The sequence below is a fragment of the Lytechinus variegatus genome, chromosome 19 (assembly GCF_018143015.1).
Source record: "Lytechinus variegatus isolate NC3 chromosome 19, Lvar_3.0, whole genome shotgun sequence".
In the NCBI taxonomy this organism is placed as follows: Eukaryota; Metazoa; Echinodermata; class Echinoidea; order Temnopleuroida; family Toxopneustidae; genus Lytechinus; species Lytechinus variegatus.
The window spans coordinates 6,709,490-6,781,578 of record NC_054758.1 but is presented as its reverse complement, the minus strand read 5'-3'; the positions used below and the strand labels follow the sequence as shown (position 1 = coordinate 6,781,578).

General features: G+C 37.0%; 4 protein-coding genes across 4 annotated transcripts; 3 read left to right on the top strand and 1 right to left on the bottom strand.

The window, feature by feature from the left end:
* Positions 1 to 14,205: 14,205 nt before the first annotated feature.
* LOC121406244 (histamine H3 receptor-like) lies at positions 14,206 to 15,522 on the top strand. The gene has a single exon (XM_041597262.1). It carries the CDS (start codon positions 14,206 to 14,208, stop codon positions 15,520 to 15,522), a length of 1,317 nt encoding a protein of 438 aa, XP_041453196.1.
* Positions 15,523 to 18,166: 2,644 nt separating this feature from the next.
* Positions 18,167 to 27,514, top strand: LOC121406243. Its single transcript, XM_041597261.1, has 3 exons — positions 18,167 to 18,338; positions 20,762 to 21,028; positions 27,510 to 27,514. The coding sequence occupies exons 1-3, from the start codon at positions 18,179 to 18,181 to the stop codon at positions 27,512 to 27,514; spliced, it is 432 nt and encodes a 143-aa protein (XP_041453195.1). The 5' UTR covers positions 18,167 to 18,178.
* Positions 27,515 to 34,648: 7,134 nt separating this feature from the next.
* Positions 34,649 to 59,899, top strand: LOC121406146. The gene is made up of 16 exons (XM_041597164.1): positions 34,649 to 35,701; positions 36,449 to 37,784; positions 40,701 to 40,720; positions 42,227 to 42,280; positions 42,833 to 42,947; positions 45,104 to 45,311; positions 45,870 to 45,999; positions 49,371 to 49,426; positions 50,800 to 50,911; positions 51,574 to 51,680; positions 52,348 to 52,447; positions 53,477 to 53,630; positions 56,066 to 56,150; positions 56,730 to 56,888; positions 57,687 to 57,855; positions 58,563 to 59,899. Exons 1-16 carry the CDS (start codon positions 35,663 to 35,665, stop codon positions 58,743 to 58,745), a joined length of 3,027 nt encoding a protein of 1,008 aa, XP_041453098.1. The 5' UTR covers positions 34,649 to 35,662; the 3' UTR covers positions 58,746 to 59,899.
* A 3,060-nt stretch (positions 59,900 to 62,959) lies between these two features.
* Positions 62,960 to 64,558, bottom strand: LOC121406354 (octopamine receptor-like). The gene has a single exon (XM_041597387.1). It carries the CDS (start codon positions 64,465 to 64,467, stop codon positions 63,244 to 63,246), a length of 1,224 nt encoding a protein of 407 aa, XP_041453321.1. The 5' UTR covers positions 64,468 to 64,558; the 3' UTR covers positions 62,960 to 63,243.
* Positions 64,559 to 72,089: the final 7,531 nt, after the last annotated feature.

Genomic DNA, 72,089 nt, shown 5'->3' with positions numbered 1-72,089 from the left:
AAAATTTTAGGAGCTTTTCCAATTTGTGTAAATAGTTTTTTAGTGTCAGTAACCAAAAACACACACAAACTACACAAACACACACACACACCCATACCTACACATACGCATCTGAGAACGCTTGACAAAAAAACAGTAAAGTACATAGGAAATGAGGTTACACTTCGTAATTCCGAAACGCGTAAATTGCCTATACCTCGATGTTCGTTAATCCGAAGCTTCGTTGTTCCGAAAACTCGATAATCCGAAAACGAAGTAAGGTTCGATGTTCCGAAGGTTCGTTAATCCGAAAACGAAATAAGGTTCGTTGTTCCGAAGGTTCGTTAGTCCGAAAACGAAAATAAGGTTCGATAGTGAGTTCCGAAGGTTCGTTAATCCGAAAACGAAATAAGTTTCGTTCTTCCGAAGGTTCGTTAGTCCGAAAACGAAATAAGGTTCGTTAATCATTACGTTTTCGGACTTACAAACCTTTGGAATTACGAACCTCATTTCGTTTTCGGATTACCGAACCATAGGAATTACGAACCTCACTTTGTTTTCGGACTAACGAACCTCATTTCGTTTTCGGACTTACGAACCTTCGGAAATACGAACCTTCGGAATAACGAACCTTCGGAATATCCGAACCTTCGGAATAATGAAGATTCGGAATGACGAATGTATGCTAAGAAATAATTCACACAACCTTATTTTCAGGAACTGATGACGGAGATATGAAAGACATTTGTACAAAAAAATGTTATTCATGACGTACGGCCAGCCGTTTTAACATTCAAACCTATTTCTTGATTTCAAGAATTGAATTCTTGATATAAAAAAAAATCTTGATATCAAGAATTCGATTTCTAGATATCAAGAATTACCATTGCTTCACTACACAAAACCATTTCTTGATATCAAGAATTCGATTTCTTTATATCAAGAAATGAATTCTTGATATCACGAATTCGATTTCTCGATATCACGAATTCGATTTCTTGATATCAAGAATTCATTTCTTGATATATATCAAGAAATTGAATTCATTTCACAGAATTTGGTATTTCTCACTAAATAGTTATAAAGCGTCAGTATGGCAAGCCGTTTTAACATTTAATCTTGTTTATAACTATTTAGTGAGAAATACCCAAATCTGTGATTTCTCGCATGAATTAGCAAAAGTTTTTTATAAACAAATAAAACGACATTTGTAAATTTAGCTATGCAACTTTGTAGGTTATCGAGCGACCCATGGCCAAGATCTCAAAGAGGACATATCCCCTTCCCCCTCGTTTACTCCCGTGTTCAGTGATCATTAAGTGAAGTGTTGATAATTATAGCTTAAGGATGTCATTTCTAAATGTACTTGATTTAGTAACACAAAAGAAAATCCTTGCTCGATTAAAGCCATCTTACTAAAAACAGGCTGCAATTGTTATTTTTTATATGATATTTATGTAAGGTGCGTCAACTTACCACCTTTTTACATGCTAACATAAGTGCTTTTTGAAAACCCACAATCAACAAATTCACATGGATAATGCGCTATTGAGCATCACGTTCAATAAAAAGCATACAAAACCGCTTTCAGTACTTCCCCCTCAAACAGTCCTTAAGTGATAATTTAAGTTATAACCTTACCAAGATTTTGTTTCCAACACAACCATTTATGATATTAGTTTTGTTACCCTGTATTTTCACATAAGAAGAAAAGGGGAAATATATTATACCAACACACTCTCTTGAAAATGGAAACCCAATTCTATTCTCCTTGTACATTGCAATTACATCACAAAAAATGACTTCGGGGTTTTCTTTCCGCTCAGTATATCGATTTCACTGAGCAAATTAAAAGTTATATCATAACAACACTTCCTTTCCCCTTTCACTTCAAAACGTCCATGTTGGTTTGTGGGTCGGTAGTGGATACAGCAGGATCTCCAATCAGCTAGGCAATAGGAATAGACTGATAATTGCACCACAAACATTCGAGTCAAGTGTCAACAGTATAGCTTCGATCTGACAGCCTGTTCCCTAAATAGGGATCATCATCATGCACGATGTAGATGATGTGGAAACTAGTATCTCAGTTTCCTGGGCAACACTCATATTGAATATAAATCTGTGATTTGGAGTAATTGATGTCATTTTCTAAGATTATCACGAGACGGTATCATGATTGTATTCCAATAATTTTACGTGAACGCCAAAAGAAGCCTTTTTAATTAACATTAGTGCTTTGGCCTCTCCCAATGCCCTTTTTTGCCCTGTCATGGTTGTAGTTGACTTCCTTCAATTTGATGAATGTAATTAATTAGCTGGTGAAAAAGTAAACAGCGCTAGAGAAAGTGAGCTGATGCAACAAGAAAAGAGAATGGTGTTGATTCTTTTCGCTGAGGTTCATAAACCTGCTTGGAATTCTGCAAGTGTTGTTCAGTTGTTAAAGAAAAAAAAGAACATTTTCCTTCTTTTCAGAGAATACTCCTGTATTTTCATTTTGCTTTGGAAATTCTTGCTGGTGACCGGAATGAGAGGATTGTAATTTATACAGTATAATAAGACAAGGGTATTACGATCGCGCAGACTTTTCCTTCAAGTACTACATCATCTGTCTACTACCGATTCCGTTTGATCATACTGGCTGCAAATATGTCTAATACATCGGATTTTGATGAGTATACGACGACCAGCGGTTCTCTGGACGAATATCCATTTTCAACAACTTGGTCTGTGCCTCTCATCTTGACCACAATTGCTTTGATTACTGTCATCGGGAATCTCTTCGTGGTACTTGCTTATTTTCGCGATCCGAAAATAACAGTAACCGTCGCTAATATATACATTCTGAACATGGCAATTTCGGACTTTCTAGTTGGTGCAGTCATAATGAGCGTCAATTTGGCATGGGTTATCCTAGACTACTGGCCATTCGGAGAGGTCTTCTGCAAACTATGGTGCATCATTGATCATACCCTTAGCATGGTATCGATCATGACTATGCTGTTAATCAGTTGGGACCGCTACTGCCTTTTGACCAAAGGGGCGAAATACATTAGGAACCGTGGTCATAAAAGAATGGCCTTCACCGTTGTGTCTCTTTGGATCGGATTGATAACTGTATATAGCATATTGGCATTCACTTGGAGTTCCATAACAGGGGAACACAACGTGAACTATGATGAAGAATGTGAAATGGAGTTTCTTACACACCTATCTGCTACAATTGTAGTAAACTTGTTGGGGTTCATTTTACCATTCGCCATACTGGTGGTGGTTTACATAGGTGTGTTTGTTAACATAAAACGGCGCTCGAAAGGTTTTGTCGGAAATAGGATCAACCCAGATATGCTGTCGTATGACGCCTCGACAACGCGATTTCAGAATACAAGAATGGAGCACGAATCTACACAAGACCGACAACAAAGCGGACCCAGAAGCACATCATCCGAAGGTGCAACGGAGCAGCTTGAAGTAATTGAATCTTCATTGTATCCAGCTTTAGATAGCAAGAGTTCCAAATGCTGCTGGAAAGAAGATCGCAGTGTTGCGATCCTGCGTTCCAAGCTCAGCAGGATCCCAATACTGAATCAGAAAATAACAATTGGCCTAGTAAGAAGGATAACAAAACTTTAGTGAGGCATCGCAGAGCTGCGCTCGTTCTTACAGTACTTGTCGGTTGCTTCACTATCTGCTACCTACCATATAACATAACCAGTGTCGTGTTTTCTATTTGTGACTTTGAATGTGTGTCTGACCGTGTGTGGGAAACTGTCAGTAATTTACTTTGGTGTAACTCCACCTTGAATCCTTTTATTTACGCTGCTATAAACGTACATTTTAGGAGAAATTTTCGCCAATGCTTGGGACTGAATAGATGGAAATTCGATTTCAAGCGATTCAAATAATTACCAAGAACGAGGATAAGAGTATTGGCAATGCCAATAAGTAATGCTATGTAACTCGAGATTCAAAATGAGAGAAAGAAATGCCTCTTTTTCTTTTTTTATTTCGTTTTTCAAATCTTAAGACTCGCATCAGTCCGACTGATCAGCAAAAACACCGAGAACTTGCCCACTTCTTACGCGTGCAAGAGACATGTTCTGTACTTAGGTCAATGTAAAATCAACGTTTTTTTTCCTATCAGTTAATCAGAGGTCTTGGGTTCGAATCCTAGCCATGGCGAGTTTTCCTTCGGCAATAAATTAATGCACACTGTGTTGCACTCGACCCAGGTGAGGTGAATGAGTACACGGTAGGTTTAATTCCTTGAATGCACGCGAGCGCTGAAAGGCACCTCGAGCAAAAGCAGGGGAAATAATAATGATAATAATAAAAGCAATGCGCCTCGGAATAGATTGAGATAGATGGCGGAATGAAAATTCCTTTTGGTTTATTATTATTAATATTATCATTTTGATCATGATCCTTATTATTGCCGTTGTTATTTTTCTGTTCTTATAACTTTTGTTTTGCTTTTGGAAGAGAAACCACAAAAAATGGAAAGTTGTCTAAATGATGTATATACGTTGATATTTTGAGCAAAATTAATATGATAGTATTCAATCAATAGATAGGGTGAAAAAGTTGTAAACTCTATAATGAATACGTTGTACTTTATTTTCCAAAAAAACACGTTTATTTGGTGAGACCCCTTTTCTTAAAAAATCATGAAACAATTGTTAATCAGGGTAACTTCTCTTTCTGGACTAAGTGACAAGTTTGAGAATGTTTGCCTTGCAATACCCACCATGCCCAGCGATGATTCAGAAAGTGATCCAATCAATCCAGCTTTTTTGCAGGTAGCACGGGCCTATAACTGGCAGGCAAAAGATATTCATTCGAGCCAACCTATTGCTCAATTTTAAATTTGATATTGTTGATTGTCAAAAATGAATGAATATGATTGACAGTCTAACACTGATTCTAGGGAGGGTACCTACTGAAATTACTATATCCAAGTTAGAAAGATATTTCACCACTATCTGACTATGGAACTATATTTTTACTGTCAGAAGATTTAGGGTCATTTTACTCTCTCAAGTGATGAAATTGGTCCCGTCAGGTGTAGTCCTCGTAAATGCTGATTTATTTTAAAATGAGCCCGTCGAGGTACCCTTTTCTGGTCAGATATATAATGTCAGACATTTATCCTATCCACCGGTAGTAAACATTTAATCCTCGAATTTCCTCCTTATTTTTATGAATTCTTTTTAAGTGCCACTTTAGCACACGAATCTATGGGAAATGAATTAGGCCTGTGAGCCCTGCATGTTATGATATCAATCACGGAGGAGCAGGCTTGTGCCCCCGTTTTTAAAAGAAAGGAAATACAAAAAAGACAACAACAAAATGAAATACCCTGGTTGTTCAAAATTGATGCCAGCACAAATTGATGTATTTAGAAATCATATATATATATATATTTATATGTATATATATATATATATATATTATATATATTCATATATAACTTCGTATCACTTCGATATTCGTTTTGATTTAATTAATTGGCTGCATTGGATCAACTAGCAACTTTAATAAGAGACTGGGTCATGCTTCAAAGTGGGAATACTGTTTCGTGTCATTTTCCGCTCTTTCCCTGTCAGGTATAAATTAGTAACAACAGCAATTACAACACCGCTGTGAAAGATGCTGTCCCAAAAATCCTGGAAAATGGTGCAAAGCAGGTAAAGGTGCCTAAGAACCATTTGCCCCCTAGAGAGTTTATAGGACATGGTCAGCTCAATCTCCCAAAGATAGATGTTGGATAAGATTTGCTTCATTCCCTACTACATGTAGTTATGCCTTGGGTAATATTAAAATCTTGAGATTCATAGCTATTAAATGGTATAGCTCTGTCACTTACATCAAACTTTGAACAGAAATAACTTATATTTCTAACATCATTTTCTCTTCCTTTTGCTTCATACCTACACAAATGATTTTTTATTGCGATCAAAAAGGCTACACACTATGAAACATTATGTAAAGATCGCCATTATGTTTTTTCATGTTACACGAACTGTTCCAATTTAATACATAATTCACTAATAAAACCGAATCGTCGTTTGCATTCGCAGTCAACAGCGAAAGAGGCAAAATGGGATTTTACCGGGGTGGATATTTCTTTTACAAAAAATGAGTTTAATCTTTCTGCCCATTTTCATGTCCTGAATTTCGTGTGCAGATGTTTGAACACCGTGCATTTTTGAAAAGCCAGCGCCCCGTATGAAGGGCAACTACATGACAATTCTGATTGCAAAAAAAAATCGTTGCTACTCTTAGCACATTGCTTGGATTTTACTGCAATGGAAATTAATGCGGCAAACAGGTATGAGAAACAGCGAGTACAATAAAAATTCAGGCAAAGGGACCAACCATTTCCATGAGTAAAGTTTCATCCGATGGCGCAGTTGGAGATATGTAGATTACGTAATTCTTGACCCTTAAGCAAAAATTTGAGGCAATCGGGCGACCTATGGCTAGGATAAAGGGACCATATTCCCCTTCCCCGTCGGAAATAATAAATACCAAATACCCCGGAGTATTAGTGTTAAATCATAATTTTTAAAAGTGCTATGATAAAATAAACCCAATGGCCGCCATTTTGGATTTATGCAAATTAGGCGTTTTTTCCACAAATTGGATTTTTCCTGACTTTTATTATGTCGTTTTGGGGACTTCATGGAAATGCACTGCGGTGAAAAAAATATGTTGCAACTTTTTTAAGGTCACACCTTATAGTTTTCTTGGACTATTTTTTCGACGGCTGTATTGCTTATGTAGGATATAAACTCCTTTATGAGTTTATGTCAATATGCGAGAGGGCCATTTTTTAGTACTCCGTTGAGAGACAGAATAGTGTCTAGAAACGCCTTTTAAGTGCAATTATCAAGAGCTATCTGTTATATATATTTTTCGTGATGACAAGCAAGCCTATTTCAATTTTGTTCTGGTACTTGAAGGGTTTTGTTGTGACATAATTCACGGTTGTGTTTTCTTGTTTGTATTTATTTCCATATACAAGATCAAATTGAAAAAAAAAATCGTCAAATAAAATATGGAGGATGGCCCATTTCTAACATAATACCACTGTTCTTCGATATTATCATCCCCCCCCCCCCTCCCCCTTCAGCAATCTTTTCCTTGAGTTTGCATTTCCATCATTGTACCAATCCCCGCCCATTTATATGCTGGAGAGAGTGAAGCGAATTTTCTGTACTTAGTTGGAAGGCAGAATGACGTGAAAAACGTATTTCAAGGAATATGGGATAAGGCAAGTGAACGTGAGAGAGCCTCGAAAAAGCTTTTTTAGTCGTTTAAAACAATGTGAACAATAGAGGACGTCGTATAGGAAATGTATCAATAACAAAAGTTAAAAGAAAAAAATAAAACTGTTGCATAAAAAAAGAAAACAATCTAGATTCGTTCACTCGTTAGAGGTGAGTTGAGAATTAAAAAAGAAATGGGTCATGATTATGGAAACCACGGTGCCTGATAAAATGAATTGGCGCAAATATTCACTACTATGGACATTGCGGGATTGGCACAATGATGGAAATGCAATCTCAAAGATTGCAAAAAGGGACAAGTAATAATAGTTAAGATTATCTTTGGAGAAGACGCAGCATTTCCGGCTATTTTGAGCAAAATCCATATTTTTTTAAAAAAAGTGCACACCGAATTACATAGAATGCGTAAAGCATTTCCATTCATTTGAATGCAGGATAAAGGAGAATAGTCATTTAAAAGGTTTCCTCATGGGCATAGGTGCCCGTGGCCGGGAAACGAACCCATGACTTTTCACGTATATAGGCTCCTTAGACCACTCGGCCACGGCACCTCCGCATTTTATAACCCATTAGATGGTTGCTTAAATTGTGACTAAAGGTATCCTGTTTCCACAATGATGGCAGCATAATTATGCCCCATCAATGTATTTAAAGAACGTTTTATTGGTTTATGATAAACAATGTAACTAATATAATTAATTAAAAGTAATTTGAATTATTCAATTCATAAATGGGTGTATTACAAACATGCTCTCATGATAACGGATAAAACCTTTGCAATAAAACAAAAACTAAGGATTTGCCTTGACCACATTTTGTAAGAATACACTAAACATGTTGAACGCGGGGGCTCAGCGACCGCATGAGATATTTTGCGTTATTAGACTGCAAAATTAGGCGAATTCAAGCATTTTTACTGCAGTCATTGTCTTAAAGATGAATCCGCGTACTAACATAAATTAATCATGTTTTAACACTTGTATATACATGTATTGTTTTTTTATGCTTTTAGGGCCCCTTTTGATACCAGCTTCTGCTGAAAGGGCACCCTATTGAAATATTGTTTAATAAATAAATAGATAAATAAATAAATCATTTGATAGGTAAAGAAAATCGTTTCTGTCATGAAAAGTGTGTGTGGGGGGGGATGATTCTACATGCCATCCCTACTATCCGAAAAGAGGGGGATACATCCCTATCCCCCGACTTTTACGCCCGTGTATTTCAGTAATAGCTAAGTGAAGTACTGATAATGAAAGCTTATGGATATCATTTCTAAAGGTATACTTAAATTAATACAAAACAAATCATTCTTCGTTCAAAGCCATCCTATTTAAAAGAGGCTGCGATTATTTTCTATGATATATGTAAGGTGTGTCAACTTACCACCTTTTACATGCTAAACTGAGTGCTTTTTGAAAACCCACAACCAACAAATTAACATGGTAACTTAATGCGCTATTGAACATAACGTTAAATTAAAAGCATAGAAACCACTTTCAGTACCTCCCCCACAACCAGTCCTGAAGTTATGATTCAAGTTATAACATTACTAATACTTTGTTTCCAACGCAACCATTTATTATATTAGTTTTGTTACCCTGTATTTTAACATTAGAAGAAACGAGGAAATATATTATACAAGCACACTCTCTTGAAAATGGAAACCCAATTCTATTCTCCTTGTACATCGCAATTACATCACAAACAATGACTTCGGGTTTTTCTTTCCGCTCAGCATATCGATTTCACTGAGCAAATTAAAAGTTATATCATAACAACACTTCCTTCCCCCTTTCTCTCCAGAAGGTCCATGTTGGTTTATGGGTCGGGAGTGGATACAGCAGGATAGACTGATCATTGTACCACAAACAATTCAGTCAAGTGTCAACAGTATCGCTTCGATCTGACAGTCGGCTGTTCCCTAAATAGGGATCATCATCATGCAGGATGTAGATGATGTGGAAACTAGTATCTCAGTTTCCTAGGTAACACTCATATTGAATATAAATCTGTGATTTGGAGTAACTTATGTCATTTTCGTAGATTATCACGAGACGGTATCATGATTGTATTCCAATAATTTACGTGAACGCCAAAAGAAGCCTTCTTAATTAACATTAGTGCTTTGGCCTCTCCCAATGCCTTTTTTTTGCCCTTGTCATGGTTGTCATTGACTTCCTTCAATTTGATGAATGTAATTAATTAGCTGGTAAAAAAGTAAACAGCGTTAGAGAAAGTGAGCTGATGCAACAGGAAAAGAGAATGGTGTTGATTCTTATTCGCTGAGGATCATAAACCTGCTTGGAATTCTGCAAGTGTTGTTCAGTTGTTTAAGCAAAAAAAAAAAACATTTTTCTTTCTTTTAAGAGAATACTCCTTTATTTTCATTTTGCTTTGGAAATTCTTGCTGGAGACCGGAATGAGAGGATTGTAATTTATACAGTATAATAAGAAAAGGGCATTACGATCGCGCAGACTTTTCCTTCAAGTACTACATCATCTGTCTACTACCGATTCCGTTTGATCATACTGGCTGCAAATATGTCTAATACATCGGATTTTGATGAGTATACGACGACCAGCGGTTCTCTGGACGAATATCCATTTTCAACAACTTGGTCTGTGCCTCTCATCTTGACCACAATTGCTTTAATTACTGTCATCGGGAATCTCTTCGTGGTACTTGCTTATTTTCGCGATCCGAAAATAAGAATAACCGTTGCTAATATATACATTCTGAATATGGCCATTTCGGACTTTCTAATTGGTGCAGTCATAATGAGCGTCAATTTGGCATGGGTTATCCTAGACTACTGGCCATTCGGAGAGGTCTTCTGCAAACTATGGTGCATCATTGAGCATACCCTAAGCATGGTATCGATCATGACTATGCTGTTGATCAGTTGGGACCGCTACTGCCTCTTGACCAAAGGGGCGAAATACATTAGGAACCGTGGTCATAAAAGAATGGCCTTCACCGTTGTGTCTCTTTGGATCGGATTGATGACTGTATATAGCATATTGGCATTCACTTGGAGTTCCATAACAGGGGAACACAACGTGAACTTTGATGAAGAGTGTGAAATGGAGTTTCTTACACACCTATCTGCTACAATTGTAGTAAACTTTTTGGAGTTCATTTTACCATTCGCCATACTGGTGGTGGTTTACGTAGGTGTGTTTGTTAACATAAAACGGCGCTCGAAAGGTTTTGTCGGAAATAGGATCAACCCAGATATGCTGTCGTATGACGCCTCGACAACGCGATTTCAGAATACAAGAATGGAGCACGAATCTACACAAGACCGACAACAAAGCGGACCCAGAAGCACATCATCCGAAGGTGCAACGGAGCAGCTTGAAGTAATTGAATCTTCATTGGATCCAGCTTTAGAAACCAAACGCTCCAAATACTGCTGGAAAGAAGATCACAGTGTTGCCCAAGCTCGGCAGCAGAATCCTAATCCTGAATCAGAAAATAAAAATTGGCCATATAAAAAGGATAACAAAACTTTAGTGAGGCATCGCAGAGCTGCGCTCGTTCTTACAATACTTGTCGGTTGTTTCACTATCTGCTACCTACCATATAACATCACCAGCGTCATGTTTTCTATTTGTGGCTTTGAATGTGTGTCTAACCGTGTGTGGGAAACTGTCAGTAATTTACTTTGGTGTAACTCGACCTTGAATCCTTTCATCTACGCTGCAACAAACGTCCATTTCAGGAGGAATTTTCGCCAGTTCTTGGGACTGAATAGATGGAAATTCGATATCAAGCGATTTAAAATAAGTACCAAAAACGAGGATAAAAGTATTGGCAATGCCAATAAGTAATGCTTTGTAACTCGAGATTCAATATGAGAGAGAGAAATGCCTTTTTTCTTGTTTGATTTCCTTATTCAAATTTGAGGACTCATCAGCCCGCCTGATCTGCAACCAACACTGACAACTCACAAGTGAGATCTGACAGTCTTCTAAAGATTGTCCGCTGTTCAGTCATGCGTGCAAGGGATCAAATGGAAATGGTACCTGAATGTACTTGGAGGATACCTCTATCAAGACAAATCATGAAACTAATGATTAAATATTCATATTTTAAACAATTCAACTTTACAAAAGTTGGACATTTTTTCTGACTCACTCTGTATGATACGCGTTTTGATTTAACTAGGAGATACGTCATTAATACCCCGACCTAATGTCGACCTACTTAAAAATGCGAATATCCCCGATGGGTGGTTTGGATCCCCTGGAAAATTGGTACAGAAACAAAAGCCCGTATTCTGAACTCGGGTTTAACTTAAACTCAGGTTTAAAGTTTTGGTTTAAGTATGGGAAGCCAAAAGTATCAAAATTTGTATTAAGCTGTATGTTTCTCATGTTTACTGTGCTCTTTCCTGATTCATCGATGGTGAAGACAATTATCTATTTATACTTGCTACACAATTATGACTGATTTGAGAGCCAATTGAGCTGAAGTATGATATCTCTACTGTTAGTGATTATGTAACAGTTGGCTGTCCATACTTAAACCACAACTTTAAACCTGAGTTTAAGTTAAACCTGACTTCAGAATACGGCCCTAGACACATGGGTGCCTGTCTATAATTAATTGCAATAGAAAGGTTGTGTACATAGTTCAGAGATCATATCTGCTTATATAAACCCAATGTTTTAACTTTGTTTTGTTCTTAGAAGAGAAGGCACAAAAAATGGAAAGTTGTTTCTATGGTGAGAAAATGCGATGTAAGTATTTAGGTGACAGGTTCAGCAAAATCACTGAGATAGTTATTCCTAGATAGTGTAAAAAGTTGTAATCTCTATAATAGATACACTGCAATTTTTTTAACGTACATGTAGTGAAACTTTCCTTTATTAAACAAAACATGAAACGATTGACACCTGGATAACCAGGTAACTTCTCTTTCTGAACTAATTGACAAGTTTGAAAATGTTTGCTTTGCAAAACTTACCTATAATTCAGAAAGTGATCGAATTAATCCAGCTTATGCATGTTATGATACATGTATATTATGATAACTGCAGAGAATACGCTAATCACTTAAAACTAATGCCAACACTTATTTATATATTTAGAAACCATATATATATTCGATATTCGTTTTGACTTTAATTAATTGCCTACATTGGATCAACTAGTAACCTTTATAAGAGACTGGGTCGTGCTATGAAGTGGGAATACTGTTTTGGGTCATTCTCCCGTCAGGTACAAAATAGTAACAACAGCAATAACTAAACCGCTGTGAAAGACGCTGACCCCCAAATCCTGCAAAAATGATACAGAGCAGGTACAGGTGCCTAAATGAACCACTTGGCGCCTGAAGAGTTTCTAGGACTTGGTCAGAACAATCTTTCACGGATAAATGTTGGATTAGAGATGCTTTACCTCCTGCTAGTTATGCTTTGAGTAATACATTATTTTGTTTTAAAATCTTGAGATGCATAGCCATAGAATGGTATAGCTCTGTCACACACATAAAACTTTGAACAGAAATAACTTCAATTTCTAACTTCGTTTCCTCTTCTTTCCGTCTGCTTCACACCTAGATTTTTTTTTATTGCGAAACAAATCAAATAATAATAAATCAGCCGAATGATTGCCATCTTAATCGCCATTATGTTTTATTCATGTAACATGAACCTTTCGAAAAATCAAACACTGTATGTAATTCATTCACTAATAAAACCGCTTCATAATTCTGCCCATTTTCATGTCCTGAATTTGTCTGCAAATGTTTGAACACCGTGCATTTTTGAAAAACCGGCGCTCCTTATGAAGGGTAATTACCTGAAAATTCTGATTGAACGTGCAAAAGAAATCATGGCTACCTGCTTAGATTTGACTGCAATGGAAATTAATGTGGCAAATAGGCATGAGAAACAGCAAATACAATGGAAATCCAGGCATCATTTCCAATGAGCAAAGTTGCATCCGGGAATGCCAGTCGGAGATACATGTACATGTAGGTCAAAAAAATCTATATTTCGGTTTTTGGTCTGAGGGTTCGAAACAAATAAGAAATAAAATTTAAATGGCAGGTAGTGGAATGCCTTCCATCCATCACCAGTCGATTTCTGAAAATCACATAGACCTTTTTTCAGAACCAACCGTTTCCATATTACAGGGGGTAAGCGAACCAAAACAGTGCAAACACCACCTAGTATATAGATGATTGTACTTTCGAACCGAAAATTTGGTGACGTGGTGGAAAGATCAAGTGTAGGCAAACACATTCTATAATGCATTTTGCAATTAAAACTGAGTAACCCTGGAGTGTGTTTAACATCTTTTTAAATTAAAGCAAACATCGTCCTGATCGACAGGAAGGATCTGGTATCATTTGTAAATTTTCAGTAGGTGTGTGTAATAAGACACGAATTACAATATGGAATCTTTTGAAAGTGTAATTGCATCTGTTGGTTAAGGGACTACGGGACAATATTAGAGCTGCCTATTGATAATGCACACACAGTTAGATGAAAAAAGGGAATTGCGGAAATGAGTAGAGTTTCTTTTTGTTTACCGTGCAATCAATAGTAGCATGTTCTGCACTTACTAAACATGGACTTGAATTTCATCTGTCAATTTCAAAGATATGTATTTACATCCTCTAATTGGACAGTCAGCAAATGTATGCTCATGAACCAGGGAATATCTAGCCAGCATTTTGCTTCCCGTTTTCACTGGGTCATAGTAGGTCTACAACGTCACCTCCTTGGATATTAGAACACTCTTTCGGTTGAGCAACCTGCTAAGCGTGGATCTGGGAAGAAAACCATATTTCGTCTAAATGTAATGTTACGTTTCCTCTGATTATTGAAGAAAATCCCGTCAAAACTAGCACACACTCACATGTTTCTGTAGTATCTATCTTGTTTATCAGCAGTCATGCTGCTTTCTGCAGTGTCGATGACTCTCTTGACAATCATCGCCGTCACGGTTATCGGGAACATCTTTGTAATCGTTGCATATATCCGTGATGCCCAAATTCGATCCAAAATCGCTAACCTCTTTATCGTAAACCTAGCCATCACTGATCTAATTGTTGGAAGCGTTGTCATGTCCTTTAACCTTGTTGACATCGTCAAAGGCCACTGGTCTTTCGGAGAGACATTCTGTAAGCTTTGGTCCACATTGGAATTCACGTTGACACTGATGTCCACCCTCACCATGCTCATGATCAGCTGGGACCGTTACTGTCTGCTTACAATGGGCATTGGCTACAAAAGCTACCAGACAAAAAGACGAGTTGGAATAGCATTATCCGCCTCTTGGATGACATGCCTGATTTTCTACGGAACTTTAGCATTTGGCTGGAAAGGTCTTTTCGGAAGCGGCACCCTTGATTATTCTGCGAATTGTGAGATGGATTTTTTGACAAACGTAAAAGCAACAATTGTGGTAAATTTTATAGAATTTGTGATACCTTTTACTATTCTCTTGATCTTTAATGTTCTTGTTTACATCAAAATAAGGAGACGATCTGTTGGAGTGATCGGGGATAGTCACGACATTGATGATTTACCGGATAAAGGACATCGAAGTCTTGGCATTGGACACATCGATAGACCCATTTTTCAACCTGAAACTGAAAGAAAAACGTCTGATAAGGACCTTACAAAGAAATTCCGCCCTAGTCTCACGCACGTTATTTCACCAACGCACACTTCTTCGAAACTAGAAACAGAAGAGCTTGAAGATTTGCCACAATACAGATCTGATCAGCACACTTTGGGTGACCCATTGGACCACCCTTTCAATGCAAGGATCCCCATGACTGACGTAAGAACTATTCGTGTCTTCACATCTTCACTTCCCCAGCAAGCTATTGATAAAGACCAACTGAATGGCAGATTGATTGCAAACAAGGCTCTTAAACGAACCATCTCTAGACATAGGAAGGCTGCGATTGTTCTCACCACTCTCAGTTGCTGCTATTTTCTCTGCTATTCGCCATACAACATCTGCAGCATTGTCTACGCCATTTGCAGATTTGAATGCACGAATGACCTAGTCTGGGAAATTACGTCTTATCTCCTCTGGTGCAATTCAGCGATCAACCCTATCATCTACGCCGCTACGAATGTTCATTTCAGAAGGAACTTTCGTAGGTTTTTGTTTTTAGATCGCTGGAGCTGCGATTCAAAATCATGTAGGATATCAAACCTTCGTAACAACTGCTGCGTGAATTCATTTGCTGAAACAGACGATGAAACTCGACAGTGAACGTTTACCGGGTACGAACTATCATCTTTTTCGAAAGTAAAGTACACCAAAACAATTAAGGTACTCTGAATCAGAGACTGATTGTTGGAACTCGGGAAAGAAATACGCATCTCGTCACTTAAATCAAGCGAACTTTTTTTCATATTCAGCACTTTTTTGTAATCATGAACATGATGCGTACAAAATAACAAAACTCGAATCTTGAGTAAAATAATTTGTGCATATTTGACATAAAACGGATTAATTTATTACCATGTTATACTCTTGGGCAGATTACTATCCAACTCAGGGTAGTGTGAGCCCAAAGAGTGACCCAATCTGTGCTTTATATAATGACTTGATTTTTTCCCTTTTCCATTTATTTCTTTACCCTTGTTATATTCAATAGCCTTCTCTTTTCCTTCCCTTCCTCCTGTCCGTTCCACTTTTCCTTAAAAGTCAAGTCCACCCCAGAAAATGTTGATTTAAATAAATAGAGAAAAATCAAACTAGCATAAAGATGAAAATTCCATCAAAATCCGATGCAATATAAGAAAGTTCTAACATTTAAAGTTTCCCCTAATTTCTCAAAACAGTTATATACACATCCCGTTCGGTATGCAAACGAGGGGACCGATGACATCACCCACTCACTATTTCTTTTGTATTTTATTACATGAAATATGAAATATTTTGCTTTTCTCGGTATCGTCATGTGAAGAAAGTTTAATTTCTCCCTGAAAACATGGAAATCCATTATTTTAACATTTTGTTATTCAAGCAAGGGGGTCCTAATTTTCAAATTCGTAAAAATTAAAATATTGTATAATTCAAACAATAAAAAACAAAAGAAATAGTGAATGAGTCACATCATCAACTCTCTCATTTGCATATCACTGAGTTGAGCATAGAACTGTTTTGTGAAAAATAAGCGAAACTTTAAAATGTCATAACTTTCTTTTTTTACATCCAATTTTGATGAAGTTTTCGGCGTTATTCATGTTTAATTTTTCTATATTTATTTAAATCAACCTTTTTCTGGGGTGGACTTGACCTTTCATCGCATTTCTTCACCTTTTTTGGAAGTTGGCCAATGAGCGGCTTCCGTGGAACTAAGGGAACCACTGGCTTCTGGCTTGACTTCACACCGTCCTGGCTGTTCTATTGAAATTAGAGGATATGAATATAACATTATGCATCTTTTAGAACCAGTAGCCAGTATTCTGAAGTCTGGTTTACCTAAGGCCACGGTTATTCTTTGTGTTAAAATTACTGGAAGCCCGAAATGTCCAATAGCATTCACTTTTTATGTTTCCATTCCTTGCTTGGCTCCTTTGTCACGTTTTAATGCAAATAAAGAAGAAAACAATTCCAGTAATTATTCTAAGTCTGTGACAACTAATTTTAGTGTCAAGTGAGATGACAGCTAAACTTGTACTGTTAGAGACACCTGTCACAATTTATTGGTACTTGAACCGCAAACCTTAGACCAGAGTTTAAATTAGACGAAAATCCAGGTTCATAAGAACACCACTTGACAAAATATCGCATTATCTCACTAGGATGGCGATCATGGCGACCATCGCGATCTGTCTAAATCCCGCAAAGCGTAGCAGAATCGTCCTCGAATTCTATCTTTAGCCTGCGAGGCGATTGCACTGCAACTTCCCTGCGGCGGACCTGCGCTGAAGGCGATGGTAATACGCTGATAATACGACGCTGTCACTCTCTTGCCACGATTTGAGACAGATGTGATGCGCTGCTTCTGCGATCAAGGCGACCTTACAACGAGGCTCATACGCTAATTAGGACCTCGGTACGGTGGTACTACAAATGGAGCGATTGTGTTACGTTCATGATGGGCTCTTGAAACGATTTCAAGCAATCGGCATATTAATCGCGGCACATGAGACATTTTTCAGTCGATTGCCAACCTCCGACCAAGATGGATGTCCAGAATTTGGTTGGACTTATACATTTTATACAGCAACATCAGAAGTTGAATACGAGGACAGAAGAAGGAGGAGGCCAAAAAGATGCTGGGTCCGATCCTGGCTCTCACTGAAGTCATAATATACAATAACTATTAAATTTCATTCGAAAGATGTCAATGAGCCTAATAGTTGATATGAGGGATGCATCCAGAATTTCATAAAGTAGCATAAAAATCTTTGATATTCTATTTTTTTCCACAAAAGTTGTCACTCAAAATTGTTAGGTAAATTCCTTTCAAATTTTCTTACAAAAAGAAGTCTACTGATGTGAGAGCACTCATAATGGGGGGGGGGGGCACAATGCCAGAATCCCCATGAAGTGTGCTTTCCTAATCACTACATCAGTGATCGAATCATTAACAAAATTTTAATATTTTCTACTGTCACTGTAGTTAGAATTCATTCTATTTTTAAAACATAGTCAATTTATATATTTTTGCGGAGGTAACCCATTTTGTTATGAAGACATGTGAGCGTCTTTTTTCTTTCTTTCCAGCTGGCTCAGCAGTAAGATTTACATCCTCCTCCTGTACCCCCTCCTCCTCTTCCTCCTCTACCACCACCATAACCTCTTATTCTTCCTCTTTGACCGCCGGCATAACAGCTTGGGCAGTTTCCCCTTTTTGGTCCTTTTTCTGGGAGGTATATTCGAAAACGTCGCACAAGTTGCAAAGATAGAAGAAATGCACACCGAGAACTTTAAGTTTCAGCGTAAAGGCAACGAAGAGCAGCATAAAGTGAATGTGAAAATTCATAGGAAACTGAAAGAGGCCGAGCAATGTCTCAACGAATCCAATGATACGTCAGGAGCTGTCGCAGGTGCGAAGGACAAAATAATCGAAGGTATAGACTTAGTTGAAAAAAGACAGAAATTGATAAAAAAAATGGCGGACAGTTCGCCATTAGGGTGGAAGTTGGTTGCCGAATATGAGAGGAACACATTGGCCGATAATTGAGAAGATGAAAAGCTCATGATGAAAGCAGAAACGAGAGAAGAGAGGAAGAGCAAGAAAGGAAAGAAAATAGCGCCGAGGCGTTTTCAACCTTATGGCGGGAGCAAGGCATCGTGGCGTCCCAACGTCAAGGAGCAGGAGATTTACACCACATCTATTCATCATGGTGCTGGAGGATCTTCGGATGAACGCAAGAAGCCGGGTCTTTGCTTTTCATGCGGGAAACCGGGACACTGGAGGAATGAGTGTCAAGCCAGGGCAAGCAGAGATCAGATAAGTGACTTTGTATTGATTCATGATGATATGGGAAAAGAATCAAAGCCCTCAGAGAATATGAGAGAAAAAGGATACAAAAATACTGATGATGAAATTGCAAGTTCTGGAAATAAGAAAGCCTCTCCTGTCGGGAGGCTGAAACAAAATTGGGATACATGGTCCAATTTTGGGGCTAGTGAAGAGATTTTGGATGTTATCGAAAACGGATATAAACTACCGTTGCATACTTTGCCAGTTAGCAAAGAGATTCATAACAGGTCGTCATTGATCCATTCAGATTTCGTTAAGGATGAAATTGATAAGTTATTAGAGAAAGGTTGTATATCTGAAGGAGAATTAAGACCCACAGTGCTAAATCCCTTGACAGTTTCTGATAAAAAAAGGCAAACGCAGGCTTGTAATGGATTGTAGGCATATCAACCCGCATTTATACAAGAATAAATTTAAGTACGAAGATGCATCAGTTGGTAAGGACACTTTCCAAAAGGGGGACTATGTTTTTACTTTTGATTTGAAGTCAGCATACCATCACATAGAAATATTGCAAGGGCACAGGCAATATCTTGGTTTTTCTTGGGATTTTGAGAGTCAAACAAAATACTTTCAATTCAATGTATTACCCTTTGGAATTTCAACTGCCGGTTACATCTCTACAAAGGTGACCAGGGTTCCAATAACATACTGGAGATCACAGGGGAAAAGGGTGGTCATGTTTCTTGACGATGGTATCGCAGGATGCAGTAACATAGATGAAGCTAATGAGGTTAGCGAGACGATTAGCTCTGATTTGGGCAAGCTTGGTTTTATTCTTGCTGAAGACAAGTGTGAATGGATGCCCCCAAAAGAGGCTATTTGGTTGGGATTGTCTTGGAATTTCATAGATGGGGTGGTAAAAATCACAAAGGAAAGGATCTGTAAATGCAAACAATCTATCCAAAGTATTCTAGTGAAAGCAAATAGTGGGAAGAGATTAATTCCAGTGCGGGATTTAACAGGAATTGCTGGTCAAATCATATTTATGCAGCCCGCTGTGGGTTCGATGGTTCAACTGAAGACAAGAGATGTTTTTAAGTGCATTAATAGTCGGGCATTGTGGAATGCGCCAGTATTACTGTCGGATGAAGCAGAAAAAGAGCTACTTTTTTGGTACAAGAACATGGATAGATTTAATGGCATACCTTTTCACAAATGAAGTCGTGTAATTTCAATATGTTTACTGATGCTTCAGGTACAGGTTATGGAGCGTTCATTTGTGAAGATTTAAACCTGGAAGTGGTTGGCTCTTGGAGAGAGTTTGAATCAAAATACAGTTCTTCATGGAGAGAGATGGAAGCTCTAAATAGAGCTTTGAAATCACTTGGACCATGCCTGGAAGGGCATAATATTCGTTGTTATACGGATAATAGAAATGTCAAAAGTATTGTGCAAAAAGGCAGTAAAAACAGACAATTGCAGGAGATTGCGATTGATATCCACCAGACATGCGAGGTTTACCATTAAGGTATAGACGTAGTATGGATTCCAAGGGAACGGAATAAGAAGGCAGATAGTCTTAGCAGAGTATCAGACAGTGATGATTGGTGTATTAGTTCAACATTATTTGATTTTTTAGATCGAAAATGGGGGCCACACACATTCGACAGGTTTGCTTGTGACTATAACACAAAGTGTGCAAAATTTAATTCAAGATGGGGTTGTCTAACATCAAGAGGGGTCGATGCATTTAAGCAAACGTGGAGTAATGAAGTAAATTGGTGGGTACCGGCCCCACCTCGATTGGCAGCGAGAGTTATCGATGAAGCGATACAGGAGAAGGCCGCAGGCACTCTAATCGTGCCGCAGTGGAAATCTGCACCTTATTGGCCAAAAATTTCACAAGGAGAGAAATTTAAGCCGTTTGTCAGGGAGTATTTCATATTTTCCTGTAATGAAGTAGAGAAGGGGAGAGGTAATAATGGTATTTTCGGTTCTCCGAAACCGGGATTCACAATGTTAGCTGTTAAATTCCAAGTTTAGACGTGTTTTTTGTTTTAACAGGTTTAGGTCTACGCAAGGCGGTTTCAGATGAAGTAGAGGCATCGGGAGCAGTTACCAGCAAGCTTCGGAAACTATCAGATAGCATGGCATCTCACCTGGTGCATTCGGGAAGTGATGGGACTGTTAACAAGTATTATTCAGCATTTAAGAGATGGGAAACATTTATTACCACAGAGGGTGGCAGAGCGATCCCGGCTGAGTCTATTCAATTAGCTTTATGCCTGACGAGTTTGATCGACGGAGGAAAATCTCCAAGTGTCATTCAAGGTGATTTATACGCCATTAAATGGTTTCATAATTTGAGAGGTTATCAAGACCCTACAGCTAATAATTTTGTAATAAATATTGTTGAAGCAGCTAAGAGGGAAAACGTTAAGAAAGTGTCAAAAAGGGACATATTGTCGAATGAGCAGATTATAAATCTTTGTGACAAACATTCTGATACTCATGATGTTCTTGTTCTTCGTGATTTAGCATTCATTATTCTTTGCTTCAGTGGATTTTTTAGATTCGATGAGGCCAGATCTTTAAAATGCAGTGATATCAGTTTTTACGATGATCATATGTCCGTACACATTTCAAAGAGTAAGACAGATCAGTACAGAAAAGGAGATGATGTAGTTATTTGTAAAGGGGAAAACAAATGCTTGTCCAATTTTTAAGAGGTATATGGAGATTGCAGGGATAGATCCGAAATCAGATAATTTTTTATTTAAACCTGCATATGCAAATAAGGGAAGAAAGTTTCTGATACATAAAAATAAGCAAATGAGCTATACGAGAACACGTGAAACAGTTGTCGCTCGTCTCAAGGAGGTAAGCGGTGATTTAAACATTGGTCTCCATTCTTTGAGGGCAAGTGGAGCCACGGCAGCTGCCAGGGCAAAAGTAAATGACAGAGTATGGAAGAGGCATGGTAGATGGAAAGGGGAAAAGGCGAAGGATGGATATGTGGAAGATAGTTTAGAGGACAGGCTCGCTGTATCTCAAGTTTTAAATTTGTAATATGGTTTACTAGTGATGTATACAGTATAATACTAGTGACTGACGTAGAGATATGTTTGAACAAACTTTGTACAAGGATACGTGATATTGTGTTAAATTAAATTAAACGTTTCAAGGTGATTTCAGGAACACACTATTGCCAGCGATATTTGCATAGGTCAAAAAGAGTGCATATTTCCTTAAAAAAAAGTTTGATTCTGAATCATTACAAGTCAGCAAAATCACAATGACGTAAATAAGATCGAGAAGATAGAGATTGGTTTTTATATTTTTTTTCCTTTATTCTATTTTATCTCTGATTGAGGTTTAGTCAAACCTTTTCCACTTCTTTGTAGTATCCTATAGTAGCTCGGCAGGCTATATCCCCAAAATAGTGTATATTTAGTTTTTTTGTTAGAGTGACATCTGAATGTGATGGCTGCTATGGGTGATATTATGTGGTAAACGATGTTAGGATGAACATGTATTTGCCAGCGTTACATCGTATAGCTGGCAAATGTTGTTTATACGGCAATAAGTGGCGAACACTAATTGTTCTCCGGCATGCGTGACGGAATTATTCAATTCCGTTGCGCCGAAGGTGTTTCATTTGAATATGAAAAGAGGGGATGCGAAGTAAGGGTGTAGTGTTGTAGGGGAAGTCATTCTAGGACCGCACACCAGCACGTTTTTTAATAGGAGTTCTTTTAAAGAGTGAATTAAAAAATGATAATTGGTAGGAGACGTTGTTACATCAAAGTTTAAGTTGCGGTGGCCATAGGGTTTTTTCAGAGTTTAGTGCTGATTCAGTTCTATCTCTGTTTTTTAAACCCGGGCATAATATAGGGTTAAGGCATAACAGATTAATTAGTTATGACTTCACATGATTAATGTTAAGAGGTATAAAAACATTATATATGTATTATTCTCAGACAGAATTTGTTAGAAGTTGTTTTTATACTTTGAAAAATGAAAATGTTGATAATTTATGTGAAATAAATGCCATATCTACGTGCTAGTAGCTCGGCAGGCTATATCCCCAAAATAGTGTATATTTGTTTTTTTGTTAGAGTGACATCTGAATGTGATCGTTGCTATGGGTGATATTATGTGGTAAACGATGTTAGGATGAACCGTGTGCCACTTGCCACCCAAAGGGAAAGCGTCGTGGTGGAAACGGTGTGAAGCGTGTCGAGTGCAAGGCAGTCTCCTTGTAAACGGAAGCAGCGTAGCAGAAATGTCTTGAGAACGGGCCTGAAAACACGGACGATCGATACCGCTTTTAATGCGCTTTTACTACGCTTTAAGCGTTGGAGCTCCGTTACAGCTACGAATATGTCGTTTGTAATACGCTCTTGACTCGATTGTGATGCGCTTTAGCACCTCCGTGATCTCGCTACGTAAGTTTTGAACATGTTCAAAATTCTGTGGCGACCAGGAAGATGGTGGCGATCCTTGCCGCTTCAGAAAAGATCAAGGTACGACGGAGAAGATTGGAAAGATCAAGCCACGTTCAAGCTACGATATACCACGCTTTGTCGATTTTTGACGATCGCAGCGGAATCGCTATCTAGTGAGATGGGGGTATTAGCAAGTTGGCTTACTGCTATAAGCCAGCCTGAAGCCAGGCTGACACTTGCACGACTTTTGGCCACGATTTTGTCGTGGCAAGTCGTGCCATTTTGGGGGCACGAACTGAGAGGCTCCCGCACTGTTTTACGACTTGTTCACGCATAGTACACGAACTGGCACGACGAGTTCACGCATAGTTTGCGCATAGTTTACGCACTTCCCGCATTGGGACGACGAGTTTGCGCAATTCGGACGGTGTCGTGCTGAACTATTCGTGAACACGAAGTGAGCTGTTCGTGAACCATTCGTGAAAGTCTTGGCATGGCGCGCACTGCCACGCATCCTCCCGCATCATCCCGACGAGTTCACGACGAGTTCACGAACAGTTTGCCCATAGTTCACGACCCGGTGGCTAAATTTTCTCGTGACCAAAATTTTGAACATTTCAAAATTCTCGTCCCGACATGCCACGCAGTCACGACATGTCACGACGTGTTTACGCACACTTCACGCCAGTTCTCGACTAGTTTGCGCACTGGCACGACTTGAGTCGTGCCAACATGGCCAATGCGTGACACAAAATCGTGCAAGTGTCATGTCAGGCTGGCCACTGCACGCATCTTGACACCTATGCGGCGACACTAGGCGCCACAGCCATGACATCCGCTTTGCGTTGGCACGAACTGGTGCAAGCTGGCGACGGCCCAGTGAACGCCTAGCATAAGATATGCTTTAATTATTTACACTTTGATTGCTTTTCTTTAGAATTTCATTAAATTCATTGTATTCAGCGGTTCTGATAATACTATTAATAGGTACATCACGTTGGAGTTCTTTCTTCATCATGGCGATGATTTTAAAAAAAGTGGAGTGATTTCGAAAAGGCAATAACATCGTGTTCCTCTCAGGGACGGAGAGTTGGTGATCATGACACTTACGGCATTTAACAGTGTAGGAGGAGGAAGGTAGACATGGTAGATGGTGAGAGAATGAATTAAATACTGTAGAGGAAGAGAGAGAGAGGGGGAGAGAGAAAAATGTTCAGAGTGACAGCCTAATTGACTCTGTAATCAAGAACATGACAGTGTCTGTCCCTCCTGTCTCGGAAATCGATTTTGTGAGTTTGCTCAATTTCCACAGGCGCCCTCTGTACCAATAAATTTCTCACGAAATTTCTCACGATGCGAAGATCATAAAATAATGTTCCGTCATATTAGACGAATGAAAAATATTAAAGGGAGCCAACTGACCAACATTAGTGATAACCACAGACTGAAAAAACTCCGGTGTTGATTTAACACCAGCCCGGAATCTATATATGTCCACACCCGAGAAGTATTGAAACGACACCAGTTTGGCATCAAACCGATGCTGTTTTAAAACTAATTGGTGCTGCATAAACCCTATCTGGTTTAGACCAATACCAAACCGGTGTTGTTTAACACTTCTCAGAGTCCGGTGTTGGCATGGTGTTTAATCAACATCAGAGTTTTTGCTGTGCAAATAATACAAAGTATGAAATAGCCTATGATCATATTCATACCTAGAAACTGAAATGTTTACGAGAGGAAAATACTTGTTATTTTGCTAATTAGTGTGATATAAAAGTATTGAGTGGTGAATTAGTATACTATCATTTAAGTGGGTCTATATTAAAAGAATATACAGCTTAGAATGTTGCATTATGCTGGCCTGGGGCCCGTTGCAGAAAGAGTTGCGTTTAAACACAAGTCAAAAAATCAATCGCAAGTCCCAAATGCGCGCTGCTGATTGGTTGAATATCAAGTTGCGCATGAATTTTTGAGTTGCGATTGATTGCAACTCTTTCTGCAACGGGCCCCAGGTGTGAGTGAATAAGGACTTGAGGTGGCGCTATTAAGCCTACTGGTTCGTTCGTGCTTAACATGATAATATGATAGAACGACCTGTGGATATTTGTACTTCATTCTTTAAAACACAGAAACCCATAAAACCCACACATTTTCGCACTCTCACTCCCACACACACACACTCATACTCTCAGCCAAAAACGGACTAAAAAGTGAAAATGATCTCTGACCCTTAATATTTTTGTCAGCAAACTTTTGCCATCCCTCTCTCGGGGTAATCTTTAATTTGCCCTTCGTTGTTACCATACAACTCCACGCTTCCAGAAAAAAATTATATAATTGTAATAGGTTTTATTTTTAATAAAAACCCTGGGTTATCATCATCATGACGATGTAAAATACTACCCCTTAGACATTTAAGCTTAAAATAAATATTTCTAATTCACATTGTTCACACCATACACCAAATATGCTTTACCTATATTTAACATGTATTCTAAAAGGCTATTAAAATGAAATAAACTTAAAGCAAAAATATATTCACCTTTGAACATTTGAAATTCGTATGGTAAGGACCCCTTGTCTGCGCACAACGTATCTGCTCGATTGTAATAAAAGAAGACACAAAGCGACCACAAACTTTACACCTGCAAGACAGATAATCAATTCAAAACCTGTTTCAAATGGTGGGAAAATATTGATATTCAGGTAGTACATGTGACGTCCTCAAAATGCAGCCTTTTTCATGAACATCCCTGACATGCCTGAATCGTGTGTAAAGTGAACGGGTGCGCAGACATGGGGTACCATGTTTGGTTAAATCTTAAAATGACTGGCCAAGGTTTTTACAATGAAATGATGCACCTTTTTTCAATTTTTTTATGAAGTTTTTAGCGCACTTACTCATACAAATATGAAAAACATTATCAAATGTTTTCTGTGGAATAGAATAAATTCATTTTTTAACTTAAGTTAAATTGTAGGTGCTCAGAAAAGCCTCCTCCCCTTTCACCTTCATATTACTATAGAAGACCTAGTTAGGCATTTCATTCTAATGGTAGAATTAACCCTATTTGACCACAGTTTTATGGAATGACATTTGTCACCTAATTCATCAAGAAAAACAAATGTATTTTTCGGATACAAGTTCATAAAACGTCTGTTAGGAAATGGAAAGAACTTGATGATACAAAGGTGTCATATTTCCTAATTATCTGGTACATTTTCTTTACAAAAAATAATGAAGGCAGATTGTAACTAACATTCTCTAGAGATGGAGGGATTGATATTCCTGTTCAGTCTGGAGCTAAACATCCGTTTGAATCTTTTATTTATTTATTATTACCTATTAAGAGATGGATATTCAACGCGATTCTTTCTTTCAATCAACTAGATCCGCCGCCAAATAAATAATGAATACCTATATAGCGACAGTCACACAGGCACTTACGTTGATTTACGTTCGCCGCGGATAGATACGGATTTTGTGGACATGACATGGACGCAGACATCCGCTGCAGGGTCGCGAGCAGACGTAACTCGTCGTAACTGATCTGTAGTGGGACGCAGACTCATAGCCTAATTGACGGCGGAACACAGTAGGATCAAAGTAGACAAATATGATCGGAGCACAATGACAGCCATAGGCGGCGGAAGCGGATGGGGGGACAGGCCCCCCCCCCTAAATTTGAGGTGTGGGGACGGACCCCCATAACATTTTTGTTGATAACCTTTTGTTGTTTTTTTTTTGCTTGTAAGTTTTGCTTCCACCGTCACCCCGTAAATTCAAATGGACCCTTCCTAAAATGTCTCTGCCCCCCCCCCCTCCCCTTAAATTTAGGTTGATGACCTTTTTTTTTCAAATTTTACCTGTGTCCATCACAAAATTTCAGGTGGACCCCTCCTTAAATTTTTGGCTTCCGCCGCCAATGATGACAGCCACATGTTAGTGAATTCATTAACTCATCAATGAGTGTATATATTAATGTCCATGATTTCATAAGACCACCTCTGATCTCCTTCTTTCTCTATATATCGTATGCTTGTATTTGCAATGAGTGTTACCCCTCAAAATAAAAACATTATAGTGGTAATTATTGTATCGTTCGTCACCTCATAGAACATCTTTTTAGTGTCATTGTTGCCGCGTGGGGTAGTCACCCTTACCCTCCGTTAGCAACGCAATAACAATGATTTATTTCCCGGCAGGTTAAGTTTCACTTGTAACGTCCAAATGGTATCAGCAAACCTGACTTCGGAAGATACGTGAAAGAATTTAACGCATTCATTCATTGCCCATGACCTTGCTAAAGAGATAGCCTAGTCATGTTTTTTGTTATTCTTTATCCCCCCTTCTTTTTCAGTTTAGGCCTACTCGCGGAATATAAAGCAGGGCAAATAGGGCCGAAGTTTTCCTTTAGGTACAAGGCCTAGTCACACCGTCCAAGCGTTGTTGGAGCGGTCGTGGAGCGGTAGGGAAAGAGGGTCGAATTTCGCTCTCAAACTTGGGGAAAAAAATCGAAAACAAAAAAAAGCAACAATCGACATCGAAAATGGTAAACGGTAGCGAGCGGTGATGATTTTTTTTCTCTCCGCTCCACAACCGCTCCAACAACGCTCGGACGGTGTGACCATGCCTTTACATGTAATTTATTCAAATTCAATCAATTTTCACTCTAATTGCGTAAATTATATTCAGAATAGTGATAGGAGAATATGGATCTCATAATCAAAGAAGAATGATTGCAAACAATTTATTGATGCAAAGAAGCAGAAAGTTCAATTTTATGGTATAAAGGATTACACGTAGCCTACCTATAGATTATAAAAACATTGCCATAAAGCAAGTTTATTCTTACTGACAATTTTATGGACAATATGCGTGAACATAGTTGAATGTTAGTTGCATGAAAGAGTATTTGGTTTAATGTTGAATTTATGACCGACACTTTATTAGTGGCGTAGGAAAGTTTTGATTCACCTCTATTGATTACCATCGTCAACCTTGAGGCAACAAGGTAGCAGACAGCTTTCTTTTTGTTGTGAAGGGAAAACAAATGGATAACATTCCTCCACTCTTTAGATTTGGTTGGATTAAATGATTTTCAAACAAAAAATTTCTATGTTGCCATTAAACAGTCATTCATCATGATTCTATTTTTCAACACCCCAATTCAAAACATGTTCATATATTTGCAGGACTGTCGTGCGAGTTTATGTGACCATGTACGAAAAAGGACGTAGATGGCGTTTACATTTTATTATATTGAAGTAACATGGCGGAGTTGTCGAATGCGCCTGACTGGGCTCGTTCCTCGACCAAGGCACATATGTCTTTGATGTTTCGATTTAATCAACTGAGCTCTTTTACCATACGTTAATTAAATGAAAATTTACCAATGCATGCTTATGTTTATTTGAAGAAATAAAGGAATGTGTGTTAAATCTAAAACCATTGAAAATAAAAGTCAATAAAACTATTGAGACTTCTATATTGACTTATGGGAAGTTTTGATTTTTTTTTTGGTGAATGTTAATTTATATGATTTTATTTACGATGCTGTGCAGTCCCATTTTTCTCAAAGAATGACCATAAACTTTCATTTCATGAATAAAATAATGCTAATAAGCTCTCTGCTTCTTATTCTTTTGTCAACTACTAAAAAGGTTTTAATATATATATATAAATACATATATATATACATATATATATATATATATATATATATATATACATGTACATATACATATAAATAGAAATATGCATATACATGGATTACATTCTTAAAATAGTTGGGCCAAAAAAGTCAAACTTTTAATTAACCCTATTGGCAACATAAAATCTGTCCATATTGGATAGTAAAACTGACAATCGGGTAATAAATTTGCTCAATTTGATAATTGCCCAGAATATATAAACATATTTTCTAAATTAACATACATTACCAAACACAGTGGACAGTTCGTTGTGCAAGATTTTAAGTGTGCAGAGAGAGAGAGAGAGAGAGGAGCCCTGCATGAGACGAAGCACACGATTGTGAAGGGAAACAAGTATTCACAATATAGCAAGACATTCCGAACCAGTCATTATCACTCGAGTACGTGTCTGAACCCTCATAATGTCGAAACTATTTTTATACCTCGAACACTTTCTTCCGATAACATGGGAATAAGTTATATCAAATGACATGATAATAGCCTTATTCTACGGTAACCCTTTTTCAAAAATACATAAACATCACAATTATCAAGTTAGTAATTGGATGTATTACGTGTTAACGTTGTGATTGTTTTTAAGCAAACAAGTCGTAAATCGGAACATCTATTCTCCGATGAAAACACTCAGATTTCCTTATTTTACTCCAAACACCGAATAGGAAATGAATAAGCAACAACAATACAAACAAAATGTGAATCATGGATTAAAAAAATACAGTCTCTTCCGTACGTGATATTTCCTTCGTTCTCATATACACATATTAATGATAAACTGTGTTATGTAGTAACATAAAATGATAGGTCATGTTATCATTTAAAATGACCATTTGTACTGATATAATGATAAAAAAACATTGAAATTATTTGCGATAAATTGACATAAGAAAACTGATATTAACAGTCGTGATAAAAAGGCAATATATATATATGCATGTGAGGGTGTATGGGTCTTTGAAAGAACAGTGTCCCCACCGTCAACCCCATGGTGTGTTCAGAAGGTGTTGCAAAGTGAGACAAAATATCTATGCGCGGTTGAGATTATGTTTTACACTTAATGTTCACTACACGATCCCACTGTGAGCACACCATTGTGAAGGACTTCACAGTGTAGTCATATATTCATTGCAAATGTGCACATCATAAAGTAAAATTACTTTCACACTGCATAACTGTAGGATTGTGACCGTGTTTAAATTCCATCTTCACATAGCAATACACACACTATGTGAACAAACTTTTGGCTATCACATTAATATTTACAGGTACCCGTGCACACTGTGAGATGGTTGTCAACGGTATATTATATTCACACTGGAGCATTGTAACTGAGTGTAAATACCATCTTCATGTGATCGCCCTACCAATGAAAATATTGGGGGGTAAGCATAACTTTTGACCCCCCCCCTTAATTTCAGATGTGCAAGAATAAAAGAATATTGTAATGTCAAGCTAGATTGAGATGCCCAACTCGTTCTTTATTTAAATTTGTGCTTAAAATGTCCGCTTTTCATATTGGAATATAATTTTTTAGCTCGTGCTACGCGCTCGCATCATTTCTTAAGCTAAAACCAATACTTTTCATGATTAACTAGGAGAATAGAATGTCCCGCGTTTAGTTCTAAACCTCAAAAGAACTCCTACTTCGATTTGCAATAATCGTTTATTGGTTATAAATCTTGTTCATTAAACGTCAATTAAACTGTTAATATTTTCAGACCAAAATATCAAAAATTTCAGCTAGGGCGCTTCGCGCTCGAATCAATTGTTGTTTTAGATACCCATCTTAATCATCGGTACCAAAAATGCTTAGAATATCAAGATTTTAAGTCAGAATAAAAACAAATGGGAGCTCGCTCTCTGCACTAACATTATCTGTTTAGTGAGGTATGTATCCTCATGAGTCACTACAAACAGTTCCAAAAAAATACCCTTTTTTCAGGTCAGCAAAGAACAAACATTCAGCTCGCGATTCGTGCTCGCATTAATTTGTTGGTGAGATGTCTTTTTCCCATGATATATAATGAATATATATATATATATATATATCAGTGTATATAATATATATATATATATATATATACACATGCATATATATATATATGTTCGTGTGTGTGTGTGAGGGTGCGTGTGTTGCATGTGTGTGAGTGATTTTGTGTGTGCTAGGGTGGGTGGGTGAGTGTGTGAGCGTGAGTTTGTTTATTTTGTGTGATTAAGCGCCTTTGGAACGTTGATTCATGATTTTGCCCCCAATCTGAAAAACGGGGAACTTCACCCTAACGAAAACTTTGTTTTAAAAAGCTGAGAAAATATGAAAATATTCGTGAATGTTTAGGAAAATCCATTAAAGTTTAAGAAATTTATTAGAATTTTCTGATTTGTGACGTCATAAACGAGCAGCTGACCCTTATCTTATGTATTATAGAATGCATAAATTCAGTTTTTTTTAATGCTACGTGATAAAATATATGTATTTTCTTTTTAAGAGCGTGTGTGAAATCATTTCTGTTTTGATATAATGAGGTACAACAAAAACTATTATTAATTTTCTGACAAATTTGTGTTTATTCATTTGATATCATGGAGGAAAACTGCTCGCTTATCACGTTTTATATATAAGAAATCACTAGTTTTATCTCCTTTGATGAATATTCCTCAAACCGTCGCCAATTATTTTTACAAAAAAAGTTTCCGTCAGGATAAACTTTCCTCTTACTTTCAATCATTGCAATAGTGGGAATCATATCTTCACACAGAGCACTATGTGAACACAAAGTGTAACCATGGTAACACTATGTTCTTTCTATGCAGGGTTCGACTGATAACAACTGGACCACTGGTTGACTAGATGCAGGCCATCTCTTTTAGATTAGATACTGATATTTTAATTCGCTAGAGGCAGGGCGGAGATTCCAGAACTTATACATCCGTCTCAGCATGATGCCACGTACGTGGCTCGAAAAAATTCAAAATGTGACCCACTTGAAATACCTTTTATGCATGTATTATTCAAACACAAAAGTCTTGAATTTTTAAGAAAAGAAATGGGCATTCTCTGAAACATTATTTCAGTTTAACAAATTGATCTAAGCTTGCATTACCAACTCAAACAGAAAAAAAGAAAATATACTTAACGATGTTTTAGTTTTGTTAACTTAAAAAGGTTTTCATTTGTATTGATCTAATATCAACAAACAGGTTGTATAGGCCCTCTTCATCTAAAACTAGCGCTTTTTCTTGAGGGGTGTAGTTTACGATTTACCTTGCGTATAGGGGCCTATATGATTTTCGACATAGGCCTATCAAAAATGTTGCTGTCTGATTTTGAAAAACATGACTTAAGTTATCAATCGCAATTCCGCCCATCAAAAACTTTGTGTATTTTGTTCTGTATTTCTGCTGATCTTAAAAGTTAACAATGATTACTATCTTGAAAATAAACAAAATGAATAGGGGACACACTGGTAGGCATACTAGCTACGTAAGGGTATGAATTATAATAGAACTAGTAAGATCCATAGTAGATTTTTGAATGATGTAAAATGCGTTGCTTTATAACAATATCTTTTGAAAATTGAAATCGCTGTACTGTGTTTTGACAAGCCGACGTGCACAGTAAGAACAAAAACATGGATGAGAAAATCATCTTCAAGTCATCTGGATCTCGTTCACGGTATTTGTTTTGGGCTTATTTAAAAAAAGAATTCATTATCAAATCAAATGTCAACCTCTGCTCTTCTTTCGTTCGCACTCAAACCGATGACAGAACAGGTTTTACAGCAACCGAGAGGCAAATTCCTTCCTCGAATCACGTAGCCCTTCACATTGGTATTTTCAAGCCCCTGGCTTCTCCCAGTAATGGTTACAGAGGGTGGTGTGTAGTCCTGATAGATGCAGAGGACCAGCAGTTCAATGGAAATCATGAATGACACACTTTATTTCAACTCTGCAAATCACCCCAACATGAACTTCTTCGCTTTGGTCTTGAAAATGTATATTAAAAAATACATGGGCCCGTATTCTGAAGTCGGGTTTAACTTAAACTCAGGTTTAAAGTTGTGGTTTAAGTATGGACAGCCAATTGTTACATAATCAATAACAGTAGAAATATCATACTTTCAGCTCATTCAGCTTTCAAATCATTCATACTTGTGTAAGAAGTATAAATAGATGATTGTCTTCACCATCGATGAATCAAGAAGGGCACAGTAAACATAAGAAACATGCAAAATTCATGAAAATTTTGATACTTTTGGCTTCCCATACTTAAACCACAACTTTAAACCTAGGTTTAAGTTAAACCCGACTTCAGAATACGGGCCATGGAGTAGGATCGATGCATGGACAGACAAAAAAAGATATCGTTCACCACCCATTATAATTTCTTTAAAAAGAAAATAAATTAGGAGAGTGCATTTAATTCGAATTTGGGAGGGAGCGGCGGTATATGCTCCTTTTTTTTATCGTCACCTCTTTGCTAGATTATCATCGTGGGTCATTAATTGGGAAAATAAAAGCTATAGCAAACAGAAAATGCAAAACATTCTCTCAAAATTCATCGTGTAGGAAATATCATCTTATGGCCTGATGTTGGCATAAATTAAGTTTTTTCTTTAAAAGGACCCAACATTTGGAATGCTCTGTCAAAAGAAATGAAATCAAGCTTTCATTAAATGTTTTTAAAAAGAATCGCAAAAAACTACTGTTACACAATTATATGTAATCATCAGGCTCATTTTTATCTTTGTGTCTTTTGTTATGTCTGTTTAGGGTTTTGTTAATCCTACAAGAATACAATTTGTATACTACGAAAATAATACTGATGACGATAATAACACTACAGATTAAAAACATTTATGGCATACAATTAACTACACATTGTACAATTTATGTTGTATACTGCATATGCATGTATATATATTCACCAAAAATATGGCTTAATTTGATTCGGAACAAGAACAAAACACTGCAAAAACATCACGAGTTGAGTTAGCAAAATATCAAGGATTTTGTTCGAGTGGCACAATTTACAGTATATTTAGAAATTTATCCACATTGTGCTGCACTCGACCCAGGTGAGGTGAATGGGTACCGGTAGGAAGTAATTCCTTAAAAAGCTGTGTGCGCTATGAACGCCTAGCTTAGCCGGGTAATATAGGAGCGCCTTGAGCACCTAACAAGGTGGATATGTGCGCAATATAAATCCTATATTATTTATATGGCAAGTGAAGGCAGTAGCGTGATAAACCAAATACTGATAGGGGCATACATCGCGTATTGGGCAATATTCATAAAAAACAAAATCTAATTGCGTGACAGGTTTGTATATAATAATCTGAGAACAATTTTGATAATATTTCTACCCATTTCCTTCTTTTTTATTATTATTTCTATCCTTTTTTCTTTGGTTTTGGGGGAAAGTCTAGGGAAGGCTTTGTATGGCCCCAAAGCCCCGTGTCCGTTCGCCCATAGTGCGGGCAGTGTTCCATAATACATTTGCTCCAGTGACAATTACATCGCTCTTAATTCAAGAGACTAAACGAATGACCAACTTCGATCCTGGGTTTGACATCATACCCTACACTAACCTAATCCTAAACCTAAGCTAAAACCATATTGCAACCCGGCCTACATCTAAGACGAAATAAAGCCCGAGGCAATAGTCGCAGGATCAAATGCCGAGTCACCATTACACAGGAAACGACTGTTGTGCGAGTCTATAGTGTCTTGTAACCCAACCAATAGTAGGTCTTGAATGAACACGACTAACCTATGAGTTATAGCCTACAACGAAAGCTAGCAACTTGACGGTAAAGTTACGGGTAGTTACGATATTCAATTCCACTTATATTTCAAAGTGTGGATTTCTTGTCTCCAAAGCAAAGTTCATGTCCTAAATCTTTTCAACTAAAAACGGACCTTACCTGAATGTCAATTCTGATGTACCGGTTTAGTACGCGCTTTCTAAATACAGGATACTGAACAAAACCTGGTTATCAAATGCAGACGTCATCCGGCGTAATACAGAACGACTGTAAGCAATGCCACTTTTTCATTGTGAGCTCTACTATCAAATTAGCACTTGACGCCGAGTTTGATGTTTCTCATGGCGGGAGGAATATTTTGTCTTATTTTTGATTTATGATTAACGCCTCGAATAATTATTTCTATGATACTTGAAGTTCACATCCCTCATTCTGCGATTGACATGGTGGTGGGTTTGGAGATATGTTGGTGCAGCTGCTCATGTTTGTTGTTAACTGTTTCATTGGACAATTCGAATCCAAGTGGTAGTACATCCGGCATTTGCTCTTCCACCTCTCCCACCACCAGTCGCGGATTATATTTCGCGTATTATGATTGACTTGACTCATGGATTTTCAAAAGGCTATTGCGGTGTGCCTGTGTTTTGGTGTATCATAATCATAAGGTTGTGGAAATTTTCTTTGATCTTGAGAATAATTCAACAAAAAATGCCTAAATGAGAGTTGTAACGCGGCGGATAAGGTTGACTGCGCTACCAGTGACCAAGTGCACAAGTAAAGGATGAACATCAATTTTTTTTTGTGCTTTCGATTAGCCTATTACTCACAAATAAGCATGTTCTACATCATTGTGCAATGATGGGCGTCCGTATGGGATATTTCCTGATTTCCTGAAGTGATTTGTTTCCAAGCCAACAAGACATTTCACGTAACAGTGGCACATGATTTAAAGTGACTTCCTAAAATCTGGAGCTATACTGCTGTCATTTTCCCGGAAACTTCCTACTGAACCATAGAAAGGCCAGGAAGGTTTCACCATGGAAAAGCTTTTACATTTTGTCGTTTCCTTCACACTGGTAAGGATAGGCTATATTTTATTCCCATCTATGCTTGATCTATTTATCTGAATCAAGCTATGCTTCACAAAGAGGACAAGAAATAGAGAGAGTTACGCCGTAAAAAATTAAGTGGTAATTTAGCACTCACAATGTCTACACCACTAAAGAATTAGGAAAATAGCTCAGTAAACATAACATACAATGAACGTGAAATATGTTGACATGTTTGGCTTCCAGAAAACATGAATGTTTATTACGTTTATACTTGACACTGAAAGTTATATCTAATCTCTAGGACTGGAGTTAGTTTAAACACTCAAGAATTAACAGCGTACATGTAGGCTTCGTTCAGATTTGTGCGTCCAGTTTGTCCAGGATGGCTATTTCATATAGCGTTGTAAAATATAATGTATTGTTTCTGCTTCTAACAATCCTGACAACGGTGTGTATAGAGGGGAAGAATACAGAATATAGAGCAACCTCACTAGCTCATCTCAATATACGTTCCCTCCGTGTTTTCAAGTAGTTAGTTGAGTTGTCAATTATACAGAAAATTATCATCGTAAATGCCCAATTTAGCTAGTAGGAACAAATACATGAGACATACACAATGTTATGGGTATGACACAATACTACTTGAAACAGTGTAATCTTCATTATTATTGTTTTGAAAATTGACTAGTTTTGTTAAGAAAGTAGGATCATCAGTGTTCGCTGTAATACAATGCTCAATTGTGTCTTTGTCTTCTCTTAATTGCCCTACAGGTCCTTTGTGTATGCCTACTCTGTTTAGTTGGAGCTGAAATAGGACCAAATTACGGGGGTAAGCTCTTCGCCTTCAGCTTCCTGGCAGACCGCAAATCCAGGCAAAAAGAGAATAAACCCTGTGTGATTGATGTTATCTCCGGGGATCTCAAGAATTCATCAATTCATGTAGCCATTCCCAGAACAAATTTCGAGAGAACGTTTATTCTACCACCAGGGCATGTAGAACGGGTGAATCTGAGCCTTGGGACCCATCAACTTCCCGACTACAAAAACGCCACCGTAATTGTCAATTCTACAAGAAGGATTGGTGTCGTAGCGTACTTGGAGTTCCTTCGGCCAGTTGCTGCCTTCCATGTCATACCATCAGAATCCACAGGGACCCGCCATGTCATAGCGCATAATGAAAACAAACTCACTCTTTTTACTATAACGTCCTTAGAAGATAATAACTCTATTCATATCTACAACCCATGGGGGAATCAATTTAAATGTGATCCATTAGAAAGAACTAGCACTGACAACGCTTCTGTTGTGTTGCGGAGGTTTGAATCAATGTTCTGTAAAGGCAAGAAGGTGGACCTGACAGGAACATTTGTGAAATCTGAGAAGAATGTGTCCGTCATTGCAGGTGGGATGACTAGCTTTTTCGAGAAGGGGACAGGGGGATATATCATGGAGCAAATGGTTCCACAAAGGTTTTGGGGAAACCACTTTGCTGTTGCGCCTTTCGCCAGAATCGACAGGTTCAACTACCTACTCAAGATTTTTGCACCGGAAGGAGCAGTCGCAAACGTTTCGGTTAGTGGTCTTGACTGGGCAAATTGGTTCACAGTTCATGGTCAACATTCATCATTTGATGACCAAAGAGCGTTCGATCAGGTTATTGAGATTACTGCAAATGAGTCCATTTCAATCGTGAAATATATGATTGGTTCCAATGAGAGTAATGCTAAGAACATCCGAAGCGATCCAAGTATGTTTAACGTTCCTCCTCTAAACGAATCTAAGCAAAATCTTCTCGTTGATGTGCTTCCCTTCGAGAACGAAAACATCGTGGATGTCATCATAAATTGCAGGGATATCCAAGGGTTCCTGGTAAATGGAAGTGAACTGAAAGATAGCCGTGTAATATCAATGGTAAATGGAACGACCTATTGCGCCCTCTCTTACGAACTTGAGCCGGGTCTGCACTGCGTGTCACACAAGAACCCAGAGGCCTCTTTTCAAGTTGCACTATATTCTTGGAAAATGGGTAAAAATGGTTCGAATGCGTATGCCATGGAAGCTGCATTGGATGTGCCTGCAAAATACCCAACATGCCTGCCCGCCACAGGTAGGTTTTCAATCTTCGATATCAAAATTGCACGCTTTAGGATACAACGGTTGTATAATTGAGATATTCTGGAGTTCAATAGGTATTCAAACAAGATGTCACTCTTCTTATTCTTCCTCTAAAAATGAAATAAATACACTTTGTGTATAATCTAAAGTTGGCAAGGTTCTTGGCAGCATAATCTGCTGATGCAATTTATAAAAGCAGTATTTCGTCTTGAATGTTGAGTTTTGCTTAAATGTTAAACAGTTGTTTCAGTCCAGGGGGCTGTTTCACAAAGCTGTTCATAAGTTAAGAACAACTTTAAGAGCGACTGGTGATCCTTTATTACGTGCTAACCCATCGCCAATGACTATACCATTTACCACAAGAAAGGATCACCTGTCGTTCTTATAGTCAATACGAACAACTTTATGAAACACCCACCAGGCTAAAAATCATGACCTTGTATTTTCATGAACTGAAAAACGAGAGGCAAATAAAAAAACGAATGCAAAGTCAGATTATCAATATGTTTAAATTCAAGGCAGTACTATCTCCATCAGAAGAATTCGTCTCTCATCTTTTGCAAAAGATCCTTACTTCGATAAAAGTTTTTGATATGATAATGGTAATAATGTTAAGTAGGGTTACAGTAATGATATGATAGGAGTAATAGTAGTGATAATACCAATGATAATAATATTAATGATAATGATATTAATAATAATAATATCTATAGTAATAATAATAATGATATGATAATAGCAGAAATTGCTGTAATGACAGTTATACTATTACTAACTCTGTACTGCTACACTCTAAAAACAAATCGGTCAAAAATGATTAGTTAATAGGGTCGGGTGGGTGTAACTGTTATTCTAGTCATATTTGACTATTTTCTAGTCATATTTTACTAGAAAAGAGTTATTTCTGACTAGAATATGTCAGAAATGTGAATATCAGTGAATACCATATCAGTTGCTCCCAGCTGACTACTGGTCTGGTCAATTTGACTGATTTGTTTTAAGAGTGTACTGCTGCTGCTGTTGCTACTACTACTACTACGCTTACTACTGCTGCTGCTACTACAACTACTAATACTATTTCTTCTATAAAACCACCTTTACTATTTGCAATGATAAAGTACTCAAGTTTATCATAATATTGTATAATGATCAGTTGATTTTCCATTTGGTTTGATCATTAAGTGTCAATTTAATATTCCATTGATTTACAATGCTATGTACTTGTATGTTTAAATTGTCACTTCCCACTCTATATTTTTTTTTTGGTGTTAATTGTTTCTGATGTTAAATAGTTTGTATTTTGTATTTTTGACGTTGATTGTTTTTTTATGATATATTTTATAGTTATCTTGACATGTATTTTAAACTGCAGGGCGCCTTTGTAAAGCAGTTTTAAGAACTGAACAGGCAGTATGAAATAAATAAAACAAAATAAATAAATAATAAATTTCGCCATTTTTTTTATCAAGCCTCTTTCTTCAAATTTCTGAACACTTGCATAATGCGAATAAAAGCATGGTTACACATCGAACGACGTTTAACTGTTTCAATCACGAAACATGTAGGCCCATAATAACATTATCAAACATTATTCAAAATACAATAAAAACAGAAAAAATAAACTTAAAGTAATAACACAAAATTCCTAATACCAATAGTATTCTTGGAAAATGAATAGACGGGTTGAATACACACACTCACACAATGTACCGTACAACAATTCACACTTCTATTAATATAGGTACCTTGAATATTAATCTATTCCAGTATAACGGACTTGACCTTCTCATGTATATTGACATATACACTTATAGGCCTTCTGTTAATTACATCTAATGGCTTGCGTAGAATGGCAGTATTAATTTGAATCCGGAAATACTTTAAAAGCCCTTCATCCAAATCGATTATAGTGCTTTAAATGTATTGCATATCATATAGGCCTATTTATGCGAGTGTTTAATAGCACATATACGCATCGCCTAATAGATAAAGTGGGATTATATACGGTAATAATTTGTACTATTGCATTATAAGTTGATTGATTGAAGTTCCCAGAGCTCTCTTCCCTTTAAACAGAAATGGTTTGACCACATTCACAGCATAAGTAAATAGGCCTAGAAATAGTTGTCAAAGTTGTTGTACATGTAATTTTTCACAATTATAATATACATGTATATATATTCTTATGGTGGTTTGCTTTATGAAAAAAATCGCAAGATTATAATAACTGTAATAATTTTACGATTATGATGGCTGTCGGCGAAATAACAAAGTGGATATTATCGTAATGATCATGCCAATGTTGCGTTGCTATGTCGACTGACAATATAAGCAAAATATACCGAGGTTGGGCAACTCATATTTAATAGTCGAACGAAACTCATTCGAGCATGTTTTCCATATAGCCGTAAGAAAGAACCCAAGCTTCTAGGATCCTTTAAAATGCCATAAATTTGTAATGATACGATACACGGGGGTATAGTTGAACTTGGATTGAAGTCTCCTGCGTAGCCTTCAAGACCAACCCGACGAATAAGGGTTATCAAAATGTAATGTTAAGATACGTCACAAATCAATCGATTTGGATTTCATACTCAGACTTTAACTCTTCATATTTGAAACATTCTAATAACCTATAATCATGTCCATTTACACACTGAGGTTTTTAACAATTTCATTTAAATGCTCCCTTCGCCTTTCCGTTAAAAATCATACATTTGCTTAAATTAGCAGGAATTATTATGATTATTGTCACATTTTTTCTCACAGTCGATGATGTTGTTTTTACTTTTTGACGATATTGCAGTTAGCATTTCATTTGTTATTTTGATGGTAGATATCTAATTATTTTTATCTAATTTTAACTTGATTTTGTATTAATATTTTATACCTCCCTCTTTCCTCACAGAAAGTTCCCCAGATATCCAGGTAAAGTATTTTCATTTTCTATTCCTTTAATTCCATGTATTACATACACCGGCAATAGAAAATTCATCAATGAACAGCATTGTCTTTTAAATAGGCATATCACTGAGATCACGGGCATTGCTATTCAACAAATATTCGACGGAGATGTGTCACCTTTAAACATTTATTAGGTCACATCTAATGTCTAATTTTTGGGGTAACAAACATTTATTGATTTTTATTCAGTTTTGACCCTCTTTGATTCAGTCGTGTTCATTAAAAAAAAGATTTTCAACACAATCATACTAAAGCACCTTTCGGATACAGACTGTTTGATTTGTTTTACTAAATGCTTGTTTCTTTTCGTGGAATCATAGAAAAAGGAAAGATCTAAACAGGATGCAGGATTAAAATATGATATGGTGTTTTACGTACTACGGGAAATGGAAAACAAACTGCTTGTTTGTTTGTTCTTATCCGTCAGAGTTCCATTGGCGGCGGAAGCAAAAAATTTTAGGAGGGGACAACCAAAAAATTTTTGACAAGCCAAAAAAAAAAGGTCTCAACCAAAAAATTTTAGGGGGGACGTAGGAAAATAAATTGACAAGCAAAAAAAAAGGTCATCAACAACAAATTTAGGGGGGACCGTCCCCCCCTCCTCAAATTTAGGGGGGGGGACACGTCTCCCCCGCTTCCGCCGCCAATGCAGAGTTCGTCTCCTAGAAGCAAAGTACTCTTTTTCATTTTCATGTTTCTTCTGTTACCTTTCTTTCAATATTATCGAGAGATCATGTTTCGTTTACCGTGTTTCATTATGATAAAGCACTGGAGGTTGTGCAGGGATTTGTCGAATGACATTGAAATGAACATGAAATCGAAACGATTTGGAAGAAATGAGGGTCGGTATCAACTTCAACACTAAACAAATTTGAAAATATCGTTGCAAAACGCTGTTATTCATTGAACATGTTGACTACTTTATACCGGATGTATAGGCATACACTGTCGACTTTGATACACCGTGATACACTGGATTTTTCGAAAAGGTGTCCCATTTTCGATACAGAAAAATGATACATGGCAACCAGCTAAGCAACAATTGCGCAATTTTAATAACAGCTGCAAACAAAATCTGTTTTTTTTAGCGCTGAAGGAAATTAGGACAGTATAACCTACCTGATCTTCCTTTCTGTTTTTATTGTCTTATGTTTTTTGTTTATTTATCTTGTTTCAGTCATTTACTTGTAGTCTCTGGATAAATCTCCTATACAAAATGCAGCATCTATTGAATTGGTGTGTGACAGGATACCAGACCTGCAGCCCTTCAAATCCCTTTCCATAAGCCAGACATGCAGTCTTCCTAACGTCTTCTTTGTCAATTGCCTTTCCAATAGGAGATTTATATAATAAGCTATATAATGATTTATATTGTAATTCATTCTACATGCTAAAATCAAGAAATATTAGTAATTCACATAATAAAGAAAATAAATGTTAGTAATTCAATTTTTTTTTCTTGTAATACAGTTTCAGAAAAGATTGGCTGGATTACAAGACGAAGATTACTGTGGGAATAATACCGTAAGTTCTGACTTTCGTTGTTTGATTCTTGAATATCGTTTGAATATCGCACCATGCGCTTCAATATATTCTTCTTTCTTTTGTATATTTTCATTTTGCCGATTCAGAACTGGATAGAGCTTTGAAACTCGGACCGTTCGATGTCTGAACTGATTGTTTGCGCTATCAACTTAAGGCCTGGTCACACCGCCCGAGCGTTGTTGGAGCGGTCGTGGAGCGGAAGGGAAAGAGGGTCGAATTTCGATCACAAAATTGGGGGGAAAATACGAAAAAAAAATCGGAAAAAAAAAATCGAAATCAAAAATGGTGAAAGGTAGCGAGCGGTGATGATTTTTTTTCTCTCTCTGCTCCACGACCGCTCCAACAACGCTCGGGCGGTGTGACTATGCCTTTAAAAAATGATTGCTAAATGATCACATTAATGATCCAAACAGGAAATGAAATAACTTTGTGAGAACGGGCAATGATATTGTGTTGAATTTTAGTTGATAATAAAATATGAATGCAGTGTATTAGCTCTTTGTATATAATATAAAAATATATCTTGTATAGACTCTTAATCGACCGGCCAACATTGCCATGGAAATGGAACATCTTGCAGTAGAACTAGCAGCCAAAATGATCGCACAAGGAGAACCAGACGTGCATATAGATCTTGGAGTTGCAGGTGAGAGAAAGTTGCTAACGTGATCAATATATATTTCTATATAGATCATGTAGATGTTTCTTTCATTTTATGTTGTGAAAAGTTAATAAGTTATTTTTATTCCTCCAAAATATGACATTTTCTCTAAATGACCTTATACGACCAGGACATCTCTTTTTGATAGTGTTCTTGCTTAAATAATCTTATTCTTCCCTGTTCCCGCTTCCGGCGTGGGGGAGGGGTTGTCGCCCCGTGATTCACCACCCCTACATCATGTACATGAATCTGTAGTTCTCTAGTTATTACACTGTTCTCAAAAGCTAACTACTAAAATCAAAATCATACTCTCCTTATCAATCGAAAAGGCAATTGTAACGGAATGGGACATAATAATGAAGAGAGGAATTTATTTTGTATTTTTGGTTTTTGTTTTCTTTAATGTGCTCCATGTCAACTCTTGAATGTCAAATCTCGAGAAAAAAAAAATAATTACGGAAAAGAGAGTGGACTGATAAGTGAAAAAAAAATAAAATCAGAAAAGCAATTTTTGTTCAAAAAAATATTTTAAAAATACCAACTTTTAAAAGAGTTCACCCAGACTTTTTGGTAAGATAACAATGATTTATTCTTGCCATATTAACATTTAATCTATCTAAGTTTTAAATTACATTAATCATTCATTCTCTTTCAGATACTTTTCCTCGAATATAGTGAATTGATTTTTTCAAAATATCCCCATGGGTGCGATAGATCATATTACATTCTTGATTGTTTTATACCTATACCCGCTCTTCTTGGCTTTCTGTTTTCTTGATTCTGTATGATTAAAGATACGTATAGTGCACAGGTTCATTACAGCATTATTTATCATAATAGTTCATGAAGTTGGTGTGTATAAATAGATTCCTTAGGGAAAGTGTACTTTTGGCGAAAAATAAATGAAATGCCAATGACCATGTAATAAGATACTTGAAATATGTTGATAACTTTAATTGAATAAATCAAACAGTTTGATATAACGAAAAAAAATAATTACTCACCTTAGAATAGTGCAAGATGTTGATGTGTGGTTTTGTGGATTTGATGTCATATTGGGAGAGGGAATTCCGATTCTTTGAGTAACATGCTTATTTAATACAATCCTTAGCATGTCTTGAGCCCCGAAAGTTTGCCATGTTTACTTAAAAGAGAACAAAAATAATTAAAAGTGGAATGTTCAAAGAAGGCCTCGCGCCTGAACAACAGGATAGCGTGGAACATAGGAGTACCCGAGATTAAGTTTAATTCAATGGCCCGTATTCTGAAGTCAAGTTTAACTTAGACCATGGTCTAACTCTGTGCTAAGCTTATGGAAAGCCAAAAGTGTCAATTTTTTTTTATTAAGTTGTATGTTTACTGTGCTCTTTCCTGATTCATCGAAGGTGAAGACAATTATCTACTTATACTTCCAGGCAATTAGGAATGATTTGAGAGCCAAATGAGCTGAAATATCATATCCCTACTGTTAGTGATTCATGTAACAATTGGCTGTCCATACTTAAACCACAACTTTAAACCTGAGTTTAAGATAAACCCGACTTCAGAATACGGGCCAATAAGTTATATAAGTACAACTGATATTGGGAGGGGCAGGATGTACACAAACACACACACACACACACACACACACACACACACACACGCATGCCCCCTCCCTCATACACCCACACTCTACACACACGTGTGGGTGTGTGGGGTGTGTGTGTGCGTGACTTTGAAAGAAAGAGGCTCCGGGACGTAACATTATTTTTTCCAACTCTAATGCAATCTTTCGACATGTGTAAATGGTCCTCCTCAGGGTTTGAGGGACAGAACAAATAAAAACGAAAATAAGGATGGCATGCAACAAAAACACAATCTAAGCAAGCATGCAACGGTAACAAAAGAAAACAATAGCGTAACAATGAAAAAAAACGTAAGGAAAGACTTGATAATAATTAAAGGGAACAGACTCTTGAGCTAAATGATGTCTAACGGAAAGGGAAATAATATCTGAAAGTTACCTTGAACATTACATTAACAGGAATAGATTATGCTTGTATGTATGTATCTATCTGTTGATTAAGTAAACATGTTTCAGAATATCATTAATAAGGGGCCTCAGTGATAGCGTGTTTTTTTTTTCGTTTGTGCAACAGTGATAGAAATCAAAAGGATCAACTCGTCCGGTGTCGATCCATCTACAGTAATTTCGATACCAAGCAACGCCAACTCGACCCAGCCGAAGACGAGGGGTCTAATAAGCATGGGGATTCTTCGAGAACTGGAAACCCAGGCAATAATATCAATTGTTTTTCGGAATCTCGGGGAAAGAATCGATAATTGTTCGACTTCTAATGATTCCGAGTAAGTTGTACAATCTCCTTCCACCCTTATGTAACCTATATAATGTTTTTCTTCTCATGTCAGAGCTATACTCTCTGCCATGATTCTTTTGCTTCGAATTTCTAAACTATCAACTTCTTTTTAAAGAGACGAACTGAAGTTTTTTATTGATTTGATCAAGATCTTGATCGTTTTTTTTTTCATTTGTCTCTCATTGCATTCTGTATGAAACAAAGAGATCTTTTTTCAATTTATTTGTTATTCTAGCGAAATTCCAAACTTCGGGAAGGAGAAGGGGTGGGATGGAGGACAGAAGTAGGCAGTTTGATTTTATATCATTTCCTGATCTTCTCTGTTGATTTGGAATAAACTCCCATTTGTTATATGGAATTTGGGAAATGATGATCTATATTTTTGTGACAATTTATACGAGCTGTCCACTAGAAGTTTTTTTTTTCTTCTCTTTTTAAAACAATATGCGATATTTTTCAGGGGAAAAGCCATCAAATTTATATTGGGTCGATCGCCAATCGAGTACCTCTTTCGAGTCCATTATCATTTTCTTTTCCTCATATCTAGGGCATTGGACCCATCTGGTGCTCGGGAGATGGTCGGCAGCCAGGTTCTTAGCCTAAGCCTATACCCCTCCGTGGCCTCAGAACTAAAACTTCCCTCCCCTGTCGGTATGGTGTTTCCTATGCAAAAGATGGTAAATATTGTATAAATTATTACACAATTCGTGCTAAATGAGTAATGCTACATGCCAAATGCAAAAGAGCCAATCTGGTTCCATATCACACTCTTCTTAGCATGCTTAGATCATGTAGATTGAGACGAGGGACCAGTCGTTCTGGAGTGGGATTTACATCTCTTGAGAGTGCATTACAGCTTCTTCTGGAGTGAAAATGTCTAAAAACATACTCAGAGAGGAGAATAATTTGGGACCGGAATAGCTCTTTGCATTTAGAGAGTATTATTTCACCTGTCAAATAAACTGTTAGAAAATTGCTACTTAAAAAGGACAGATATTCCTGCAGCAGAATCTCGAGAACACTAGCAATCTTACTGCACTCACATGCATTTGTGTTAAATTACAGAAAATTTGTATTTGGCGTGTGTGACCTTGCAAATGTATTGTAATATAACTACTTTCCCCTTTTTTTAAACAGACCTGTTCTGTAAAATTGTAGAAAAAATGTACAGTATTGTTCCTGTTATAACAATTTACAGAATGGTTAGTTTTTTTTTTCTCTATGTAAACTCTGTTTTTTTTCATCTAACAGTGTACATCAATAAACTTTAAAAAATAAAAATGGGTCGAGCAACACACACACACACAAAATGTTCACTTTGCATTTGCAAAACTAAGTAGAGATTATTATTATTACAATTTCTGCACAATTTAAGTTGTTTATTATTGTGATTTTTATTGTTGTGCTATATATAGAATAACATTCCATTGAAACTCTATTGAAATATTTCTTAAAACCAAATGTAAACTTATCTGAGAAACACACTAATGCAATAAACTCACAAAGAAATCTCATTTCCCCTATCGATATGTAGGCATCTAATTCAGAGTTACTTTCCCTCTCTTTAAACATCTTACACGTCAATCGCTACACCTGGTTTCTGTCCATAACTTAAAACTAGAAAAAACAATGTGGTACACAGGTTTTTCCTCAATGTGAAGCATATAACGAAATCATCTTCACACGGTTCAATTTGAGCATTTTAGAGCATTTTAAAAGTGTGAATCACAGATTCAAATGGTGCACTGGTTGAAATTGGTGTGGACATCCTGTGTTACTCTCCCCCTCCCCGTTTGAAGTAGAATGGGTAAAAAATGACAATTCTCCGTTTTCCATTTTCCCCTTACACCGTCACCTCTTCAAACAACTCGTTACTTGTCACCATGATCATGTTGATACAATAAAAAACACGTATGCATTGCTCTCATTTTTATCATGGCTATGAGAAGGTGTTTGTCCACGAATGTTGTCGGCTTCTGCTAGTTTGTAGAGTAACAAGTTTTGACAAGCCATTAACCGAGCAGGTCCCGGTTTCGGATTATTGTCGGCAGGAAGCAACTTGTACTCTAGTCAAGACTTCTTTGCGGAATACCATTCGCATGTGACGATGGCTAAATTCAATTGTCAGAGAAAAAAAATATTTGCAGACGATGTTTAGAAAGGAGAGTATACCTTACATCGTGGTCAGACAGGTCACATACACATATTTCTAGGTCACGTGCAAAATCCCCGTTGGACAGTGTAAACAGGAATATCTCCTTGTCACATGCCATTGACGCACTATTCTGATGTGTCCACGCTAAATATAGCAAAATCGACCATCAATCTTTTATATAAAGAAAGCAGAATTTTGATACCTGGTTTGCTGTCATATTCCCAAATATCAAATTTGCATTTTTAAATTTTACATTTAGAAACTCACCTTCTTTCAGCCAGAGTATATGTATTATACATATATGCACAGCAAAAACTGTGGTGTTAACCGGTGTACATAGAGAACCACACCAGTTATTTTACACCGGTGTTAAATTGGTGGTGTTAGTTTTACACCTGTAGGTGTTATTACAACACCTTGTGTTGTTACATTTACACTCTTTGGTGTTATGTTTAATCTCTAGGGTGTAATTTTAACACATCAGGGTGTGGTCCTCTATTAACACCAACTGGTGTCAGTTTTAACACCGCAGTTTTTAAAATGTGTACAACATAGAAGCTTGAGTAGAAACATGTTTAATGAGAGATCTTAAGCAAACTAACAACAAAGCAAAACAAACAACCCCAAAGCAAAATCCAACAACAAAATAGAAAAAAAAACATTGCCTCTATACTCATTGAGAGCGCTACCTTTTATCGCGACCTGTGTGCATCACCTGCATTATCTGAATATATTGACTTTTTTCACCGCTAAGAAATAAAAAAAAAGTATGATTTAATCAATTTCTTATACGCTGTACAAATATACAAGTGCCCATTGATTTTTATACGATGTTCTAAAGTTATTGGCCCTAAAGGGTCTTTGGGGCAAAGGCAAAGGTAATAATGACCAAATAATACACTGACCATACATTATTATATATTCCATTGCATGTTACTTGGTAAATGTTAATGATGAATGGTTTATTCATCATATAAATATGTAAGGAATATTCTACTTCAATACCACAAATGAAACTCTTTGAATTTTCGTCATCTTGTTGCCAAAATGAATATCCTCACTCTTTTCATTTGGGAACCATCGAGTTCTAAGTGTTTGACTCTATGCTCTATGTCTTACATAAACATGATTTCATTGGTGCAGCTATCCTTTAAAACTTAACTTGCTATTTTAAGAGTCGAGTCACGAATCGAAAGTTAGTGTACTTTGCTGACGACATCCAATAAGTGCATGCCTGTCGAAACACAAAGGTTTGATTGCATTGTAAAATTGCCACTAAGGAACTACGAAGTCTTCCCTGTCGTATGTGAAACTACAATTATGGTAATAATACGAAAGTCTAGCATTTTTGTCAACCAGTATAGCTATAATATTAAATGCAACTTCGGATTTTATTCATGTAAACGTTTCAGAAAACAACAGCAGCAACAACAACGAAAAAAAAACAAGGACAGGCGACCTAAAAATCGATTCTCATTATTAACGTGTATGTGTTGGGCCTATATACAAAGTAAATTCACAAATCGTGGTTTTCGAAAATATTTCATATTTTGTCTTGATTTCCAAATTGTTGTCTCACTCTATCTCACCCAATTATCCTCTTTTCGTATTTGATATATTCTTCAGGCATGCATATACTGACTAACAATCATACATGCACACACTCCGATACATATAACACGCATTACACGCGCGAGTGCACCCTCATTCCCACACACACGCAGTGGCCGCCCTCACCTCACAAATTATAGGCCTAAATTTTTCAACATAATATTTATCATCATGTTCTCAATGATATTCCACTCATGGTTTTATTCCAATTGTCTCACATCTGCTATTTACCTCTTTTACTCTTTCCTCTTCGGTAATACGATCATGTTACCATGGCAACAGCCACCACGCTTTGCCGACGGTCTTGCCCTCTGTTCGTTCTGGAATCACACCCTACGGTAAGTGTGATATTCTTCATAATAATAAATTCGTTGGGAGAAGGTGAGAACCCCGCTGACTTGTTCTTGAAATTTTATTTGACAGTGTCACATCGGCTTACGAACTCTAGTACTCTGATTATTCTTAGACCCCTATGTTTATTGACATCTGATTTTGACGAGGAACGCATCGAGTCCTAGACTTACATAGGGGACTGATCATTCCGTCATGCGGTGCTTGCCGTGAAGTGTGAAAAGTGTTACCCGATACATGATCATGTTCACTTGTTATGATTGGTTAATTGATAACCAGCATTTGTTTTAGTTAATTTGCATGTGTCAGAAGACCCCTATTCAGAAAACCTTCATAAAACGCGGGGCTGAATTTATCATGTATATATAAATATAAGGAGTAAAATTCGCCGAGTAAAACGTATTTTTTTTCAAATTTTGATAACATATAACAAATTTAATTTTAAAGTATAGCAATTTTTTGTGAAAACAGTGCCATATACCGTACATGCATGCCGTTGACAATATTCATTATGTTGGCTGTTGATGTCATGTCTCTATACTTTCATTTTTTTTCTCAAGAAATCACAATTTGTTATTTGATTTTTTCATGCATGTATGTATTAAAGATCCCCTTTTGAACGAAATAAGTTGCATTAATTAATATCTCGTGCAGTATCTCATTTCACTCCAGCTGGACATGGATCGAATACACATAATTTAATACAATAATATACAACATAATTAGGGATATGACATAATCAGCTTGCTCATTGCATATTCATGAGGGGATGCATATAAATTTTCAAACAAATACAAAGGTATTAATTCTCTTCTTTTTTTTGGGGGGGGGGGGTCACATCATGGTCACTGACGAAGAGTGTGACTTAACCTTTCCTTTTTGAGAGCTACGCTCCTGTTAAAATCTACGATCTTATTTTTACGTACTTACTTTCGGTATTTGGTCAAACCAATCGTGATTATATCATGTATCTTGTCACTGTGAGTTTTGTATCCATGACGAAGACGCGAGGTTTGCGTGGAAAATTTTGATAATACTTTGAAATGAACTTTTGTTGGAACTGAATGCATTACCACTCAAAGATGTACTATTTATCTGTGCTTTCTATCCATCTGCATGCAACACACGGTATGTAATATAATATATCTCGACTCAATTTTTCAGGTTTTACGTCATTCATTATTTGCTCAGTGCACGCCATAATTGTTTTTAAATTATTAAAACTTCACGATCACGTGTATCATTTTACAAGTTGTGAAAATTAGAAACTCTTTAAATTTCAATAAACAAGAAAAGTGGAAAAAAGGAATAAAACGTCACATGATCGATACGATTAATGATTTTTTTTCATTTCTTTTAGCGGTTGGTCTCAAGAAGGATGCTGGCCTGAATTTGTCAACTCGTCGGTAGTCGAGTGTGCATGCGATCATCTTACTAACTTTGCTGTCCTGATGCAAATAAATGAATATCACGTAAGAACTCTTTTCCGTTTTTTTTTCAATCTGGTTTTTACAGCCTTTTTTTCCAAGATACGTACAGGTGAAACGTGCTTTCCAGTTGCTTTTGCAAAAGTATGAAACATATCACCTAAGCTGAAGTGTTCAATTTCTGAATATTATATTGGATTATATAGAGAGATTATATAGATTTATACATATATTGGGGACTAAAAAGTAGATGAAAACTTATGCGGAGTTTAAAGGGTTTCATGTTCCATAACCACCTTCGACAGCCTCTGATTGAATCTACACACGTTCAATTCATTCATTCAAGAATAAAAACCGTTTTCCAACATTGCAATAAAGTACGTTGAAATTGGTATTTTCATACTCGACTTTTACTTCAAGTATTTAGTTGTCATACATGAAATCTTTCGTGGCCTTCAAATAAGAATGGAGAATGTTGATGCATGATAATACGTGACGTTACTCAGGTGGCCAACCAGAGTATTGAAATACATGTAAAACTCTAATTTAGCCTAATCTATAATTTTATATGAATTATAATCGATGTTCTGTAAAGTATTGCTTGCATGTCATGAAATATACCCATAAACATACAAAGTATCGATTATTTTTAAAACAAAATTTGCCAACAAATACAATAACTATTCCCTCACCCGTTTTACCGTCAGCAGCTTTCCCCCGCCGATACACTCGCAGCAAACGTGATTACATCAATTGGATGCGGATTGTCTATAGCGGGCGCCTTCTTCACAATCTTCTCATTCATCATCCTTAGGTAAATAAGGGTCTTCTTTCAAGTGTTTATCAATATTTTGTTAACAAAGAATTAAATTTTGGAGGAAAAATTGTTAACAATATCATATTTTTTTAACATTTCCTTGATTTATTTAAAAGATTACGTTTTAAAAACATTTGTTTTTAAAACGAGACATGATATTTTTTTTGCAGAATTTGATGTTACAGTTTTTTAGATAATGCAATGGGTAACATGTGTGCCAATTTTCGTCGCGATCGCGCGATCGACGGCCGAGATCATAAGGGGGGGCTGAATCAGCCCCCCCCCCCCCCCAGTCTTCTTAGGTGTCGAAATAGCCCAGTCTATTTAGGGTTAAGAGGAAGGCGACTACAAATACGAATATGAATAAGAAAACAAAAATGCGACCTCCTCAAGACTGAGCAAATTGGTTAAACTCTACTCCCGAAAAAAGTACTTTGGCAGCTATGAGAAAAAAAAAATGAAATGAACATAATAAATACAATTTCCGATACGTCAATACAAAAATGAAAACAATATAAGCCCTCAGAAATACATTTATCGATACGTTCCGATGCATGACTGTATTCAATACTCTCTTTAAAGTTTAGCGAACTCGAATTTCGAATGCTTGGGGTTATCTAACATTCTATAACCTGATAGCTCTTTTTTTTATTTCCTTTATTAGTCTCAAATCAGACCGAGTGATGATCCATATCAACTTGGCCCTCGCCGTGGGACTGGGTCAGATCATGATCCTGTTCTTAGACACCCCCACCAAGTATCAGGTCTGTTTGATTCTATTTTACCGGAATCAATTTGAGGAGTAATCATACTGCATTACTGTAAAGCGCTTAGAGAATTCTGATAAATGAAGGGGTGAAAGGGGAAGTTCACACTGACAAAAAGGTTACTGTGAAGATAGCAACAAAATCGTTTTAAAAATATTGGTTAAGGTTTGGTGGAAATGAAAGAACAAAAAAAATAATCTTATTTTTTATGTGACGTCTTATGCGAGGAGCTTTCCCAAATATCGAATGGGAAAAAGAATCGATGAAATGTCACTTCTCAGAGAATTATTTTTTTAACCTTTAGTATATAAAAAGACAAATCATTTCACCCCTGCTACTAAAACTGATAAAAATAAGTCATTACGAACCATTGGAAATTGGAAATTAGTGCATTTTATATTGCATAACATACAGGGCAACTGCTCGTCTACTACGTAATAAATCAAAAACTTTAGATTCTAATACAGTTTTAATCTTTGATGGATTTCCTCACACCGTCACCAATATCTTTGAATATTTTTTCTGCTATTTGTACAAAAAACATCTATTTAGGGCGAACTTTAATAATATAATTATCGCTATGTTTATCATTTTCATTGTCATTAATGTTTCATGTTTTATTATTGATACTATTATTATCAAAATTATTATTTATTTGAATTCATTTATTATTGATCACTATTATTATCAAATATATTACTAATTGACATTAATTATATCATAAATAACAATAATCAATCCATATATCAATACATTCATTATTCAATTATATCATTATACATTCATCATTATTATATATCATTACTTTATTATTATCATTATATTATTTATATTCATTATCATTATCATTATATTATTATTATGTATTTATTATTATTAAATTGTATCATTAGTATTATTTATATTTGTAATCATTATTGTGTCCTTATCATTACCAATAATATTATTAGCATCATTAGTATTATTATTTTCATCATCACCATTACTTATTTATTTATTTTTTTTTCATTTTTATGATACATATAGGTCCAGTGCACGGTCAAAGCTTCTCTGCTCTACTACTTCTTCATGTCTGCATTTTGTTGGATGCTGATAGAGGGCGTCAATCTTTTTCTACAAGCCGTTGTGGTCTTCAGTAAACCAGGAAGCAGAATTAAGATATATCTTGTGATTGGCTGGCGTAAGTCACGTGGAACGCCATCGTCCTTTCTCATCTCAGTATTTTCTTTAATTTATTTATTTGTTTATTTGTTATTCTTTTACTTACGTACTGATTCAATCATATTTATTTATCTCTTTATTTATTTATGTATTTATTTGTTTAGTTATTTATTCTATTTATATATTTGTTAATTCAATTATTAATTCAATTATTTACGTTAGGAAAATTGTGGGCGCTTTGCGTCGCACGTGTTTGTTAGCCCCATTCACCCCGCAGTGCTAGACACTGTTTATCGGGTTGGAAGATATTCGGCTCACGTAAACTAGCTTTCCGCTCAAAGTTATAAGTTGCCCCACATAATTGCCGTTTTTTATAGGCACTAAGTTGTTCGAAGTGATGATGAGTAGAGATCCATGAAAATAAAAGGCCGTCATATTCTCGCCTATTGCATGATCCTTTTCTGTGTATCTCCGATGTAGAATGCAGCTTAGCTTTGCCCACGGCGTTAAGTCGGGTAATATTCTTCCGACAAGGTTCTGACCAGACTGAAAATGCTGTACCTGCACAAAACGTTGTGGGTTTTTTTGCGAAAACAGTCATCTATTGTATCATTTATTTCCTAATATGTTTCGTTTTTCTTTAAGGTCCGAAGAGTAACTCACTGTGTCACAAAAAATGGGGGGACAGGAATGTATTTATTGTAAAATAGGGAGAAAATAATTTAAGATATTGCCGAATGTTTGAAAAAAAACGAATAAAAAAGTTATTATAATTTTAATTATTTGATTTGTGACATCATGAGTGAGCAGTTTCCCCACATATCCTATGGTATTTTTCAATGAAATTGGATAGTTTTTATTGTCACAGTGCCTTCGGTATATTAATTAAATCATTCAAACCTGCTAAAATAATTGAATTCACGATTCATTAAAAAGTTGAAATTCATTGATTTTATATTTCATAACATCTGGGGCAGCCGCTCGTATGACGTTACAAGTCAAAAACTTTAAATTCTAATATTTTTTTTTGTTATCTTTGATGGATTTTCCTCGAACCTTCATCGATATTCCTGATCATTTTTTCGTCTCACCTGCGAAGCAAAGTGAGACTATAGGCGCCGCTTTTCCGACGGCGGCGGCGGCGGCGGCGACGGCGGCGGCGGCGGCGGCGTCAACATCAAATCTTAACCTGAGGTTAAGTTTTTGAAATGACGTCATAACTTAGAAAGTATATGGACCTAGTTAATAAAACTTGGCCATAAGGTTAATCAAGTATTACTGAACATCCTAGTAGAGTTTCATGTCACATGACCAAGGTCAAAGGTCATTTAGGGTCAATGAACTTAGACCATGTTGGAGGATTCAACATCGAAATCTTAACCTGAGGTTAAGTTTTTGAAACGTCATCATAACTTAGAAAATATATGGACCTAGTTCATGAAACTTGGACATAAGTTTAATCAAGTATCACTGAACATCCTGCATGAGTTTCACGTCACATGACCAAGGTCAAAGGTCATTTAGGGTCAATGAACTTTGGCCGAATTGGGGATATCTGTTGAATTCCCATCATAACTTTGAAAGTTTATGGATCTGATTCATGAAACTTGTACATAAGAGTAATCAAGTATCACTGAACATCCTGTTCGAGTTTCAGGTCACATGATCAAGGTCAAAGGTCATTTAGGGTCAATGAACTTTGGCCGAATCGGGGGTATCTGTTGAATTACCATCATAACTTTGAAAGTTTATTGGTCTAGTTCATTAAACTTGGACATTAGAGTAATCAAGTATCACTGAACATCCTGTGCGCGTTTCAGGTCACATGACCAAGGTCAAAGGTCAATGAACTTTGGCCGAATTGGGTGTATCTGTTGAATTACCATCATAACTTTGAAAGTTTATGGATCTGATTCATGAAACTTGTACATAAGAGTAATCAAGTATCACTGAACATCCTGTTCGAGTTTCAGGTCACATGATCAAGGTCAAAGGTCATTTAAGGTCAATGAACTTTGGCCGAATCGGGGGTATCTGTTGAATTACCATCATAACTTTGAAAGTTTATTGGTCTAGTTCGTTAAACTTGGACATTAGAGTAATCAAGTATCACTGAACATCCTGTGCGCGTTTCAGGTCACATGACCAAGGTCAATGAACTTTGGCCGAATTGGGTGTATCTGTTGAATAACCATCATATCTCTGTTAGTTTATTGGTCTAGTTCATAAAAAGTGGACATAAGAGTAACCATGTATCACTGAACATCTTGTGCGAGTTAGAGTAGTATTCAAAGTCAGCACTGCTGCTATATTGAACTGCGTGATGCAGGTGAGACGGCCAGAGGCATTCCACTTGTTTTTTTTTTTTGGGGGGGGGTTGCTATTTTGTCACCGAACTTTCCATCAGGGTGATTTCCCCTTTAACATAATGTACTTCTGTTTTCTTCATCCTAGTATGCCCGATCATTCCTTTGTCAGCAACCCTTGCATTTTATAAATGCAAGCTTGGTGATGACGTAACAACACATGACAACCCTGTGTAAGTATGAACACAAATATTGGATTATTGGAATGTATTTACAATAAGAAATACATCAGTTCTCATTCACACGGCGATGACGAAAACGGGAATGTAATGGTTATGATGTTTTACAGATCGATTGCTTATCACGAGAGGGCGGTAGACTAAGAGCCTAAATAGACTAAGCAGAGTATACACGTAGCACCTATTCCAATCGGCCTACATTTGACCATTATCCAAAGTCTATGCATTTTCTTTTTTTTCCAAAAAAAAATGATTAAAACAAATCATAGTCAGCTATGAGCCAGTGACGTTAAAAAAATTCTTACATGACTACAGTTTTACAAAATATATGGAGAATATTTCCAAATAGCGTGTTTAAATATTGAATATGGACATTTCAAAAATGTGAAATAAAAATGATATGCCTGATGTAATGTCGTGTTAATTTTGGTGCCGGGAAAGTTAGGTTGTCGATCAGAAAAACAGAAGTATGAAAAATAGACTTATTCTCACGAATTGGGTTTCAACTAAACGGACCGTTTTCTTCTTTTCTCTTTTCGTTTGCAAAAAAAATGTTATTCTCTATTCTTTCAGATGCTTTTTGAGAAGAGAAGACGACTCGATATGGTTCTTCGTTGTCCCGATTCTGACCATCATCGCTCTCAACGTCTACTTCGTTTCAAGAGTCGTGTTCGAGATCATTAAGCTTGCTGGTGGACCTACGGTCGTCAATAACCGGATCACCCGGGCAAAGTGAGTAAACGTGTCTTTGTTTCAGGTTTACCAAAGTGTTGCTGAATATGTTATTTCAAATCTACCAGAACTTTGATCATTTTATCGGTCGGACGAAATTGGTTACTCTGACTAATAAAGTAGCATTTTTTTAGTGCAGGAGCCTTTAAATTGTCCATTGCATCCAAACAGCAGTAGGGTCTCAGTGTTAGAGTGCGCCTGCAACCCTGCTTCGTTGGTTCGATCTTAAACAAAAATGATGATAATGATAATAATAATACTAATAATAATAATGAAACGGCAATAATAAAAATAATAATAATAACCTTCTACACTCTCGCTTACATTTCGAAAAGAGCGTCATGGGCAGGTATATACATGTACATACGTGTCTACCTCACTGTTTTCTCTCAAAGTCCATATAATACATATCATAAAGAAAATGTATAAATTATTTTATCACTCAATATTTCATTGAGTTAATTGGCTGAATCATATTTTAATGTATTATTGAATTGAATTGAATTGAAACGGTTTATTGCTATTGCAGTCCGCAGACAAACGGCTGAATCGTGATCAGTCACAGGTTTACATTCACAGAAGTATTTAAATATGGTTAACAAGAGCACACATGAAATGAAAACAGTGGTATATTGCAACTCAATATAAAGAAAAACGTGCATTCAAAAAGAAAATGTAAAGTAAGAACTAAAAAGTGAAAGGTGGTGGAAGGATGCATTTTTCTAATAATCATCATCACCTAAAAATTGTTACTGATGTTCAGTCATCCTTGATTGTTTTATATTTGCACTTTTAAAGACACGGCGTGAAGGCCTGCGTGATTCTCCTACCGGTAATGGGTTTGACGTGGATATTTGGTATAATGTGGCAGGACCAATCAACGCTCGTCTTTATGTACCTCTTCCTCATCTGCAATTCTCTCCAAGGATTTTTCATTTTCGTATTTCACTGTCTCTTAAATTCAGAGGTATGTTCCGTTTGGATTCCCCTTGTTGATATTTCACGTTCCTTTTCTTCTTTTTTCTTTGCCCCTATTCTCATCTAGTCTCCAGGCAGAGACCCTGATCGAAACTTTGTTCAAGAAGTGGGTCTTCACGCATGACTAGCACTTATTAAACTTGGTGTTTTCATTTCAGCGCAAAGAATTTCAGTTTACATGTCATTATAAACTAAACAGTCAAATCCCTCACTCGAGTGAAGGGTTTGCGTAGCAGACTAAATCTGCTCCTTTTTCTTCTTTTCCTTTTGTGAGTGTGTGTGTGTGGGGGGGAGGTGGGGGTAGCTAAGATGCAAATTATTCAAATCGACTACGTCAATATTGTCTACTGTATCCAAATATTTGCTTATCGTTAATACCTTAATTGCCCTCAATAATACGGAGAGTACACTGCAGCTGTTACAAAATAACCCCGTTTGACATGAATAACATGAATCATTCCTCAGTAATTGTAGTTATTGCTTATGTTTGTGATCACTATCGATAAAGTTACGATTTCGATAGTGATCTTTTTTTTTCTCAACAAGAGTCAAATACAAGAAAAAAGTGCGTTTAGACTTATAATTGACTGTCCTCCATGTCCCCGCCATTCTCTATCTCTGTCGCTATTTATGTATCACAACCTCTGTCTTCCTCTTAACTTTGCTTCTTCCTTGTTTCTGTTTTGCCATTAATAGGTACGCCATACCTTTAAGCGTAGGAAAGTCGAATGGCGGAATTCGTTTTCTCGACGGAGTTCGTTCAATCTCAAAGTGTTTCGGAGCGACGACTCGAAGAGGAAACAAAACACCGTCGATACCAACAGACTATCCGCCATTGCCACGCCCAATGGTTCCCATAACAATGAAAATAATAACTAAAGATATTCTGACTCAAACTTTAGCCAGCCCCTTATCGCATATTTTCAGTTACTTCTATGTGATTCTATTCTTATCTCGTATTCGCTTTAAAAGTGTTGTGACATAATATTGCTGATGTATACTACACCTTACTTATTGTTTATTTTTAAATTATAATAGGCCACGCCCAACGGTTCCCATAGCTACAAAAATAATGACTAATGATGGCGTGAATTATCTTTTTTTTTATTCGGAAGTGTGGTACAGTAACCCGCAAGTCTATTCCTGCAGTTTATATATGTCTGTATGCTTTGGTGGATGTGTGTACGCTTTTGTATTTATAATTAAGACGAAACTATCATCATGATTATATAGAAGAGCCAATGAACGTCTTTTTTGCGCGCGAGACACTGAACTTGTTATATAGCCATAATTAGTGGCTAACAGACCCACCGTTTATTATTTTATTTCATTAATATAGAGTGTACTTTATGATGCTTTGACTGCAAATCTTTGTTATTGTCTAATCGATGTTAAAGCTTCAATTATCTTAAATGCATCAACATGATTAATATTTGTTTCCTCAAGAGCGAGATAAAAGAAGAAAAAACCCGACTAATTTCAGTCTTATTTCATAAGCATTGTTTTCGGGTGTTAACTAAAGACATGTCATTGTCTTTTTACGTACATTGGAAATGTAGTTTAATTGAGCGCGTAACACTTGTAAAATCATAAAAGTTTGAAAGCTTTTATATTAACAATGGCTTCGTTTGTATAAAGCAATAGCATGTATCAACCTAAATATATAACGGCCTCTTTATTGCAATATTCTTTGGAACATCAGTCGTACGAATCATTTCTTGTTTGTAAATAGCTGGCCTATTTATATTAATGCAATATGGTTATATTCACGAAATATTTACAAATGAAATACGTTTGCCTGAGGTGTGTGTATGTGTGTGTGAGGGGGTGCGTGTGTTATAATACGCTGTTGTTTGTCTACGTACGTCATATTGATTTCATAATTACAGCCCTTGTGTTATCCTTGTGTTATGTTTTTTGTAAATCTGTCAAACATTTGTAAGTTTTATATATTGACATATCAAGGATATTATACGGTAGCTCCTAATTGTTTCTCAGATGGGCTTACGAGAATAAATTAAACCATTTTAATTTCCAAATTATCTTTGACTTTTCCGTTTGCCATACTTTAATTAAAACTGGAATAACAAACACTGACAAATGTGCAGGTTTGTTTGATAATGGCGTCGACTGTATCGCATGATCGCATCAGATATTTATTATTGAATTTACCCCCCCCCCCTCGAGAAAGAAAGAAACACAAAGTATTGTTGCAAATCACAAGGGTGGTAGAAATAACATTTTTCAAGTGGCCAACTTTCCTTTACAAATATGTCTTATGTATCAATTCAACTATGTAGATATCAACAAAATGCTGATTTACATGCATGTTCACTTTTCTGAAATAAAGGATGAAAGTTTCCATTGCTGATGTGAAATCTTTTTTTCATTACCATTTGTATTAACTATTAAATTATTATTCCACATAAACACATATTTTTGCATTTTTTCTATTCTTTGTTTGTAATATACTATTAATTCTTGTTTGTTAATTTAACTTATGTATGCATTAATTTCTTCTCCACAGCGCTCCGTCATCTTTTTACTATAACAGGGCACCAAAAAAGCGAATTCTATGAGTAATCTCATTATAATGAAAAAAATAGCATCTTAATACAACAATGTAATAACATTTAAGCATTTGGTTGGACCGAAATTAAAAATGATATTTTATTGATGAATCAGTTTACAACTTGTACTCCATAAAAATGTGGTGTAAGTTAACCCAGGTTTATTACTCAACCATGCCTATTCCCACAGTGGTGTCTTGCAGCTGCTCTATATTGTAAAAACGCTGTTTAAAATATTAAGCACGTTGTTTAAGCCCGTCACTCTAATAACTTCTGTTTACAATTTCTAAACAAATGTTTAGACTTTTTAAACAACTGTTCAAACTTTATAAACAAGTTGTTTAAAAAGTTTAAACAATTACAAAACAACCTGTTGTTAGAGTGACAGGCTTAAACAACGTGCTGCTTTTTTACTGTGAAACACGCTCTGTTTGACATGTTTGATATTTCAAAATTTCTGCAGGGAGTTGGGAGTACAGGGCCCTTTCTTACAAAGAGTAACGATTGATCCAATCAATCTCAATTGTATGGAAATCCATCCATACCATAAGTTTTTTTTGTACAAGAAATTTGCACAATCTCCCTAGTAAACAAAGAGAATCACACAGATTGGTAAATATATGAATGTACACTATATATCGGGGAAATATTTTGAACAAACTTCAATTTTAGATGTTGAAGTTGCTGGCCATCCATAGTTATGGTTGATCGGATCGATCGCAACGTTTTGTAAGACAGGGCGCTGATTTCTACATCTCAGCCACACTTCAGTCATGTGAAACGACAGTACATCGGGGATCATATAAGATTTCTTTATCAATCGGGTAATGTTCAAGTTCAATAAGATAAATAAAGTCACCATAATTCCTCCAAAAACAAAAAGATACACAACAAAAATCTAATTTTCTTTACCAATATTCTAACGAAACATTTACTTTTCACATTTTTACTCGTACTTTCTTTCGTCAAGAGATCCGTCTTTCAATGATGCACAAGAGCAGCACTGCACTAGAGGGTGTTAAGTCCTTGTACAAATATATATCTTACGAAAAGCACGTCACGTTCATGCCCTTCTTTGCGAAGGCTAAACATCATCGATATGTCTACCAGTATTTGTCATGTTTATAAGGGCGATCAACATATCAACTTTTCAGCTTTTAACAATATTTCTATAAACTATAAATAAAAATCAAGTAACAAATAAGCTCGAGGTATCATATTCTGGTTTTGTCAGTACTAATGATTTTAATAATATAGAACCATAGGACATAATATGCTTTATGTTTTAGTGCAACATTAAATAATTTACATTTGATCTCTCAACGCGAGTTTTTTTTTGTACATTCACAGAGTACATTGATATATTACCATTCCTATACTGCACCTTATGGTATACCTCAATGGATTGAAATTAATTTTTAGACATAGTAAATGCCAATATATATCTATATAAAATAATTTTATTTCAATTCATAATAAGATTGAAAACGCAATCTCACATCTGCTCATTTCAAAACTAGTATACCTAAAAATGGGGTTTTGGTAAGATTTTTTTTGAAAATAACTGAAATAAACGATAGGCCAATTTACTAGCAACTGTTATGTGCCGCTTATTGCTAGGAATTACTGTTGTGTTCAATGGTGAGATGCGTATCGCAAAACATCTTAGTGGCCTATGTATGCATGAGTCGAAGGGTTTGTGTGCGTGAATTAAAGATCTAATTACAATCATGCAAATTAATGCATGTCGTTATGAATATTCATTAGATGGGTTGATGATGTCACATCCCCACTTTCGTTTGTCTTTTGTTATTACATGAAATCTTAATCATTTCATTTTATGTATATTATGTGCGATTATGTCTCACTTATGATAAAATAAGTTGCAGTATTAAACGTTGTCAATCCAAAATTTTGTTTAGTTCTTGGAGGAAGCATTTGAAGTAACATAATTTCATGTAATGAAATACAAAAGAACAAGTGGGGATATGATGTCATCAGCTTGTTCATTGAATACAAGCGTTTCAATGAAATAATGCAAATGTTTGAAATGTCATAACTCTTTATTCCTTCTTCGATTTTGATCACATTGTCAGTGTTTTATCTGATTTTTCTTAGTCTGTTTAAATCATATTACATGTACTTTCAGCCTAGATTACCCCTTTAACACTTGCAATGGGTAGCAATCAATGTGAACTGGCAAGTGGGGTATCTATAACCCCATCCTTCTACATTACCAAATCGTGATTTTGAATAATTAAAGTGATGCGTTGTATGTTCATTCATCAGTCTTTCTTTGTGCATTTTACGTCCAGAACCAACCAAAAAAAGGAACAAGTACAACGCGCTCTTTATATCAAACAGTAAACGGACGATCTTCTCTTCGTCAACAAAGCATAGAAAAGCCAAGTAATAATCGTAATAATAAAAATAATAATTGGATTTATATAGCGCTTTTTCCAGAGGAAACAAAGGGCTGTTAATTGCAGAAGACAAGTTATGGTTTATAGTTTAACGTTTATAATAATAATGATAATAGAAAAAAATGATAATACTCAAAGAAAATAAAGTAGGATTCCCCTTCAACGATATTGTTTTACATTTAAAGAAGGAAAGAGAGAGAGGGGGGGACACAAATCCAGATATCAGAATTTCTGTTGCAACCCTGCCATCTTAGCACAATAATAAATATTGAATGTCAAATTAAAAAATACATTTACAATTGTATTCCAATGTAGTAAATAACTAGAACAGTGATATATGCCCATTTGGGGATCAAAATTTAAGTTTGGCTTTAAGCTTAAATTCTAGGTACCTTCGCTGTCAGGTCGACTGGGTTCTAGTGTGCGCTTCCAAGGACAACATAGTTTATTATATTTATAATATAAATATAGAAAATTCCGTCTGAATCTGAGGTTCGTAAGTGCATATAAAAACGGGTTTATTGTAGAGTTACACCATAGCAGATAATTTGTGAGATCCCATGTTATCTCCAGAACACATTCGCCGCAGAATGCCATCCGGATGCTGGTGAACTGGTACGGCAGCCAGCAAAACATGAACACTCCGACGAAAACGGCAAGGAAGAACGCAGCTTTCCGGTGCTGCGCGTGCATGTTCAGCTGTTTTCTGTACTCGGCGTTAAATCTACCTCTCTTACTGCGCGCACGCAGTGTGACGGTGGCATCGGGGGTATTGAATTCTTCGGTCGCGCAAGCCGAAGTCCTCAGGGTTGTGCCAGTGCTGTGGGGATGCCTGACAGAATCGTTTGGTAACCTCACCGAACAAACCGCGATGTACTGGATCGTTTGCCCGTTCGTTCTTGACAGTCTCCGTCTCTCGATGCCTTGGGGCCCTTTCCGTATGTTGAAGTACAGGACCACATTAAGGCTAACTATAATGGCAAAAGGAATAACAAATTCTACAGCATTCACAGAAAGTGTTGTCGGAACACTATAACTAAATTGCAGTTCGCAGTCTTTGGCGTAATCAACAAGTGCAACGTCCTTAGCAATTTCGGTCCAACCGAATGCTACGAATGCGTACAAAGTTGAGCACGCAATCCACACGCATACTAGCGATCCGACTACGCGACGATGGGTTTGGAAACTCGCGTATTTCAGCTGTTTCTTCACCAACCAGTATCTATCCATGCTTATTAACACCACTGTCCATACCGAAACAATGCAAAGCGTGTAGTCCAAGACCAAGAACACTTTGCAAACGATTTCACCAAAGGGCCATACATCCAAGGTTGAATATATCATATTAACTGGCAGAATGATTAATCCGATAAGTATATCCGTAAATGAGAGATTCAGAATGAGAATATTCGATGGCTTGTCTCTTATTCTCTTATCCGTGAAGAACGCTGCAATGACGAAGGCGTTTCCGATTACTGTTATAAGTGAAATTATGGTAAGCAACAACGGAACTGTCGCGTACCATAGCACAGAACGTGGAATTTCATAGAAATCGCTTTGGCTAACACCAGTAAAGTTTTCAAACATTGAAAAGTTGTAGTCCGTCATGACTTATCTATTCGACGATTGTTTTAGGATACGTGATTCAGAATAAACACTTTATCACAAGCATGCGAGTGCCGAATTTGTGACCTTCATGTAACACTGGACTGACAAAGAACACATTCATTCAAAATGTATTTTTAAGCTAGAATTTGACGAAGAACTTGAAGAATAATAACTGCTTACTCTCAACACATAATGAAAATCCATTCTCCTGTTACAAAGTCCTCTTGGTTCTCAGTTGCCGATGAAATGCCTGATATCCACCTCTAACATGTCTATAAAAAAATAATCATTGTGTGACGACAAACTTGAATAAGAAACGTGAGTGACATTTTTTCGGGCCTACCTAGAATCGCGGTCATGATTATCGATATTTACTCTCGTCAGATAACAAGTAGAATATCAGCCAAATATGACTTCTATATGTAACTGCCGGCTTTAATATCGGGCTCTGCTTGTTAAGAACGTTGGTAACATCAACCCCAGAAGTAGCACGTAACTTGATAAGAGTGACAGCTCACGAAAAGGGATCCTATTAAATAATCATCAGTAATTGGTGCTTGTATCGTCTCGGGTACCATTGATGCTGGTCAACGTCACCATTTGCGTTGAGCTCGAATGCAATTGGTAATTAGCTCTTAAAAATTATGGCAGGTCTGTTGCAGTGTTTACCTAAGAGATGACACCTGAGTGTTTACGTCATGATTTATATTAAAGAGGCCCAGTGATAGAGGTGTGATGTGCCCGCTGTTTTAATTCCCCCTTTTCACGCGATAGAATGCATTGAACGTCTAACTATCCTGTATAATTAATCCCGAATGTCTGTGGCTAGTTCAGCATGAGGGTGTCTCTTCCACTGTCTGCATATTGAAAAAGAATAAAAAGAGAAAATCTCATCAAACAGACGTGTTATTCCTGCTTACTTCTATCAGATACCCGTCTTGTAATATTTGTATCAGGGAGTAGTTTGTTTATTAACGATTGAATGGCGCATAAAGCAGTTCTATGCTTTTGATAATCATAAGAAAATAATGACAACCACCACAATAATAATAATAATAATGATACAAGCAATAATGATAACGATGATAGAATATTCATCCGACTTTGTTTAGAATTAATCCTGTAAAAGTTCCAGACCGTTTTAACAGACCCTGGTTTCCATAAGGTTTTGTACATCGTCTCTTATACTTTTTAGAAAAAATTAAAATAAAACGCTTATTGAAATGCCTGTATGTAACGCTTTAAGAACAACTTCGTTACATTGCCTTTTTTAAGTGACCAATTCTCTATTTTTTTCAAATGATCTATAATCAAAGATGGTCACATACCATAGAAAATAGAAAGACTACAATCTAGTGGTATAATATTACTATGACACTAAATGTCTTAATCATGCTCCATTATTCCTCGTCGAATGACATATTTTATTCTCATAAGAGCCTTAAGTCTCTAGAAAATATCTTGAATGCCGAATTAATAAAAAATCGAAATGGTTCAAATGCAATAAACTTTCTCTCAATATTCAGAAAACCCCATTTTATACATTTGAAGCATAACAATATCCATTTGAATAATAATCCAATTTAATATTAACATTGACAACAATACAATCGAAGAAAAGAAGAGTTCGAAATTCCTGGGTGTCATTATTGACGAGAATTTAACTTGGAATAATCAAATAAATCATGTTACACTATGTATTTCTCGAGGCGTGGGAATTATTAATAAGTTAAAGTTTATGTTACCACGAGTAACTCTGTTTTTACTATACAATACACTAGTATTTCCTTACATAACATATTGTAATATTGTTTGGGCCAATTGTGGAACTACCAAACTCAACCCTATTTTCACCTTACAAAAGCGGGCTCTTCATATCTGTACAGGATCGTCTTATTTTTCTCATTCTGATCCATTATTCTGTAAGCTCAAAACATTGAAGGTTTCTGATTTGAATGTCATGCAAGCTGCAGTTTTTATGTTCAAATAAAAAAAAACAACTTCCCTCCTCATTTCAAAATTTATTTAATCTATACAGTACAATTCACACATACCCTACCCGTATTTCTGGAAATTTTCACCTAACAAACCCAAAGTTATCAATAACTCATAAATCAATTAAACACCATGGCCCCGACTTATGGAACAATTTACCCGAAACTACAAAAATGTGTTCCTCAATTTATTCCTTTAAAGCCACTATGAAGCGCAACATAATATCATTGTATTCAAATCCGCCCCATTGACTATACTTGTATTTTTTTAATGATGAATTTTGACCCTCCTCTTCTAATGTACATGCACTACACTTGCACTTGCACTACACCCTCATGACCTCTTGTTAAAAAATGTGTAAGTTTTACATGTCGCTTTTTGTACCTTGAGGCCGTCGTCAACATCAAGCAGGTCGCTCATGACGACGGTCTCCTGCGTTTGAAATTGAGTTAAATAATATTTTCATATACTTTTTTATATTCAGAAAGAGATTGTAAATGATACGTGTGTCTAAATCTATGTAATAAGTGATTATGAGGTATTATGTTGAACATGTTGAACGCAGAAATAAATTTCAAGCAAACAAGCAAACAAACATATGATCTTCACCTTTAGATTTTTTTTTCGATGAAATCACATTTGTAAAATCGATATGATATCGGATTTTACATCAAACGAAGACCTTTTTATTGTACCGCAAAACGGTTCAATACAATTTCGGTATGCCATTTGCAGAATATAAATTAGGGATTAGTGCGGCGGCATTCTTCTAATGCAAACATAAAGACTGTTACAAGTTAATAACAGGAAAAAGTGTAAATAGGTGAAGAGAGAGAGATAAATATTTAACAAATGAGTTTCAAGGATGAGAGTAAACATGGAATAGGCTTGGGGATTACGCTGTTTCTGATCAGATCGAGCACAGATTGGCGACTTATCACTATTTGAAAAACACACTCGGGCCCGTATTCTGAAGTCAGGTTTAACTTAGACCATGGTACAACTCTGTGCTAAAATTATGGGAAGCCAAAAGTGTCAAAATTTGTATTGCATTGTATGTTTCTTATGTTAACTCTGCTCTTTCCTGGTTCGTTGATAGTGAAGACAAATATCTATTCATAAAGGCCTAGACAATTGAGAATGATTTGAGGGTCAAATGAGCTGGAATATTATATCTCCACCGTTAACGATTTATGTCACGATTGGCTTTCCATACGTAAACCACAACTTTAAATCTGAGTTTAAATTACGCCCGACTTCCGAATACAGGCCACTGTATCAAAATATATCCGATAGAGTGTGTTCATGGTGTGATCATAATGTGGAGCATGCACATTCCTGACATTATCTTCACTCTTACATTTGAGCATGTTAGCAATGCTTTAATCTTATCATCCCATAGACTACTACACGAATTAAGTTAACAGTGACCTCAGCATTCTCGCTGAATAATATCTCCCCACCAGTAATGAAGCTATGTTTTATGAATTTAAGCTCGTTTCGATAAAGATGTGCTTCTGAGAATATTTTCGGTAGCCCGTTAAAAGAAAACCCAGAAAGGCCTAATTTCAAAACCCCAGTCACATAACATGAAGATCACATTGCCACGCATATCGGATATCCGACGCCGTGACATGTCTGGAATAAAATAAATTGGCCTTGAAGGCTCCATACTTACTATACACGTTATACCTATCAGGCACGGATCCAATGGGGGGGGGGGCTTGCGCCCCCCCCCCCCCCTCCCCTTAAAAAGAGGAGGACGGGGAAGGAAGAGAAAAAAAGAAGAAAGCGGAGAAGAGAGGAATGAAAAGGGGAAAGGAAGAGAAGAAAAGAGAGAGGAAGAGGGGGTTAAGTCAGGGGATAAGAAAAAAAGAGAGAGGTAGACAGGTAGAGGGAGGTAAGAAGAAAGGAAAAGAAGACAGATGAGAAGCGGTAAGAGGAAAAAATACAGAGAAAGAAAAGGGAAGAAAGAGAAAAGGAGAGGGGAAGAGAGAGAGGGGGAATATCTAATAAATGAGTGGAAGCGCCCATTTCATGTTGACCGGGCGCCGACTTGGGCGTCGAATTTATGTTCGAATTAGGGGGTAAAAAATTGATGTTCGAACAAGTTGGGCACCAAATTAATCCTCCAATCAAGGGGGCCGAATCGATGTTGGAACTAGGGAGCATCAAATTGATGTTCGAAGTAGGGGGCATAAAATTGTTAATCGAACTTAGGGCGCCTAATTGACGTTCGGAATTGGGGCAAAAATTGATGTTTAAAATAGGGGGCACAAAAATTAATTTTACAACTAGGGGCGCCGAATTAATGTTGGAACTAGGGGGCGCTGAACTGATGTTCGAACTAGGGGGACGCCGAATTGTTGTTCGAACTAGGTGCTCCAAATTGATGTTCAAACTAGGGGGCGCCAAACTGAAGCTGGAACTATGGGGTGCAAATTTGATAGCTAGGGGGCACCATACTAATGTTCAAACTAGGGGGGTTATTGTTTGAAGGGGCGCCGAATCAATGTTGAAACTAGGGGGCGCCAAATTGACGCTCGAACTAGGGGGTGCGATTTTGATAACTAAGGGGCACCATGCTAATGTTCAAACAAGGGGGCATGATTTCATGTTTGAACTAGGAAGCATCGAATTGGTTTTCGAGCTAGGGGTGCAAAGGAATGTTGAAACAAGGGAGAATTAACTTCATGTGGGACTTAGGGGCGCCAAAATAATGTTGGAATTAGTGGGGCGCCGAATTGATGTTGGAACCAGGAGGCGCCAAACTGATGCTCGCACAAGAGGGGCACGATTTGATTATTGAACTAGGGGCACCGAATTGGTTTTCGTACTAGGGGCGCAAATGGTGGTTGAAACAAGGGGGAAGTCAATTCATTGTGGGACCTAGCAGGCTCCGAATTGATGTTAGAACTAGGGGAGCGCCAAATAGATGTCAAAACTTGACGGTGCCAAATCAATATCAAAACTAGGCGGTGCAAATTGATGTTCAAATTATGGGGCGCAAAAGGAGGATCGAACTTAGGCGCCCCAAAGAGATGTTCGATCTAGGAGGCGCCGAATAGATATCAGAACTAGGGGGCGCAAAATTGATGTTCGAACTAGAAGGCGCCAAAAGATGATTAAACTTTGGCGTCCCAAATTGATGTTCGATCTAGGGGCGCCGAATAACTGTATGAACAAGGGGACCCGAATCGATGTTCAAACTAGGAGGGCACAAATTTATGTTGGAACTGGGGGGCGCCAAACTAATGTTGGATCTACGGAGGCGATAAATTTTTAGTTAAACAAGGGGGCACCGGATTGATGTTCGAATTCATAGTCGACAAGGGGGGGGGGGCGGATTGATGTTCGAACTAGTGGGGCGTCGAATATTTCTGATCGAAGATAAGGGTGCCAATTGCTGTTGGAACTGGGAGGGAGGCAAAACTGATGTTGGAACTAGGGGGCGCTGAATCGATGTTAGAATAGGGGGCGCTGACTTGATGTTGGAACTAGGGGCCCCTAATACTTGTTTGGAATAGGGGGCTCTAACTTGATGTTTAAACTAGCCGGCTCCAAATTAATATACAACTGTATAAATAGGAGGGCGCCGAAACTATGTTCGAACTATAACGCACCGAAGGGATATCAAACTAGGGTGTGCCAAATCGATAACTTGGGTAGCGCCAAACTAATGTTCAACCTAGGGGGAGCCATTTTAATGTTCAAACAAGGGGTTTCGAATTGATATTCGAACTGGGGTGCCAATTGATGTTCGGACTTCGGGGGCGCCGTATTGATGTTCGTACTTCGGGGGCACCAATGATGATGGAACTTAGGGGCGCTAATTTGATGTTAGAACTACATGTAGAGGCTCCCGAACAGGTGCATGAAGTAGGGGCACAAATTGATGTTCACACTAGGAGGGGGCGCAATATGTCGGAACGAGGGGTCCCAAATTGATGTTCAAACTAGGGGTGCAAAATAGACGCTCGAACTAAGGGTGCGAATTTGATGGCTCGTGGGCAACCATATTAATTTTCAAACTAGGGGGCGCCAAATTAATAATTGAAATAGTGGGGCGCCGAATTGATGTTAGAACTAGGATGCGCCGAACTGATGTTCGAACAAGAGGGGCACGATTTGGTGTTTGAACTAGGATGCACCAAATTGGTTTTCGAACTAGGGCGCAAAGGGTTGTTAAAACAAGGGAAGTCAATTCATGTGGGAACTAGGGGGCTCCGAATTGATGTTAAAACTAGGGGAGCGCCAATTGATGTTCAAACTTGGCGAAGCCAAATCAATATCAGAACTAGGGGCGCCCAATTGATATTTGAACTATGGGGCACCAAATGATGATCGAACTTATGCGCCCCAAGAGATGTTCGATCTAGGAGGCGTCGAATAGATATCCGAACTAGGGGGCGCCAAACTGACGCTCGAACTAGGCGGTGCGAATTCGATAACTAGGGGCACCATACTAATGTTCAAACAAGGGAAGGGGACACAATTTGATGTTTGGACAAGGGGCATCGAATTAGTTTTTGAACCAGGGGCGCAAATAAATGTTAAAAAGGGGAATTAATTTCATGTGGAAAATAGGGGCGTCATAATAATGTTGGAACTGGTGGGGCGCCGGAATTGATGTTTGAACTAGCGGCACCAAATTTGTTCTCGAACTAGGGGCGCAAAGGGTTGTCGAAACAAGAGGGAAGTAAAGTCATGTGGGAACTAGAGGGTGCTTAATTAATAATTGAACTAGTGGGGCGCCGAATTGATGTTAGAACTAGGAGGCGCCGAACTGACGTTCGAACAAGAGGGCACGATTTGGTGTTTGAACTAGGATGTGCGAATTTGATAACTAGGGGGCGTCATACTAATATTCGAACAAGGGGGGCACGATTTGATGTTTGAACAAGGGGGTACCCAGTTGGTTTTCGAAGTGCAAAGGGGTTGTTCAAACAAGAGGGTAGCAAATTTATGTGATAGCTAGGGGTGTCGCATTGATGTTGCTACTAGGAAGGCGCCAAATCGATGTTCAAACCAGGCGGCACCTAATGGATATCCGAACTAGGGGGTGCCAAGTTGATGTTCGAAATAGGGGGCGCCAAAAATGATAGAATATAGGCGCCCCAAATTAATGCTCGATATAGGGGGCGCTGAATTACTGCTTGAAGTAGGGGATCCCGAATTGATGTTTGAAGGGGTGCACAAATTAGGGCACAACACTGATGTTTGAACTAAGAGGTACCATATTGATGTTGGAATTACGAACCAAATTCATATTGAACTAGGGGCCCATAGATGACTATTTAAATTAGGCAACGCCGAATGGATATTCGAACTAGGAGGCGCCCAATTGATATGTGAACTAGGGGGCGCCAAACTATTGTTCGAACTAGGCGTCGAATTCATAGTCGAACAAGGAGGGGGGCGGATTGGTGTTCGAACTAGTGGGGCGTCGAATTTCTGATCGAAGATAAGGATGCCAATTGCTGTTGGAACTGGGAGGGAGGCAAAACTGATGTTGGAACTAGGGGGCGCTGAATCGATGTTGGAATAGGGGGCGCTGACTTGATGTTGGAACTAGGGCCCCTAATACTTGTTTGGAATAGGGGGCCCTAACTTGATGTTTAAACTAG

What these genes read in the sequence shown, in the direction of transcription:
- LOC121406244 (XM_041597262.1), top strand. Translation starts at nt 14,206, where the DNA reads ATGACTCTCTTGACAATCATCGCCGTCACGGTTATCGGGAACATCTTT.
- LOC121406243 (XM_041597261.1), top strand. Translation starts at nt 18,179, where the DNA reads ATGCACACCGAGAACTTTAAGTTTCAGCGTAAAGGCAACGAAGAGCAG. An exon ending in GAAGGACAAAATAATCGAAG is followed by an intron (nt 18,339 to 20,761) that starts GTATAGACTTAG and finishes TTGTTTTAACAG; the next exon opens with GTTTAGGTCTACGCAAGGCG.
- LOC121406146 (XM_041597164.1), top strand. Translation starts at nt 35,663, where the DNA reads ATGGAAAAGCTTTTACATTTTGTCGTTTCCTTCACACTG. An exon ending in TTCTCATTCATCATCCTTAG is followed by an intron (nt 51,681 to 52,347) that starts GTAAATAAGGGT and finishes TTCCTTTATTAG; the next exon opens with TCTCAAATCAGACCGAGTGA. An exon ending in ACACCCCCACCAAGTATCAG is followed by an intron (nt 52,448 to 53,476) that starts GTCTGTTTGATT and finishes TGATACATATAG; the next exon opens with GTCCAGTGCACGGTCAAAGC.
- LOC121406354 (XM_041597387.1), bottom strand. Translation starts at nt 64,467, where the DNA reads ATGACGGACTACAACTTTTCAATGTTTGAAAACTTTACTGGTGTTAGC.